The sequence below is a fragment of the Monodon monoceros genome, unplaced genomic scaffold, assembly GCF_005190385.1.
Source record: "Monodon monoceros isolate NGI ecotype Baffin Bay Population unplaced genomic scaffold, NGI_Narwhal_1 Super_Scaffold_6, whole genome shotgun sequence".
NCBI classification, from domain to species: Eukaryota; Metazoa; Chordata; class Mammalia; order Artiodactyla; family Monodontidae; genus Monodon; species Monodon monoceros.
In genome coordinates, this window is record NW_021703783.1 from 75,177,242 (window position 1) to 75,249,330 (window position 72,089).

General features: G+C 37.4%; 2 protein-coding genes across 6 annotated transcripts in view; both read right to left on the reverse strand.

The window, feature by feature from the left end:
* Positions 1-7,546: 7,546 nt before the first annotated feature.
* Positions 7,547-30,800, reverse strand: NDUFA12 (NADH:ubiquinone oxidoreductase subunit A12). The gene is made up of 4 exons (XM_029204104.1): positions 30,617-30,800; positions 29,755-29,837; positions 26,428-26,515; positions 7,547-7,827 (listed from the first exon to the last, which is right to left on the reverse strand). Exons 1-4 carry the CDS (start codon positions 30,700-30,702, stop codon positions 7,647-7,649), a joined length of 438 nt encoding a protein of 145 aa, XP_029059937.1. The 5' UTR covers positions 30,703-30,800; the 3' UTR covers positions 7,547-7,646.
* Positions 30,801-42,013: 11,213 nt separating this feature from the next.
* NR2C1 (nuclear receptor subfamily 2 group C member 1) overlaps positions 42,014-72,089 on the reverse strand; it is a 41,301-nt gene continuing 11,225 nt past the window's right edge. Inside the window, exons 4-14 of one of the 5 annotated variants that reach the window (XM_029206291.1) lie at positions 71,632-71,713; positions 70,258-70,437; positions 69,042-69,189; positions 68,851-68,941; positions 64,490-64,674; positions 63,132-63,285; positions 57,325-57,446; positions 50,291-50,430; positions 48,565-48,702; positions 46,020-46,125; positions 42,014-43,868 (exon numbers count right to left, since the gene is read on the reverse strand). In XM_029206291.1, the coding sequence (XP_029062124.1) occupies positions 43,694-43,868; positions 46,020-46,125; positions 48,565-48,702; positions 50,291-50,430; positions 57,325-57,446; positions 63,132-63,285; positions 64,490-64,674; positions 68,851-68,941; positions 69,042-69,189; positions 70,258-70,437; positions 71,632-71,713 (1,521 nt within the window). In that variant the 3' untranslated portion in view covers positions 42,014-43,693. Of the gene's footprint in view, positions 43,869-46,019; positions 46,126-48,564; positions 48,703-50,290; positions 50,431-57,324; positions 57,447-63,119; positions 63,286-64,489; positions 64,675-68,850; positions 68,942-69,041; positions 69,190-70,257; positions 70,438-71,631; positions 71,714-72,089 lie in introns of all 5 variants that reach the window. The other 4 variants (XM_029206292.1, XM_029206294.1, XM_029206289.1 and 1 more) reach the window with 4 other exon arrangements.

Consider the following 72,089-nt stretch of genomic DNA (forward strand, 5'->3'; position numbering starts at 1 on the left):
TATTAAGCACAATTGCAAAAAGGTGGAATAATCATATGGTGCTTGCCCAGGGACAAGGTAGTTTTTACGAGGATCTATAGTGGGGTGAATGTCACTTTCTTTTATGCTGAGGACACAGGATTACTGTCAATAACCTATTAGAATTGAGTTTTTAAAAAATTGAGATAACAGTCAAATAGCATAAAATTCAGCTTATAAACCATTTTAAAGTGTATAATTCAGTAGTTTTCAGTATATTTACAATGTTGTGCAAACACCATCACTATCTCATCCTAGAACACTATCTCATTCCATCATTCTCCCTCCCTTCCCGAAAAAAATCCCAGGCCTGTTAGTAGTCGATCCCAATTCTCAATCCTTCTTTAACTCACATGTCCTAACAGATTTTTACTGAGTTTTGTTTCTTGTAGTTTATATTATGAAAATAATAGGGTGAATTGTTTTATTCATTTTTCCAGCGCAAAATTATGTTTTATTATTGTTTGTGCTTTTTCAAACTATAGGTGCCTCCCAGATTCTGTTGAGCAAACCTGTCTCCGGTGGGCATCCTCTCTTAGCAATCGGATTTGGCTCTATTAGATTCAGTGATATTTGTGAGAGGTATATATTTTGTGTGGATGGCTTTTGTATGGTCAACTGCTTCTTCCATGAGTAAGTTTTTGTTTTTCCGCCTAGCTCAAGTTAGAGTTAATGTTTCTAGTGATTTAGACGAAACTCTTTTTTTTTTTTTTTTGCGGTATGCGGGCCTCTCACCGTTGGGGCCTCTCCCACTGCGCCGGACGCGCAGGCTCAGCGGCCATGGCTCACGGGCCCAGCCGTTCCCCAGCATGTGGGATCCTCCCGGACCGGGGCACGAACTCGTGTCCCCTGCATCAGCAGGCGGACTCCCAACCACTGCGCCACCAGGGAAGCCCCTAGACGAAACTCTTAACATTAAAAATTTATGGATCCTACTTGCAAAAAATTGCTTTTCATAAATGAAATATTTTTTCATGATAACTTAATATGTAAATTTCAAATTAGGACACAGATTTTTCTGTCACATATTTTTTTCATCCTCTTTCTATTGCTTTGAAAGGAGTATCGTAAATCCCTTAAAATCTTGGGGTTGATGCTTAGCCTTATTTATTGAGGTAAAAATGCCTGTCCACTTTTTAGCAATTTCATTGTGGCTTAACGTTCCAAGTCCAGGCTACAAGAAGTCAGATCTGCAGACCTTTCTAACCGGAATCATCCAGTAGAACCATAACATAAACGAATTTTAAAGGCCTGGATATATCCTCAAATGCACATGCAGACACTTCATGGAAAGTGGGCATCCACTTCAACACAAACTTTAAGTTTTTAAAATAAAGTTTTTTATTAGTTTATAGTACTAAATCCTAACAAACACTACTGGCCTATAAAATACCCATATTTATGAATCAAAAATTCCTAATCAGGGTCACATCTAATAAGGAAGACGATGCACACCAATAACAAATTTCATTACTACAGAGGAGAAGTAATAAAGTCATAAGGATGTTATAACCGTGAGGACATTCAGTTGCAAGTGAAAGAAGCCTAAATCAATCTAGATTCAGGGAAAAACCAAAACCAGAAACGAAACTCCCCCCAAAACACCAGGGAAATTTAGTGGTTCACGTAACTGAAAAGTCTACGTGAATTCCAGCTTCAGGGACGTCTGGAGCCAGGCGTTAAACACTGTAATAAATCTGTCTTGTGCCTTATCTTGGCTCCACTTTCCTTTTCATTGACTTCACTTTCAGGCTCCCTTCCTTGGTGCAGGGCTCCCCAGCCACATCTGGCATCTATCCTCCAAGCTTCAAGTGTTACAGAATGAGGAATTCTATTTTCCAGTGTTTCCAACTAAAGTCCTGTAGTTGAGCTTCACTGGTCTGTCTTCAGGCACTTATTCATTCCTGAACCAGTCACTAAAGCCAGTGGGATACAATACTCTGAGAATTATTAGAGAGTGGGTACATATCCACTGACCCATATGGACTGAAAGCAGGGGAAGGATGGTCCTCAAGATAAGTCAGGATTCTATGCCAGAAGAAAGGAAAAGGGACACGGGGCAAGCACAAACAGATGCCCAGACATATGCTTTCCAGGAACTGGATTAACTCCCCCATACATCCTGGTGGGTAAACCAGAACTGACGTGTGGCACAACTCCAGGGGACACCATTCATACTGTACTCACGTAGGTGAAATGCGCAACACAGTAGCGGTTGTGTGTCCCCTTTGCCCTGGGACAGGAGGGCTAGATCAACACCAGACATCAACCTGGGAAACTTTTCTAAGGCCAGGGCTGTCCCAAAGAATTTGTTAGACAACCTACCACTACATGTCCACTTCTGTAATTCCATTATTTCCCTAAGCCTTAGACGGACATTACCTTCCTGGAGCCAGTGCTAACAAATGTGGCTTGATTACGGTGCACTAATGATGCAACCGCATTTCATATTCGTGGACCTTGGTGCCAGTGGCTAAATCAACTCATATTTGAGCAGAATGTTATAAACAGGTTTTTTCTGTGGAAGCATGATTTAAAACAGGGATGCAGGCCTAGAGGTCTTTGCAAACCGATCACACAAGTGATTACAAACCCTTGATATAATCACCAGCCTTTGTGGAAACACAGCACGACATCATGGCAATTACTGTACTTTTTTCTTTCTCCTATAAAAATCGCTCAATGGGGCTTCCCTGGTGGCGCAGTGGTTGAGAGTCCGCCTGCTGATGCAGGGGACACGGGTTCGTGCCCCGGTCGGGGAAGATCCCGCTGGGCCCATAAGCCATGGCCGCTGGGCCTGCGCGTCCGGAGCCTGTGCTCCGCAATGGGAGGGGCCGCAACAGTGAGAGGCCCGCGTACCGCAAAAAAAAAAAAAATCGCTGAATGAAACATTTTCAGTTCTCTATTTATAATTACTTGCATGCTTTAATGTTATTCCCAAGTGCTTTTACTTCCTAAAATTTTAGAATTTGCTATTCAGGGCTGCTGCTGTTTCACTTCAGTCATCTCACCTCTAGCAACAATATTAAATCTGATCAATACTGTTTTACTTCAGGTGATAGTAGGTGTTCAGTAAATGCCGAATACACAGATTATTTCCTGGAATAAGTTTGTTCATGTCATTTCTCAAAAAGGAACGATAAATACTATGAAGAAAATAAAATAAGCAAATTTATATAAATAGAATTTTTAAATAATAGGAAGTTTCAAGGGAGCTACTTTAGATTAGAGGGACACAGAACATCTTGCTGTGGAGGTGATATTGGTAAAGTGAGACATCAGTGATACAAAAGAGGAAGTAACACAAAGGTGTTACTATTCCAGGCAGAAGGAAGAGTAAGTGCAAAGGCCCCAACACAAGAATGAATCTGGTTCTTTAAAGAAAAGAAAGGCGGCTGGTGTGACTGACATGTGGTGTGTGATAGAGGGAGAAAACAAGAAAGATGATGTCTGAGAAATAGGGGCACGTCAGGAACACAAGCAGGGGCTCCCACAGACATTGGTTCATTGCTTCTTTTCTGTGACGTTTTCTGCGTTTCTTGACCAGGGGGACTCTTCTGTGTATGACAAAGCAGAAGGCATTCTAAGCCCATGAATGTTAAGTGTTGGCCAAGGTATGATAGGATCCACACTGAGAATAACTGCCTATTTCCATGGAAACAGATCATAGCTCTCTCCAAAATGGAAGAAGTCCAATGAAATGAACTTGTCACCAAGAGGCTGCTGGACTTACACGTGTTTTACGTTGGGCTCCCCCAGAGGCTGACACTAAGACAAGGATTTGTGCTCAGGAGGTGATCCCTGGAAGTACTTGGATGCTTTGTTCTAAATATTCTTAAATTCTAGGTTCCATCCTCAAGGTTCATTGGCAAAGCCCTTCCCAAAACTTTCACACCAATTTTCAAGGTTGTTTTTTTTAAGCCTCTGACCATATAGCCAGTGATTGTTTTAGAGCCTGACTCAGGTCATGCTTTCTTCAAGCCGAAGTACATGATAAAAGGCATTGCTTGAAATCCTGCCTGATGAGATTTGCTCTGTGCTGTCCTTCAAGATAACCGCGAACAGGGGCTGTGGTATACAACAGTACACTTCCAGCTGGTAGTTCATACTGTTCAACAACATCTATAAGCCAGGCTTGACTTTCTCCATTCTCAATTAATTGGCCAACAACTCTCCACAAGGGCAAAGGGACAGACTGGTAGGGGCAAAGAGTGGGAATAGGGTAGTTAACGGCACAGAGTGGGGAGAAATCTGCTTCCACAAAGTTAAAGCGCCTTCATGACCTGCTCTGGTCCCATCTAATGGAGTGCTACTGGAAATGGCAACTTTATGAGTAGGTGGACTAGACAGCACCTTATGTCTCAGGGTCTCCAACATACCAGTAGCAAATGGGAGCTGTTTTGCAAAAGGAAAATGGTAATCTTCCTGATGGGGGTATGGCCTTGTTCCAAAATCCTGCGGGCTTCCATTGTGATTCTCCTGGAGAGACTTGTTTCTGACTTCAGTATAGTATTCCAATCTTCCAGACACTTTGACAGGGCTGAGGAGCAGAGTTTCTTGGACTACAGCCTGGGCCACCTAAAGAGACTGGTTTTGCACTGCCAACTTTTTAGGTCACCTGGTAAAAAAATAAGTGCAGAACACCTGTATGCTATATGCTGTCCCTAAAATCCAGGGCACCTCGGGTACCGTGCCTTTCTTAATTGTAGAACAGGCAAGGTATAGCAATTTGTCCTTAACACTGAAGGGGCTATCTCAACATGTGCTAGACCACTGAATCCCTGAGAAATTCACTAGGGAGTCAAGTCCCTCTATTTCTATGAGATTCAGACTCTACACTTGGCATATTTGTGTCTTACCAAGGCATTTGGGTATCTGGTATTTCCTGCTCTGCATCAACATAGTGGACTAATGTGACATCCTATGGTTTCGTGAGGCATTAAATGTCCTCGTGTAGCAAATGGCTAGAATTGACATCCATTGGACAGATATGTCAAGCTATTTCTGTCCCTGCCAGGTAAAAGCAAACAACTGCTGATGGACTCTACAAACCAAGATGGGTAGAAATGCAGCGGTTAGACCAATAGTTAACATATCAAATGCCAGATACTGTATCAAGTTGCTCTAAGAAAGAGAACATTGAATAGCATCTACAATTCAGATCACCTCAAGATTAAGTTTTATCTTATAGGCTGCTGTCATCCTCCAAGACCTATCAATCTTTCTCACTGGTCAAATGGAAGAACACTGTATATTTGGGGATGACAGGAATGACCACATTTGTATCTTTCTACCCTTTGATGGTTGTATTTAACTCTGTAATTACCCCCAAAGATACACTGCTTTTTCACTTATTATTTTGGTAAGGAAGGAATGCTCCAGTGGCTTCCCCTTGGCCCCCTACCAGAAGAACACTTACTCTCCTCAGGGCAAGGAGCCAATGTTGAGATTCTGCAAAGAGTGTCCAACCATCTACACTTAGGAACCGAAGAAATAAAACAAGGGGTGGGGGAAAGGGAAGTTCAGTTGTTCCCATGGGCTTATGGTGAAATGGGGTCCAATCTGCTGTCCATAGCCTGTATTTTGATCAGTGGGCCATGGTGTTCTCAATCCCCCCAAAGTTGGTGCTAATTTGGAACAAGTATCCACTGAAACTTTGGATATTTCTTTTTTCTAAGTACACATATCTATTCATATCACACAGCCCTTAAGTCAAGAGTTCTAGCCCTGAGAATTAACTCAGATGTGAGAATTAAGAGAGAAGCTGTGATCTAGCTCGATTCAAGTGACTATAACCTAGACCTGCAAAGTTGGCTTTAAAAAAAAAAATTGGATTAAGAACTAAGGTAGCTGCCTGTTGCTTTCATTCCTAGAGGCCCTACAATAACTTTACCATAGCCAGAGATTGTTGCAGATCAGACCATTTCCTAATTACCACCTCTGTCCACCTTCTCCCTCCCCATGAGAACCACACCCATTTTTTTTTTCTAATAGGTGAACCTCCAGCATACCCGACCCAGAAAGAACTGCAGCCAGGACAGAACTTCTAAGTGCTCACAAGTTTCCCTTGCCAATCTATTCCTAACAGCATTAGAAAGCAATGTTTTAGGCCCTGACAGAAAAGTCAGTGAAGTGGTAGACAGAGCATACGAAACCTCAGTCTAGCACAGGCCAGCTTTTAGTGTGTGGTGCTGCACTATATGGCCAATCAGCAAATTGCAGACAGCTCCCCAAAATGAAACACTGAACACAGTTATCTCCTGAGGGCACCAAATTCAACCTGAATTCAACCCTAAGTAAGGGATGCTCAGCAGTGAGGCTGTGGGAAAACTTTAATTTCTGATGATTAAGTTTCAGAACTCTTTTTCTTCAGAACTGGTTTGGTGTGTTATTTTCTTTAGCTCAGTGGTTTCAGAACCTTGGCTGCAATGGAATTATTGAGGGGTGGGGAGGGTAGAAGGGGAGGCTTTAACAAATATCGATGCCTGGATCCCACCCTCAGAGATGCTGGTTTAATATCTTGGGCCACTAGAGCTTAAAAAACGCCCCCAAGTGACTAATGTGCAGCCAAAAGACATTCTAATTCCTTCCAGATATCCCTATACCAACAGTTAGCTCCCCATTCTATCCCTTAATTTTCACATAAGAAACCTGAGTAGTTAGCCAGGTCGTATACACTGCCCTGGGTTTCACAATGCTTTGAGTTGAGATTTGGGGATTAAGGTTCACTCTCTCCCTTAAATTATCCAGCGCCCTTGAAAGCAACCATCTGACTCCAAAATCCTTGCATTCTTTTTCCATCTCCGCTAAATTGTTCTATGGTGGCTGCTAACCAGTATCCAAGGACCTTATCCTCAGGGGCCTCGTGGATCCTGGCGACTAAGGACAAGAGCTTGATAAGCTGAGTACTGCAGCTGCTAGCTTTCCATCCAGAATACAGAGGGGGGTGGCACTGCCTTTTCATCCTACCCAACATAACCAGTTCAAAGATTCCTTATTTCCCTGAAGGTCTTTTGCCTACAACCCATTCTTTGGAACCGATCTGGACATTAGTTAAAGCTCTTTTGTTTGCAAGCAAAAAAAAAAAAAAAAAAAATAAGTCAGTGATCTTACTTAGCTTAAAGAAATAAAAATATATTAGAATAGATGGATCCTGGGATAGTTCGCAGATGCAAATAAACTATGAAAGAACCAAAACTCAGGAAATGGGACACCTCTGATAAACTTCTCCTTGCGGTGCTACCATAAAAGTCATCCAACTCTGATGTCTCAGCCCCTCTGTCTCTCCATTCAAGTTTCAAATTCCCACGGGAAAATCGGTTTGGCTCAGCTCAGCGTTAGGTCTTCCCCCATCAATCAGCTGTGGCAGCGCAGCAGGGCTGACGCACAGACGCAACCACGCAGGCAAGAGGGAAATGTAAATGACGCGGCCGCCCCAACAGAAGTCTACTTCAATTTCCCACGTTTGTGAGCTTCTATTTTGCAGCTGACAAATGACAAAGTTAAGGGCAAAAAAGCACAACAGACATTGCTTAATCCAATAACTTTAATCAAGTTAACAGTAAGCAGCAGAAGTACAATTACAGGAAAAGCCCCATATTTTACATGTAAATTGTTTTTCCTTGTCTTTACTTGTAAGGTGTTGAAGGTGGGACCCACTCCTGAATCTTCTTTCTAGTGGTGGAATAAGGTACGTATTGTTGTGGAGTGCCACTCACGTTGAATTTATGGTTTGTCCAAATGAATTTACGAGCAGTAGGTGGTTTCGTTGTTGGAGGATCATCAGTCATAGAGTGAAGCCAACGATGCCTTAAAGAGGGAAGAAAAGACAGTTATGAAGAGGCAGCACAGTGTAGTGGGAGGAGGGTTAAGAGAGCAGTTCTCGAGCTACTGTGTTGCTTGAGCTCAAATCTCAGCTCCATCACTGAACTTTTCTACACCTGGGTTTTTTCATCTGAACATTCTTACTAAGAATGGTGTAAGGATTAAATGAGACAATACACATAAAGCACCTAGAAAAATTCTTGTGCATAGTAGGCACTCAACAAATGTTAGCTATTGCTGTTATAATTATTGTATTTCATCAAATCTAGGACATCATCCATTTTAAGATACACCATTATTTTATGTATCTCTCAGAAAGAAAAAATCCTGCTAACTAAACTATGACACTATTGATTGTAACACGTATCCTAATTTTACGCATAAAAATGTATTTTAGGGCTTCCCTGGTGGCGCAGTGGTTGAGAGTCCGCCTGCCGACGCAGGGGACACGGGTTCATGCCCCGATCCGGGAAGATCCCACATGCTGCGGAGCGGCTGGGCCCGTGAGCCATGGCCGCTGAACCTGCGCGTCCAGAGCCTGTGCTCCGCAACGGGAGAGGCCACAACAATGAGAGGCCCGCGTACAGCAAAAAACAGAAACAAAAACAAAAAAAACAAATGTATTTTAGAACTGATGACGTACAGTATTACTGTTAGATGCTAGAGGCTGATTCCGGAGTTTCAGTATGCTCAGGATGCTCTGGTTCATGAAGCTCTAGTTTGAAACCTATGAGGCTCCTGCTGAAGAAGAGGGTCTCTGCACGCATCTTAAATTCAAGCTTAAGTCCGAGCACTGGAGGACATACAGTTTGTTATAATAAAATTATTAAATCACAGCCCAAAGTTCATGAGTGTTTCAGCTTCAAGTGTTCATCAAAAGATGTTTGCTTGGAGGTGCCAGAAATCTGGCCTAAAGAAGAAAGCAAGGCGTTTCCTTGGAGTATAGAGAACTTTCTGTCTAATAACAGAGAAAAGAAAGAATCAAAGTCCAAGGGACAAAGAGTAGAACTGAGCAGAAAGCCAAGCTGAATTTACATAGGAAAGGAAGGGGAGAGAGAATTCATAACAAGACTCAGAGCTCACAAGACAAAGATGACCCTATGGGAAAAGGGAATGAGGTGACAGGCACAGAATTGCAGTTCCAAGAAAAAAAAAAGGAGGGGTGGAGGATCACCCAGCTACAGAGGAAGGGGCAAGTGGAGGAAGTTTCAGTAAAATAACTATGACTAAAGCTAATGAGCAAAATTTATGATACTATGTAAGTTTAAGAATATTTGCTAACAGGGCTTCCCTGGTGGCGTAGCGGTTGAGAGTCCGCCTGCCAATGCAGGCGACACGGGTTCGTGCCCCGGTCTGGGAAGATCCCACATGCCGCGCAGCGGCTGGGCCCATGAGCCATGGCCGCTGAGCCTGTGCGTCCGGAGCCTGTGCTCCGCAGCGGGAGAGGCCACAACAGTGAGAAGCCCACGTACTGAAAAAAAAAAAAAAAAAAAAAGAATATTTGCTAACAGTAATTGATAGATATAGCTAGGTAACTGGCTAAGACCTATGAGAGTAGAGATAAAATATTATTACTGTTGCTATATTTGTGTCTAAAGATAATTATATCATGATCAGCTAACACAATAAAGAATGAAGAAGTCTGTACACACTGGGCTGGTTTCTCTCTTACATCCTCCAAAGGAAAATGGATTAGTGAAAAGTAACCTGGACCAATAAATAACTACTAACATGAGCTCTGAAACCTAGTGAGACAGTGGTGGTGAGACAGGCTCCACGAGCTACTCGAAGGCGGGATTAGCTGTCAAAACCAAGGCTCTTATTTATCAAGGGGCTTTGTGTAAGTTCAGGCATAGAAGAAATATTTAACTTTTGCCATTTGAGTCAGCTTAAGTAACTAAAGAAGATTTGTATTCAAATAATTGCCATCAAGATTCCTGAAAGTTAAAATATTTAAGGAACCACAGTCCAAAGCTTTTATAAGCCTATTTAGTTACTTAACTGAGAGCTCATGGAGAAATAGAAAATGTTCAAGAAAACTAAAAGAGGGGAAATTCTCTGGTGGTCCAGTAGTTAGGACTCAGTGCTTTCATTGCCTGGGTTCAATACCTGGTTGGGGAACTAAGATCCTGCAAGCTGCATGGCATGGCAAGAAAGAATGGAAAGAAAGGAAAGAAAGGAAAGAAAGGAAAGAAAGAAAGAAAGAAAGGAAACTAAAAGAAATTTTTTACCACCAACACATAAAATCTGAAAATATTCATCCAGTAAGGCTAGTGGCTAGAGTTAGGGAATGACTAAACAGCAATTTATTCTCATTATGTTAGAATAAGAAACTATAAAATAAGAAAATGTTTATAGTATGCTAGGCTAATATAACCCTTCTGTTATATTATTAAATAAAGCCTAAAGAAATAATACCTTTTAGATTTCCACACCAGAGTTTTTGTAAAACAGGTTTTCATCTGGGTCATTTTTCTTCCAATTAATTAAAGATGCTATTGGACTAAGAGTATTGTCTAGAAAACTGTGTTAAGCTGGCATCAGACCCACTTCAATTTTATATCACTGTTATTATCTTACAGGACAAAATATAAAATTACTTAAACTTGATGATAAAGTCAGCGTGACTACAAATAAGGAGACTGGCGGAAAGGCAAAAAGTTATAAATACTAAAGAGATAAATATAATGAAAATAGATTACACTTTGGAAAAAACTCAGTACTCAAATATATTCAAGTGTGTCAAAATATCTTTTTTTTTAAATTAATTTATTTATTTTTGGCTGTGTTGGGTATTTGTTGCAGTATGAGGGCTTCTCATTGCAGTGGCTTCTCTTGTTGAGGAGCACGGGCTCTAGGCACATGGGCTTCAGTAGCTGCGGCATGCAGGCTTCAGTAGTTGTGGCTCGTGGGCTCTAGAACGCAGGCTCAGTAGTTGTGGCACATGGGCTTACTTGTTCTGCGGCATGTGGGATCTTCCCGGACCGGGGCTTGAACCCGTGTCCCCTGCATTGGCAGGAGGATTCTTAACCACTGCACCACCAGGGAAGTCCTCAAAATAATATCTTTTTTTTTAGAGAGAAGGCTTGAATTTTTTTTTTTTAAAGAAGATGTTGGGGGTAGGAGTTTATTAATTAATTAATTTATTTTTGCTGTGTTGGGTCTTCGTTTCTGTGCGAGGGCTTTCTCTAGTTGTGGCAAGCGGGGGCCACTCTTCATTGCGGTGCGCGGGCCTCTCGCTGTCGAGGCCTCTCTTGTTGCAGAGCACAAGCTCCAGACGCGCAGGCTCAGTAGTTGTGGCTCACAGGCCTAGTTGCTCCGCGGCATGTGGGATCCTCCCAGACCAGGGCTCCAACCCGTGTCCCCTGCATCAGCAGGCAGATTCTCAACCACTGCGCCACCAGGGAAGCCCTCAAAATATCTTTAATAACAAAAATATTAAATCACAATTACAACACAACTCAAATGGAAATAAATCCCATAAGTGGCTGATCTAATTCTCAGTTATATATGAGGAAAAACTATGGAAAGGAAGAGGAAAAGAACACTTTCCCCTTCTTTGAAAATATACTACTTCACTTAAGTTTGAGGTTGTTAGCCATTCAAAGTACAAAATGGAGCGATTTATTTGTGAAGAAAGAATTAAACAGCCTAATAGGAAATTTAAGAAATAAAAATATATACCATATAAAATATATTCTAAAAAATCACTGTAGGGACTTCCCTGGTGGCTCAGTGGTTAAGAATCCGCCTGCCAATGCAGGGGACATGGGTTGGATCCCTGGTCCAGGAAGATCCCACATGCCGTGGAGCAACTAAGCCCATACGCCACAACTACTGTGCCTGCGCTCTAGAGCCCACGAGCCACAACTACTGAGCCTGCGTGCCACAACTACTGAAGCCCACGCACCTAGAGCCCATGCTCTGCAACAAGAGAAGCCATGACAATGAGCAGCTCACACACTACGATGAAGAGTAGCCCCCCACTCACCAAAACTAGAGAAAGCCTGCGCGCAGCAACAAAGACCTAACACAGCCAAAAATAAATAAATAAAATTTTAAGAATAAAAAATAAAAAATCACTGCAAATGAAAACAGTCTTTAAGATGGATATTAATAACAAAGATAAAAGTTTAATTTTCCCTTTCAGAAAATTTCCAGAAATAAAATATTAACAAATAACAACCAACAACAACAAAAATATAGGCAGTTTTGAATCTTTTCCTTGGATAGTATACAGTATTAATTTTGGGAATCAAGGCTGGCTCCTATGTTCATGTTTCAGGTGGTTTCACTTAACATTACTGAGCCAAGAAATACTAAAGATTTTTCAAAAAATATAATAAGACTAAAAAAAAAAAACCCGCTCCAGATTGTTTTTTGAGGTAAAAATATTCATTATACTAAAACTATTATTACTCCATCCCACTTTAGTTTACGAAACATTCTCATGCATATCACTCAGTCACTTATTTAATACTAAGTATTTCATATTTTAAAATTGTGGAAACAGAATTGAAATGACTTTCCCAAGGTCCCACAGCATGTATGTTACACACTGAGGCTTGAACACAGTTTCCCAAGGGCTGAAGAGAACATTTTGATCAGGACCTTAATTACAATTAATAGATGAAAACTGGTTGGGATTACGATAGCACTTAAATATCTGTCAAAATCCTGAGATCCATCTAACCACAGGATAAGACTGATACACTTAATGCAATAAAAACCAAAGACAGTTCATTACAAGATAGCCAACTCAAACTTTGTTAGCTCAGTAATTATTCTTTTAATTAAATGCAATCTGAATCAAAATCTCAATAGGGTTTGACAATTATAATTCTAAGGATCAGTTGCACGTCTATCTTAAGAACATTCTGAAAACTCACAACAATCAGGAAGGCCAGTATTACCAGACATTAAAGTCACAAACATTAGAATGGTATAAAAATTGGCACAAAAATTTTGTACCAAGATTTTGGTACAAAAGTACAATAATAAAACAGAAAAAAAATCCCCCAGACTAAAGGATATATAAGGTAAGTTTGGCATTTCAAATCATTGGGGAACGTAAACATTTCTCAACAAATTATGCTAGTATAATTAATTTTGTTGAAAAAAATTATTAGGTTTCCCCAGCCATATATGAGGATAGCTTGCAGATAGAGTAATAGTGCACTGATACAAATGTGTGAATATTTATATTCATAAGATATATTGATATTTATAGAATATGAAGGACCATTTCTAAGCTTAATATCAAAGGCCAAAGCCATAAAGAAAAAAATGGTAATTTTACTACATAAAAATTGAAGTGTTTATGTACTAAAACTCTGAAAACACGATTAAAAAATAAAAGAAACAGGGAAATATTTGTAACATACAGAAAAGTAGTTCATCTATCATTACAAATCAGAAAGAAAAAATCAAACATCCAATAGAAAAATAGATAAAAGATGTTAAAAGATAAGTCATAAAAAGAAAAAGTAAAAATGGCAAACAACAAAAAAGTTTAATCAAGAAAATACAACTGAAAACAAGATATAACTTTTTACTTGCCAAACTGGCAAAGATTTTAACAAATAATAATAATACCCAGTATTTGTGAAGTTACAGAGAAATCAAACTCATATACAGCTGAATGTATTTACCCTGAGAATGTAAATTGAAGGTAATTTGGCAGTAGGTACCAAACACTTATACAACACGTACACTTCTGGATGCAGCAATTTTACTTGTAGGAATCTGCCATAAGGAAATAAGGATGTGTGGGAACAGGCTTACATACAAGGATGCTGACCAAAGCTTTATATATAACAGTGAAAACATGGAAAGAACAAAACCAAGAATAATATAGGGAATACTTAAATAACTCAGGGCACATCCACATGACAGAATATTAAAGCCTCATTAAATATTATGTTACAGAGAATATTTTATGACTTGAGAAAATGCTCAACATATGTTAAGCTTAAAAAGCAGGTTATTTAGTTAATTTACTTAATGATACTAAATAGCATTTATAAGTCATGGGCACTGTTCTAAACACTTTACAAATACTAACTCATTTAATTCTTACCTCTATGAGACAGATGTTATTATCCCAATTTTATAAATGAGGAAACTAGAGCGCCGAGAGTCTAAATAACTTGCCCATGATAGTGATGCTAGGATTCAAAACTGGGCTACCTCTTCAAAAAGTAACCCACTTACATGAAAAACAAAAACAAGGGATACATATGCATAGGAAAAAAGGAGATGGAAAGAATATGTATCAAAATATTAACAGTATTTTATCTTGGTGTGGTAGGATAATAGGTTACTTTTATTTGCTTTGTTATTTTCTGAATTTTCTGTAATAAACATGTACTACTTTGTAAGATAAAACAAAGCTATTAGAAAGAAAAGTCCTTCTAATTCAAAACAACTAGAGATGGTTTTAAAATCCTGCTCAATTCATCTGTCATTTATTTGAGACTCTAAGTAGGTTCTTCTACTTCTAACCTCATTTCATCCCACTTTAAGCCATCACTTAAAAAAAAAAAAATCACTCTCTTTAAAGTACTAAATGTTTTAGTAGCAGGTAGACTGTTTCTCTCAGTCTACCTTAATGGAAATTTTTCCTACGTCAATTCCACCGCACAAACGTCATTCACTACAGTTACATAGAAAAGGTTCAAACTGTTTTTTTTAAATCTAGAAACCTCAAATTTTTCTATATGACTATCTCTAGCATATATTATATATATAACATCTTATGGAAAAACCCAAACGAACTTTTTGGCCAACCCACTGGATGGCCAAAAATAAATTGCTAACCTGTGAACACAATACAGATTTATTCTGGAAATTGGAATCAAGAGTAGTTCCTTGTTCACCAAAAGTAATACATAGTTTATTTCCACACTCCAGGTATAAAATTTTCCAACAACTCATCTTTGTAAAATGTTAGAATCAGAAGCACTGAATAGTAAGTGAAATGTGTTAAACAAAAGCTGAATTTTAAAAATCAAAACAATCTTGTCTTCTGCTTATAATTAGCACATTTTAAAAGAGAAAGGTTATAAAGTAACATTCTGTAACACAGGAATATCTACTTAAACATGCAGTTTATAGTTTCTTAGAACATAGCCTCTTATATTCTGATTTTCCGGAGCAGAAAATAAATATTAGGAAGGATCTATTTTGAAAAGAAGCTTGCAACACATTGTACTGAATAACACTCATTTTAATTCAGCTCAGAGTATTTTACACAACACCTACTACCTGAAAAAGGATAGATTAAGCAGATACATCAAGGAGAAGAAGACAATATTCTCTGGCATTGAGAGATGGCCATTTATTTAGGAAAATAATATTTTAAAAGACTATAAGATACAATTCAGTGGGACAAGGTATTAAAAAGGACGGGTTGAAGTTAGAGTGGAATTTAAAGGTAAATATGAGCTTCAAATTCACACAAAAGCTACAAAAGAAGTGACAAGACATACCATTTTTGGATCAGCTACCAGAAGCAAATAAAATTACTGTATCCCAAAAGCAAAATAACAGTTGTTTCAAGTAGAACAGTATGTCCCCTTTTATTCAACAAATATTTACTGAGCAACTACCATGTGCTAGACACTGGTTTAGGCATTAGCAACACAACAGTGAACAAAGTTCTTACCATCAAGAAGTATGGTAGTTGGAGAAACAATAAGTTAAATACTATGCAATAAAATGCCAGGCAGAGATAAGTGCTACCAAGGAAAAAATGAGAGCAGGGGAAGGGGACACAGTGTGAGAGAAGGACAGGGCTCTTTTAGCTAGGCAGTCTGAGCGTGAGCCATGCCACACCTGGGGAAATAGCTAGTGCAAAGTGACTGAGGTGGGAGTGTGCTCACCGCTCGAGGAAAAGCCAGCAGACCAATGTGGCTAATAAGTCAAAAGTTAGCAGGGCAGTGAACAGGGCAGTGTACGCAGACCTGGAAGGGGCAGGATCACATTCCAACTCCTTGCAGACCATGTAAGGAGTTGGAATTTTAACTCTCACCATGATGGAAAGCCAGTGGAGAGTTCTGAGCAGAGGTTTGATGTGATGTGAGTTACATTTTAAAATAATCACCCTAATCACTTAGTACGTTGGGAATACTGGTGTATTGTAAGAATGTAAGCAAACCAGTTGGGCAGTTGTAGAAGTCCAGGCAAGAGATTACTGTGGTTTGGACTGGGGTAATGGCCACAGGTATATCAGACATGGGATATATTCAGAAAGTAAAGCAGAAAGAACATGCTGATAGGCTGGTTATTAGAGAAAGAGTTGAGGAGGACCCTTAAATTTTTGGCTTGCATAAACAAGAGTCACTTAAGGGCTTAGGGACATTTTGCTTGATAGGTTCATTAATCTACCTACACTGGGCATTTGAAGATATTTAAAAAATCAAATATATTACATTTATAAATGTGCCCTAAAATGTTTAAAGGGATGTAATTAACTAAACTTGCAAATGGAGATAACTCTTTAGGAGAATTTAATCCTTTCCATTAAAGTTTATCAAACATTCACCAAAGAACAAGAGACTATGATTGCTCTTTATCTTTCTGCAAAAATATTCAACTTACTAATCTTGTTATCCTATTTATAAATAGAACCTCAAAGCTTAAGAACAACTGTGTTTTAAAATTTGCAGCTATAGTAAATAGAATATTCATTTTAAACCCAAACTGCCATTAATCCTGTCTATATACAAAGCCCCTACGATACTAAAACACTCAAACTGACAAGTAGAATATTAAGTGAAATGGGGAAAACATCTGTGATATATTAAGTGAGGGGAGGGGGAAGAGAAACAAAATATTGTGTATAATAAAGAAATACGTATGTATACACATATATATCCATATATAGTTATTTCTAATCACAAACCTTCTTCTAAAGAAGGTGTGACCAATAAACTATAACCTGTTCTCCACACTGTGAACCTTTAAAAACATTCCTTCTCTACTCAAAAGCAGACACTCAGGTATTTGTTGAATCAGTGAACAAATGTTAACAGTGCTTATTTCTTGGCCAAGGAATTAGAGTTTATTTTTGTTTGTACCTTGTATTTCTCTGGATTTTCCAAGTTTTCTATAACAACTGTACATTTTTATAATCAGAAAACATATTTTAATGATGATTATAAGGACTGTTTTAATAGCACGGAAGATCGCTTATATTATCTACAGAAAAAGCAGAAAATAAAACTGGCTGATTATGAACACAACAACTACACAAAAATTTATTTAAAAGGACTAAAGGAAATATGCCGAATGTTGACAGTGGTTGCCTCTTAGGGGTGTATATGGATTATCCCTGCCCCCTGACAGATTCTTTGAAACTTTTCTGATCTCTCCACATTTTTTTCAAGAACAGATTCCATTTAGATTTGATGAAGTTCATATTGCCAAATCCATGTGGACACTTCTCTGTCCTTATCTTACTTAACCTTCTCAGCAAACATCAATAGTTAGACTTCCCATGTTTGTTGAAATGCTAACCTCTCCTGCCTTCCTTCTTACTTTGCTAGTAGCTACTATTCTTCTTTGCTGGCTTGGCCTCTGTCCTGAGCTCCAGATTAATCTATCCTGCTGTTTACTTAACACAACCATTCATTTGGATTTCCGACAGGTATCTCAAACTTAGTACACCCAAAAAAGAAGCTTCTGATTCCTACCCTCCACCCTCACAACCTACCCTTCTCCCAGTCTTCCCATCTGAATGAATGGTACCACCATCTACCCAACCTCTCAAGCCCCAAACCTAAGAATCATCCTTGATTCTTCTCTGTCACCTCCAAGTAATCCTCCTCATCTGCCACCTTACTCCTCTACAAGGCTTCTAGGACATATTGTCAACTAAAAAACAGCTGACCACAACGATGTTAAGTATCCTAAATAAATTAACCCTACAAGAGAAAAACCATTATCAATGTCACCATGGCACTGGAAAAATCTTCAAGGGCAAAATTAAGTTCTGTAAAAAAAAAGCAAAAACTTTTTAACATATGCTGTAATTTTTTTAAAAAAGTACTTATGTATTACTTGAGTAATTTAAACATTAATTTTAATAAGAAAAATTAATATATGAGGAGAGACTAGTGCACTACACGGAGGAAGGAAAGACATATTACTTAAAATGAACAGAAGGTGCCACCAAGTGGGAAAAAAGTACATACACAGTAAAGGAAAATCCAGGCGAGCTATGGTTTTTTTTAACTTGGTTCAAAGGATTTCAGAGTTCCAATACTCCAAACCACACACACAAAAAACTTTGTTTCGGGCTTCCCTGGTGGCGCAGTGGTTGAGAGTCCGCCTGCCGATGCAGGGGACATGGGTTCGTGCCCCGGTCCGGGAGGATCCCGCATGCTGTGGAGCGGCTGGGCCCGTGAGCCATGGCCGCTGAGCCTGCGCGTCCGGAGCCTGTGCTCCGCAACGGGAGAGGCCACAACAGTGAGAGGTCCGTACCGCAAAAAAAAAAAAAAAAAGTGGTATAAAATAGTACTTGTAATCTACTGAAATACTTTGAGTATTCTATTCAATCAAGTTAAATAAGAAGGAATTAAAATCTCATTGCTGACCCCATAAATGAAGAAATTGAAGGGACTATAACAAAGAAAAATAACAGACACTAAGTTATAGTATAGTATTAGTCTACCAGTTAGTATTCATTAAAGTGACTATGAACTCCAAGAGAGGATCATATATTTTGTTCACTACTATGAATATATAAACCCATCAATGCCTGACACATAGTGGGGTGCTCAATAAATATTCATTTAATGGAATGAACTATATGTAAGCTGGGTGCTGTGCTAGGTTCTAGGCAATAATTTAAAAAAATTTTTTATTTTCAAGGTTTGTGTAGCTCCCCTGCCCATCCCAGACATTTGCACCACCATGAATACCTTTTGTTTATCTATTGGTAGACCTAACAGCCTTACCGACTGCTGACACATTCAAAGAAAATGAAAGCCTTGAGACAAAACAGACAAACCCACAAGATTTCTAATGTTCCCACAAGATCAGGGAACGTTATGTGAGCCACAGAAGTTCATTAAAGATATTCCCTTGTTCTACCAAAAACACTGATGGCTCTGAAGAGAAAGCCTTCCCCAGGTGAGACTATGTAGCTACTGAACAGACTCAAAGACCATCATAGGCCACACTGGGCACCAGAAAACTCAGAAGGACAGAGGACAGGAACCACAGCTTGCCAGCTGGGAAGCATCAGGTGTTCCTCTCACTGGGAGACTTTGCAGTAGTTCATGCAGGTGACAGCCCACCTAGCCATCCAGGGGCTATTTTCTTTGACTCCCTAGATGACACAGCACAGGCTCAAGGGAGATGAGAGCCACATCAGGCAGGTGCAGGAGCTGCCCTGACTTAAAAGCTTCATGTCCACAAAAGCTAACATCTCTACTAACAACAACTCTATGGGCATGTGTTCAGGATTGCCATTGCCACAAGGGCCAAGCTAGTTCTAAGAGCAGCAAGACAGGGAAGCCCAAACATAGCTAACTCATCAGGCATTTATAAATCCTCTCAATCTAGATGCAGTTTACCAGTCAGGAATCAGTTTTATCCAGCAATGATTGATACAATCTCATCTGGTTTCCAGGGTAACATTTAACGGAAGATCAGATTCTCTCAAACCTTTTACAGATGATTTACGAACACTGCACACTACACTAGGTGAAATCTCATTTCAAGTCCCATCTCTAGCACCAACCTCTATTCTGACCTCTGGACTAGTGTTTTCAACTGTCTACCCACCACGTTCACTTGGTTGTCTACCAGGCATCTCGGAGAGAACTCTTGATTACCCCTTCCATTCTGCCTCCCCCATCCTGCCTGCTCTTCCTCTTCTCAGTAAATGTGCCACAAATAGTTCAGGCCAAAAACATTGAAGTTACCCTCTTCTCTCAAAATCCAAACCATCAGCAAATCCTGTTGAGTCCATCTTACTTCAAAATATGTCTCTGCGGTAGGCAGCCTCTAAGATAGCCTCCAATGACGACATCCTCCTGGTGTTCACACCCTTGTGTAATCCCCTCTCGAGTATGGGCTAGACTTACTGACTCATTTCTAACAAACAGAATACAGCAGCAGCGTGGGATGTCGCTTCTGAGATTAGGTTTAAAAAGACTGTGGCTTCCATCCAGGGTGCTCTCTGTCATTTACTTTCAGATTGTGGAAAGCCAGCTGTCATGTCATGAGGTGGCCTTGTGGAGAGGCCCACATGGGTGTTCTCGGAAGCAAGTTTCCTGAGGTCTGTCTGCAGACATGTGAATGAGTTTGGCAGTGGATCCTTCCAAATTCAAACCTCGAGATGACTGCAGCCCCAGATGATACCTTCTTTGTAGCCGTGTGAGATTCTAAGCCAGAGGCACCCAGCTAAGCTGTACTCAAATTCCTTACCCACAGAAATGGTGAGATAATGTTTATTGTTTTAAACTAAATTTAAAAAATCTATTACACAGTAGTGGACAACTGATACAATTCCAAATCTCACAACCTACATTACTGACACCTTATCCAACTTCCATCATCTCTGGATGGAGCTGGCCCAGACAACTACATAAATAGTTCCCTAAGTAATCAGCCTACTTCCACAAGGCTCCCTTCCTCTATTCACAGCAATCACAGAGATGCTTTAAACATTTAAATCAGAGTCCAAGAGCCATTAGGTGGGGCCAGTCAAGGTAGGCACCTGTCTTTGCTTGGCATGGGGGGTGCCATGAGGTGTGTGGCAACAGCCCAGTAAGGTGACAGAGCCTGAATGGGGAGAGGAGGGCAGCCACATGGGGGGAGGGCTGTGGCAAGCTGACTTGGGGTGCTGGAGGCAAAGTGAGGTGAGAAGGGAGGCCAGTGGTGGGGAGGTGGGAAGGCAGCAATGGGAACTTTGTTACCTACAGTGGAATTCATCAAATAAGTAACTCCATTAAATAAAAGAGAAACAGATAAATATACAGAAAAGGAGAAAACGAGAACATAACCTGCAGTGTTGGACTGGATTCAGTGGCATTGCTGTCAACTTATGGTTTTCAATATATAAGGTGAAAAAGAGAGATATAGAAATAGAAATGTACACACACAATCATTACAGCCATCTGAGCTTGTCCACTGAGATGTCCCAACAGAAATGAACATACCTTGCACTCAGATATTAGTTTCTAAATACTATTCTCTACTGAAAAATAGCAAGTAAGAAAATAAAACAAACACAGGGCTCCTCAGAGAAATGGCTGTTTTCATGGGTGGGGCAGGGAAAATATAAGATGAACCTGGAATACCGTTTGTCAGAAAGCAAGAAAGTGCTCCAAGAATGAGGGGAATATTTCAAAAGGACCCCAAATGCAGACTGAAAGAGTTCCCACTGGTCAAACTGAGTTCAATTTGAGCAATAAAATAACGAATTATAGTAATGGATTACAACACATTGATTAAAATGACAGTTGATATTGATATAAATAAAGTTTGACGAGTAACTGGATAGTTGCATAACCTCAAAGTATCTCCCCACAAAATGCCAATTAACTGTAAAGGGAAAATGAATAACTTTAGAATGGAGAAATCTGGCACACACACCCTAATCAAGTGATAGAAATTTTCAGTAATGAGACAAATCAAAACTAGATGCCATTTAATAGAACGCAACAAGAAGAATCTGACATTGCTTCTGTGACATTCCTGCCAAAGATGCATAGCCTCCATCTAGTCATGAGGAAACACTGCAAATCTATACCGAGGGACATGCTACAACACAACTGGCCTGTAATTTTCCAAAGTGTTACGATCATAAAAATCAAGGAAAAGCTGAGGAACCAAACCACGGTGAAAGAAGCTAGAGAGAAATGAGGTCCACATAAAATGCATGACCAGATTCCCTTGCTATAAAGACACTGCTGGGACAACTGATGAAACTTGAAGAGGGTCTGATGACTAGACAGCAGTGGTGTATCACTGTTAATTTCCTAACTTCGATGGTTATATTGTGGTTATGTAGAAGAATGTCCTTGGCTGTAGGAATTACTCTAAAGTATTCAGCCATGATATGACATCATTTTCACAACTCTGAAATGATTCAAATACTTGTAACTTTTCAAAAAGTTTGAGATTTTCCCCAATTTTAAAAAAATTGTAAAACAGATCACATCCTACCTAACCTTCCAGTGACTTCCAGAGAACTTTAGGAAAAAAGCCAATGGATCAAGCCATGGTTTACAAGATCTACATGTAGATGTAGCTATTGAAAGCCCCAGCTATGTCTCCTACCTTATTTCCTGACATCTTCCCCTCACTCATTCCATTCCAGCCAAACTGGCCATACTGCTGTTCTATGAATACAAGCAATGTGTCTCAAACACACAGGGCTTTTGCACTGGTGGCTTCTGCTGCCTGGAGCTCTTCATCCCCCACCCCCATTCCTCCCCTCTTCAAATGTCAGTCCCTCAAAGAAACCTTCCCTAACGCCTATATAAAACAGCCACCTCCCCTACAAGAGAGGGCCACAGCTCTTTATCCCTTTATGAATTCCCTGCGTTTACTGTTGCCTAAAATATATAACACATTTGTTTTTCTGCTTCCCTTCATGAGAGCAAGGACTTTGTTTTACTCACTGTTGTATCCCCAGTGCCCAAAATAGTTCTTGGCACCTGGTAGGTACACGATAATTATGTAAATAAATAAAGATGACAAATTGTATTTGTAATTCATTACTCTATATGTAAGATAATACCTGGCTCTCTATAAAAGATAAATCAACCCAACTTCAAATGTATTCATGGATCAAATCAAAGTAAGGTTAGAATTCTACAATGTATTACACTCACTCAGCAAAGGGGGCTCTGAGACACAAACAGCTGAGCTTATCCGAACCACTTCTCCCTACAGAGACTCATCACAAGCCTTTAAGCTTCCCTTACAAGCAAGGATCATCAAAGGTACTCAGACCTTAGGAGGCTCCACTCCACAAAGAAACTCAGCTTTGTATCCTCAACTGCCCTCAGGCATCACCCCAGCAGGTGATGTTACCTTCTACAGCTTTCAGCTTCTTATTTTATGTGATCTCAGATCTTATATATAAAAGGACTTGCTTGGCTACATAGTACTTTTACCATTTCAGATTTTTAACTATTTAATAATTTAAAATGTGTTTCAGCCCACATAATTTTCCCTCCCCCAGCCCCCAATCTAGATGGGTGCTTTGAAGGAGATGGCCATCAGTCTGAACATGACAGCCCACAGGCCTTCCACACACTCTTAGGACCAACTCCTCCCCCAAAACAACCAAACAAATGAAAACTAGCAGGATACCTCGCCTCCTAAAGCCAACACTCCACTTTGAGATCTTGGTCTCAAACAGTGCCAACGTATATACAGAATGCCCCTTCGAGAAAGCAGACAGCTCCAAACCTAAAATCACAGCTCCTCAGATTTTAACAGACCATAGGTTATTATTTCCCATTAAAAAGAGCACAAAAATCCAGCCTCAAATGTAACATCAGTGCTGCTTTCTCATGTTAAGAGCCAATGAGTTTTATTAAAGACAGAATCCAATACTGTGGTCTTCAAACTACATCACTGGGCTTCCCTGGTGGTGCAGTGGTTGAGAATCTGCCTGCTAATGCAGGGGACACGGGTTCGAGCCCTGGTCTGGGAGGATCCTACATGCCGCGGAGCAACTAGGTCCGTGAGCCACAACTACTGAGCCTGCGCATCTGGAGCCTGTGCTCTGCAACAAGAGAGGCCGCAATAGTGAGACGCCTGTGCACCGTGATGAAGAGTGGCCCCTGCTTGCCACAACTAGAGAAAGCCCTTGCACAGAAATGAAGACGCAACACAGCAAAAATACATAAATTAATAAACTCCTACTCCCAACATCTTTAAAAAAAAAACATACGCCCTTTAAAAAAAAACTACATCACCGATATGAGTATGAGTAAATGCTTCTAATTAGTCCAAGTAGTTGACCAGAGGTAGGCGAAATCTTACAAACATATTTTGCTTAGCTCACATACTATTTTAAAAAATTATTCTGTCCAATCAAGTAGCCTATTCAATTTATCCTTTTAATTTAATTTTTTATAGATTTAATTAACTAATCATTATTTATTTTTGGCTGTGTTGGGTCTTCGTTGCTGCGCGCAGTCTTCCTCTAGTTGCAGCGAGCAGGGGCTACTCTGTGTTGCAGTGTGCGTGCTTCTCATTGCGGTGGCTTCTCTTACTGCAGAGCACAGGCTCTAGGCGCGCGGGCTTCAGTAGTTGTGGCACGCAGGCTAAGTAGTTGTGGCTCGGGGGCTCTAGATCGCAGGCTCAGTAGCTGTGGCGCACGGGCTTAGCTGCTCCGCAGCATGTGGTATCTGCCTGGACCAGGGCTTGAACCCATGTCCCCTGCATTGGCAGGTGGATTCTTAACCACTGCGCCACCAGGGAAGCCCAGCCTATTCAATTTAAATAAAATAAATTAACTTCCTTAGTTGCATTACCCACATTTCAAAGTGCTCTGGGCCACGTGGGGTTGGTGGCTACCCTATTGGACAGCACAGATATAGAACATTTCCATCATCATGGTAAGTGCTATTGGACAGTGCTGTATTTAAACTGACAAATTCTTTAAAATAAACATTTAAAAACAACAAGTCTCACAAAGAAATACAGATTTCCACTTTCTCTTGAAAAATCATATCTAGGAACCCTTGGCTGAATTCTTACTTGATGGAACTGGAGAGAGTGAACAGGGCTGCTGCCCTCTTTGATGGCGTATGTGCTTTTCAGTTCAATACAGTCCCCAATAGCCCCAACTGTCTCACATCTGTACTTCCCTCACTTATGTTACATGCCTGGATTTCTACTTGAGCCTTCAGAATGAAAGTGAATACTCTGAGACTATCCTAGTTTCTACCCAATAGAACACAAAACTATTTCTGATGATCAAGTTCAACTGAAATAAAATATCACAGCTAACCTGATACTTATTTTTAGCTTTTTTGTGTGAGATTTTCTAGACCAACTAGAAAGGCTCTCTAGAGTTTAAATGTGTATCAATCAACAACCTGTGAAATAGATATAATTACTTGCTTTGAAATAGTTTATTAAAAATTTGGTAATTCAAGTAAGAGCATTTAAAATTTCATTTCAAAATAGGCATATTAAAAATCACAGTTTTTACAGACCTAAGGAATCTGGGGGCTCTCAATTTACAGATGAGAAATCCAAGCTCCAGAGAGGTTAAGGAATTAATGCTTTAAGTCAAACTGCCAAATAAGATCAGAGCCAGAGTTCTTTGAGCCTTTCTCTTCACTATGGCCAGGTGATACTACAGCACACTGTTTTCCCTCAAAGACAGACACACTATTATATATCCCAACATATAATATGATTGGTGACACCCCTCCATCAAGAGACAGTCTGTAACCTCTCTGGCTGAACATGGGCAGAGTTTTCTAATTGCCCTGACCAAGGGAATGCGGACTCAATACTGGATGATTTCCAAGACTAAGTCCGATAAGGCCACATGGCTTCTGCCTGGTCTCAGAGCATTTGCCTGAGCAGGCTCAGGCTACCGGAGGGTGTTCCAGTCCAACACCCCAGCCATGCCCCCAGCTAAACAGCCAGCACCAACTGCCAGACACCGAGTAAACACACCTTCAGACCGTTGCCAGAGCTGCTCCAGGTCTTTGCTCAAACCCTCCAACCCCCACCTCTGGCAGGAGTGTCCTTGCTCAAAACCTGCCACCCCCCTCCACCTCACCCCTGCCTCTAGCAGGAGAGAATATGAATCCTTCAGTTAAAGGGTCCAGAGATAAGAAAGGAAGCTACAAACAAAAACCCAGATGGAACCAGATGGCACCAGCCAATGAATCTGACCTCCAACAGACCCAGAGTCTGATTATACATTGATTTTTTCTACATTAGCATATTATATGACACACCTACTGGCAGCCATGACCAGACATTAAAGACCAAAAAAGGATCAAAAGGGAGTGGCACCCCACACCCTGAGGTTGCGGGGAGCCCTGCCCTTCCCAGTAGACTAATGCATATGCCTCCCTATCACTAGCCTCACTCCTCCTCCCTTTGTCTTTACTCTATAAAATTAAATCCCTCTTGCCACCTGGGCGAGAAGTTGATCTGTGAACATAGTTTCCATTTCTCCATTCTTTGGCCACTGAGTAAAGCTTGCGCTGTGTCCATCTAAATCAGGGTCCATAGGACATAATTCAGTAACAGGATGATTCTACTATCCAGCCTTTGAGTCTTCCACTTGAAGCCTCAGACATCCTGGAGCAGAGATAAGCCATCCCTGATGTGGCTTGTCTGAATTCCTGACCCACAAAAACTATGAAATAAATACTTATTGTTGTTTTAAGGTACTAAGTTTTAGGGTAACTAGTCATGCAGCCAGCGCAATTGGGACAGATGTTTTCAGAACAACATTAACTTAAGAATAAGTTAACTTAAGAATTAACTTAAGAATAACTTAAGAATAGATATACAACAAATATTTGTGTAATGAAACAAATATTGCCAAGTGAAATAAAATAAAATGTTGATAAAGCTCACCATTCAGGGGGCACCATGCTTCCATCCACATCCCAGAATGTGTTTTTGCCATTCATTTCAGTAGTATATATAACCCATCGGTGACGGCCTGGATGGAAAGATCAAAATGTAGTTTAGAGAGATGTGAGGAACTAAAAACAACCTTTTAAAAAAATTATAATTGGGTGACATCAAAGAAGACAACCTTTTTTATTAAGAAAAGACTTTTATATGCTCTTACATAAGAGAAATGTTAGAGAACTAGAGCCCTGGCTGTATTACTGAAGGGAAACTCCAGGAAGTGTATGGCAAGCTTTTATCAACAACCTAGTGGCCGCCTCAGCAAAATCCCTGCATGGGGACTGAGACTCACTCTGTGGGTAGCGCTCAGCCCTTTCACGGTGGAGAACCCTTACTCCTCCCCCAACTCCCCCTCCAAGGGGGTATCAGAGAGGGAAGGGGAGGGAATATGTTTCCAGCTGTTCTGGGTATTCAGGAGAAAAAGTGCTCCTCCTAAGACTGGGGCAGGAGAAATGTAGTCACAGCAATCACACTTGAATTATATGTTTCCATATAAATATTTTTAAACAAACCACGAGATCCTTTCGGAAATTGGTGATTATTACATAATAAGCAAACACTATATATGATGGTTAGATAAGCAGAACATCTCATGTTATCAAAACAGTATGCTGCACTCTTTAAAAAATTTCTGTGAAATAGTTGAGAGCATAACCACAATTTACAAAACTGTTAGGCAAAGACCTGGATTTTAATGAAGACTGTCACTTTTTCTTTTTTTTAATTTTTATTGTGGTATAGTTGATTTAATGTTGTGTTAGTTTCAGGTGTACAACAAAGTGAATCACTTATACATATATCCACTCTTTTTTAGGTTCTTTTCCCATATAGGCCATTACAGAGTACTGAGTAGAGTTCCCTGCACTATACAAGACTGTCACTTATTATCAGTGTATGTTAAGCAAGTTTTATGAGGCTCAGTCTCTTTACCTATTAAAAGTGTATGATTAGGGCTTCCCTGGTGGCGCAGTGGTTGAGAATCTGCCTGCCAATGTGTGGGACCTGGGTTCAAGCCCCGGTCAGGGAAGATCCCACATGTTGCGGAGCACTGAGGCTCATGCGTCACAACTACTGAGCCTGCGCTCTACAGCCTGCATGCCACAACTACTGAGCCCACGTGCTACAACTACTGAAGCCCACGCGCCTAGAGCCTGTGCTCCGCAACAAAAGAAGCCACCACAATGAGAAGCCTGTGCATTGCAACGAAGAGTAGCCCCCATTCGTCGCAACTAGAGAAAGCCTGTACACAGCAACGAAGACCCAATGCAGCCAAAAATAAATAAATAAAATAAATAATTTTTTTTTAAAAAGTGGATGATTATACCTACATCTTAAGGTTGCTATGAAAATTAAATATCACACACACGCAACTAGTTCAGTACTGGGCACGTAAGTACATAATACACATTAATTCCTTCCATCTCTTCTTCACTGCCTTCATCCCCACAGAGGGAATACAGAATTCATCCCTGTAATGAATTTTAAGCCAATAAGCAAAACGTAATCTGCATTTACAGAGTTTTCCTAGGTAAACATATAATCAAAAAATATCGACTAATACTATTTAAACATGAACTTATCTATTAAAGAGATTGAAAAGATTTCAGCCAGGATTTGTTTCTTTTATGAGAGAAACCCATCTTGAGAATAAGAAACTAAAAGTAAACTATAATCTTATGAGGCAGGGGAATATGAAGGCAGATGGAGGAAACCTTGGGAAAGGTTTCATAGAGTTAGGCCATAATGACAGAGCTGGGCTTCAACAATCTCATTATATATATATATAAATATATAAATTTTAAACGTGCATACTCAGACTCAGCAATACCACTTATAGGAATTTATTTTTAGAATATTTAAACAAGTGAATGCAGACATAGTTACAAGCAAGTTCACTGCAGCACTGTCTCTAATAATAAAAAGTTGAAGGCAATGTAAATGTCTACCAATAGTAAACTGTTTGATAAAATAATGGTTCTTCCATACAGTGGAATAGAGTGTTGCTATTAAAAAGAATGGTGTGGGGGACTTCCCTGGTGGCACAGCAGTTAAGAATCCACCTGCCAATGCAGGGGACACAGCTTCCAGCCCTGGTCCGGGAAGATCCCACGTGCCGCGGAGCCACTAAGCCTGTGCACCACAACTACTGAGCCTGCACTCTAGAGCCCGCGAGTCACAACTACTGAGTCCACGTGCCACAATTACTGAAGCCCGCGTGCCTAGAGTCCATGCTCCACAAGAGAAGCCACCGCAATGAAAAGCCTGTGCACCGCAATGAAGAGTAACCCCCACTCGCCACAACTAGAGAAAGCCCATGTGCAGCAACGAAGACCCAAAGCAGCCAAAAATAAATAAATAAATTTATTTTTTTAAAAAAGCATATATTTTCTCCCTGTGAGGATATCAAACATTGTTCTGCAACTAGAGTTTTTCATGTTACACATATCTTTGATATATTTCTATACAACAAAGTATTCTAAAAAATGTACAATTCATCAGTATCCAATTGATGCACAACTAATGTGGCTTTTAGAATTTACTACTAAAACAATGCTGGAATGGGTGTCTTTGTTTTGCAGGAATATTTGAGGTGAATTCCTAGAAGTGTTGGGACAAAAGATATGTGCAATGTAAATTTTAACAAAATTTACCAACTGTCCTCCAAAAGGACTATGTTAATCTATATATTCTTATGGCATTTCCCCAGTTGGAATTTAGCAGATTGGCAAATACTTCAAAATTTGATAGGTGAAAAAAGATAACGCTGTTTTTTGAGCTGCATTTCTGTAATTACAAGTGAGGATGATAGGCATAAATCAGTAGTCTATAATTACAATATACACATTACTATATATAAAACAGATAACCAAAAAGGACCTACTGTATAGCATAGATATGTATACTCAATATGTTGTAATAACCTATAATGGAAGAGAATATAAAAAAAGGAATTGAAAAAGTGAATCACTTTGCTGTACACCTGAAACTAACACAACATTGTAAATCAACTATATTTCAATAAAAATAAAAAAAAATTTTTTAAATAATGTATTCTTTTTTAAAAAAAAAGTGAAGATGAGCATGCCTTTCATGCCTTTGTTGGTCATTTAGTTTTCTTTTCCTGTGAATTATCTTTTTCTTTTTTCTATTGAGTGCTTCATCCTTTTACAAGTACTTTGTAAAAGTTCCTTGTACATTAAAGAAAACAAAGTCAAATCAAATCCCAATCTCATTCCCATTATTTATACCAAAAAATACTGAACTCACCAAAAAACTGCTTGTTGTCTTCGTAGTATTTGTTTCCATATTTGTCTTCCCCCACTAATGTGCCAACCCTCACATCATTTGCCCTGGGAATGTCCAAAAGAAAACAGACATTTTAGGAAGACTGTTCATAACAAACACATAAAGTGAGAATACCAACTTTCACAAACATAGGCAGCTGTGCCAGCTAGAAAAATGAGGAGGTGCTGGGTATGGTCACTGGTTGTATACTTCTAGCGTTCATCCCCAGATTCACGGCCACTCATTGTCAGAGAATCAGCTTTCAGGTAAGAGCTCTAGAATCCCTGCTCTTGTTGTCCTAGTACCATTACAGCACAAGAAAAGAGAAACTGACCTAACTGATGTGCCTAAAGTACACTAAATAGATAGATGCAATGTCGTCAAATTACAAGACTACTTTTATCTACTATCCCTAGGCCATGAGGCAATGGAGTTAGCAAAAAACTTCAGGAAATCTGGAAGTTCAAGTATTTCACTGTGCTCACCTCGCTCAACTCCTTACAGTACAGGGAAGGCAAGTGAAGGCCAGCGAAGGAGGAAAAAAAAAACTTTCCCAAGGTCACGCAGTGAGTGTTTGGCAATGCTCACTGCTCTCCAGGAAGCAGAGCTGGGGTGCAGCCCATATGCTCTCGCCTCCACGTCATGGCTCTGTCTCTAGAGCCGGCTTTGGTCCTGTCTCCGGGAGACGCCTAGACAGAGACTTCGGCCCGGGGGAAGCGGGCAAAGGCTGTCCTTGAGAAAAGCTGCGGATTCTCCAAGGTGACCCAAGCCCAGGCCACTTTCCAAGAAACCAGCCAGCGCAAGTCCAGCCCCAGAGGCCAAGAGCATGGCTCTGGCCGCTTACCTGAAGAAAACCCGTAGATAGCCGCGGAGGCCGCCGTGTCCGCTGACCTGCTGCAGCCCGCGCTTCAGGACCTGCAGCAACTCCATCTCGTCCCGCAGGCCCCGCCTCTCTGGCGCGCTGCGGAAAACCCACCGGGGGGAAGCGGCCACTCAGCAGCAGGGAGCCGACCACAGAAGGTTCCCTCGCACGCGCAGCACGCGGAAGTGGTTTTGCGCATGCGCGGGTCAGGAGCGCGCGGGTCTGGAGCTCCCCCGTCAGGCCTCTTCCCGCTTCCCAGAAAAGGTGCGGTTTGTTGATTTCCCTCCGAAGCAAAATTTTCAGAGATTGCATTTAGAAGGCCGGACATGCAGTGGAAATCTCACCTAAACTAGGCTTTCCCAGGTGAAGGTTCCTCCTTTGGGGACCTCAGTTTCCTTATCTAAAGTGATTGCCTGACTACTCCAAAAATCCTTTCTAGAGCCAAGATTCTTTGGAAACAAGATACCATTAAGGAATTCAATATTAAGCACGAAATGATACTGCACATTCAGAAGTAAGCACATTCGACACCGGCATTGTGGTAGGCGACTGAGGAGGAGGAATAGAAAAGTACGAGATTAAATATCTACTCTCAAGTATTTAGTGATTTAGTTGCAAGTTTAAAATTAAAAATTTAGATATTTAAAGTGTATTCGAAAAATAATCCATGCATAAATTTTTTAAATAAAGGGAATGAAATGAACGCTATTATTTATAATTTTCTAGCAGCTAACTTTACAACTTTAAATATGCTTTAAAACCTATATTTCTTGATCCATCAGTTTGGAAGTCTCTGATTGCCAACTATTTGAGATGAGAAACTTAGCACATGGTCACTTCCTTCACCTCATCCCATCCTTTGCTCTTCCAGACTCGTCTACCATATCATTTCTTTAAAAATGTCAAGATTTATATTCTAATCCATCTGAAAGTTTTCATAATTGTCTAAAGAGTTTTATAAATTGAAACACAACATTATTTCTTGAGAGGACAAAGAAATAAGACTGGACCCAGAGAAGAGATGTAATTTTATGCTACTAAATCTTCAACCCCAAAAGAAAAACCTCCAAATATTAGGATCAAATTTTCTTTTCTTAGATTCTATCAGTTGCTCAAAATCCAATGTCACATTGGAATTTATTTTATGTTGAACTGTGGCTTGTTTTCCTGTTTAAAAAAACCTCTATCTGAATTATTCCAATATATATCTAAGAACTGTTTTAAAAACATAACCATATTACCATTATCTCACCTCAAAAAGTTAATAATTTCTTAATATAAAATATCCTCTGAGGAGGGTCAAATTTCCCCAATCGTTTCATAATTTTTTTAGTTTGTCCAAGTAAGGTCCGTATGTTGATTTTCTTTTAAATTTCTCTTAATGTATGGGATTCCCTTATTGTCCACCCCCTTTTTTTGTCTTTCCAATTTATTTGACAAAGAAACTGGTAATTTCTCCTGTAGAGTTTCCACTGTCTGGATTTTGTTGATTGTGTCCCTGTGTTCCTCTATCCCCTGTATTCCATATGTTAGTAATTAAACCTAGATGCTTGACAAAATTTGGGTTCTTTTTTTTAATATATACATTTATTTTTTTTGGCTGCATTGCGTCTTCGTTGCTGCGTGCAGGCTTTCTCTAGTTGCGGCGAGCAGGGGCTACTCTTCTTTGCACGGGCTTTTCGTTGCAGTGGCTTCTCTTGTTGCGGAACACGGGCTCTAGGCACGCGGGCTTCAGTAGTTGTGGCTCACAGGCTTCCGTAGTTGTGGCTCACAGGCTTCAGTACTTGTGGCTCACGGGCTGTAGAGCGCAGGTTCAGTAGTTGTGGCTCACGGCCTTAGTTGCTCCGTGGCATGTGGGATCTTCCCGGACCAGGGCTCGAACCCATGTGCCCTGCATTGGCAGGTGGATTCTTAACCACTGCGCCACCAGGGAAGCCCTGGGTTCTTTTTTTAGTTGTTAAGTACATTTTCATAGGTGATGATATCCTTCTATTAAGAAGTACACAGGGTGTCTGCTTGTTTCATTTCCTGTGATTGTAGCAGCCACTGCTGAGCATTGCCTAAATAATTTCATTCCTTCTTTATTTATTAGCTACAAATCTATAAAGAGAAAACCCCTCAACTGTTTGGTTCCTGAAATACAGTTCATACAGGAAAGGCAGGAAAGATGCATGATTCTCTCCCTTATTTAACAGTTTTCAAAATTACAATTTGGTTTCCTAGCATCTTTGAGGGGTGTGTGTGTGTGTGGCAAAAAACACAGAACATAAAATTTACCACCTTGATTGTCTTTAAGTATACAATACAGTAGTGTTAACTATGTACACATTGTTGTGCAACAGATCTCTATTTTTCATCTTGCAAAACTGAAACTCTGTGCCCATAGAATACTCCCCTTCCCCTCTACCCCCAACCCCCAGCAACCACCATTCTACTTTCTAAGTGTTTGATACCTGCTATAAATGGAATCATGTAGGACTTGTCTTTTTGCAACTGGCTTAAGTTTCATCCACGTTGTATCATGTGACAGGATTTCCTTTTTAAGGCTGAATAATATTCCACTGTGTGTACATACCACATTTTCTTTATCCATTCATCTTTTGATGGGTGTTTTTAGTTGCTTCTACCTCTTGGCTATTGCAAATAATGCTGCAATGAACATGGGAGTGCAAATATCTCTTCTATATCCTGTTTTCAATTCCCTGGGATATATACCCAGAAGTGTGTGTGTGTGTGTGTGTGTGTGTACACATACATACACACATATCACATATGCTGGATCATGTAGTAATTCTTTTTTTTTTTAAGAAGCTCCACAGTTTTCCATAATGGCTGCACCATGTTACATTTCTATCAACAATGCAGAAGAGTTCCAATTTTTCCACGTCTTCACCAACACTTGTTATTTCCTGTTTTTTTATTGATAGTGGCCATCCTAATGGGTATAAAGTGATATCTTACTGTGGCTTTGATTTGCATTTCCCTGATGATGAACGATGTTGAGTACCTTCTTATATGCTTGAGGCCATTTGTACTTCTTTGGAGCAATGTTTATTCAAATTCTTTGCTCCTTAAAAAAATTTTTGTTGTTGTTCTTGGTGGTGGTGGTGACTTGTAGGATTTCTTATATATTATGGATATTAACCCCTTATCAGATACATGGTTTGCAAATATTTTCTCTCATTCTGTAAGTTGCCTTCTCACTGTTGTACTTTGCTGTGCAGAAGTTTCTAAGTTTGATATAGTCCCATATTTGTCTATTTTTGCTTTTGTTGCCTCTGCTTTTGGTGTCATACCCATGAAATTATTGCCAAATCCAATGTCATGAAGCTTTTCCCATAAGTTTTCTTCTAGGAGTTTTATAGTTTTCTGTTTTATGTATAGTGTTTCATTGACTTTGATTTTTTTTTTTTTTTTTGTGGTACGCAGGCCTCTCACTGTTGTGGCCTCTCCTGTTGCAGAGCACAGGCTCCAGACGCGCAGGCTCAGCGGCCACGGCTCACGGGCCCAGCCGCTCCGCGGCATGTGGGATCTTCCCAGACTGGGCACAAACCCGTGTCCCCTGCATCGTCAGGAGGACTCTCAACCACTGCGCCACCAGGGAAGCCCCCAGAGTGATTTTTATATTTGGTGTAAGGTAAGGGTTCAACTTCATTCCTTTGCTTGTGGATATCCAGTTTTCCCAACACCATTTGCTGAAGAACTATCCTTTACCTATAGGGTATCCTTGGCATCCTTGTTTAAGATCGTTTGACCATATACTTGAGAGTTTATTTTGGAGTTCTCTATTCTGTTGCAATGATCACCATACTGTTTTGATTACTGTAGCCCTGTAATAAAATTTGAAATCAGGAAATGTGAGGCCTCTATCTTTGTTTGAAGCCATCTGGGCTTTTCTTTATTGGGAGATTTTTATTACTTATCAAATGTCCTTGATAGTTACAGGTCCATTCATATTTTTTATTTCTTCAAGATTCAGTTTTGGTAGGTTGTGTTTCTAGGAATTTATCCATCTAGTTTGTTGGCATGTAATTGTTGGCATTATAATGACTCTTAAAATCCTTTATATTTCTGTGGCATCAGTTGTAATGTCTCCCTTTCATTGCTGATTTTTGTTGTCTTTTTTTTCTTAGTCTAGCTAAGGGTTTGCTAAACTTGTTGATCTTTTAAAAAAAACAAGTCTTGGGACTTCCCTGGTGGTCCAGTGGGTAAGACTCCACGCTCCCAATGCAGGGGCCCTGGTCAGGGAACTAGATCCTATGTGCATGCTGCAATTAAGAAGTCCACATGCCACAACTAAGAAGACCGCATACCACAACAAAGATCCCATGTGCTGCAACTAAGATCCAGTACAGCCAAAATAAATAAATACTTTAAAAATGTTTAAAAAAACCCTCTTAGTTTCACTGATTTTTTTCCTATTCTTTATTTCATTTATTTCTGCTCTAATCTACTACTTCCTTCCCTCTGCTAACTTTGGGTTTGGTTTGTTCTTTTTCTATTTTCTTGAGGTGTAAATACTGATAGGGAAGGACTTACTATTGCCATTTTGTTAATTGTTTTCTGCGTGTCTTGTTATTTTGTTCTTTTCCTCTCTTGCTGCCTTACTTTGTGTTTTATTTTTTGTAGTGACTTAGATTACTTTCTCATTTTTTTCTGTGTATCTTCTATAGGTATTTTCTTTGTGTTTACCATGTCCTTAGAACTTTCAAAGTATCATTATGAACTCATGGATTTAAATATGTTATGTTGCAATCTATTACAGCTACTATTCTAATTAATTACCAAGTTATCTTATCTCTGGCAATTAGAAAGCTCTTCAGATTGATGCTTGAGTCCTTGAGACACAACCCAGTGATTTTTGTTAGCTTTCTTCCTTCTGGTGTGAGATGTCTCTATACTTACCTTGAAAGTATGTCTCCTGCCCTAGATCTACAATCAGCCATTTCTCTAGGGAGACCTTCCCTAGGGTTTTTTACTTGTTCAAACCTTAGCTCTATCACTTCCTAGCTAGCTATATTGGGCACGTTGCTTAGCATCTATAAACCTCAGTTTACTCATTTGTAACACAGGGCTAATAATACTACCTACCTCAAGGAACTTTGTGAGGATTAAAAAAGAGAAGGCACAAAAAACACTTAACCCAGTTCTAGTTCTCAATAAATGTTAGTTTGATAAATTACTTCTTAATAACAGAAGAGGCATATGCCTTCTTGAATAAAGTTTTCACAGATTATTTTGATTTCCTATCCTGTGCTTCTAGGTGAATGAATCTTACTACATCTTTGATCCTACATACTTTTCTTTCTTAGAATGCCATCATTTGTTTGCTTGTTTTTGTTTTTATTTGTTTTGGTGGAGTACATTATTGAGGCATTCTTTTTCCCAAAAATGCATTTTGGAAATAAAATTTATCTCTTTATTACCTAGACATAGAGTTCTAAGTTCAAAATGATTTTTCCATATAACTTAGGAAGCATTGGTACATTGACCTCTAATATCTAATATAGTTGATAAGAATCTTGCTGCCAATCTGATACTTATTCCATTTCAAGAAATGTGTTTTTCAGATATTTCTTTCTCTTTAAAGTTCTGAAATTTCATGAGGATTTATCTTGGGCTTTTTTTGGTTGATCCTTGTTGGAATTCAACACTGTCTTTATGGAGATGGGTCATTCTTAGTTATAGAAATTGTTCTTTCAATAATTTTCCCACTCCATCTTCTGTTTCTTCTTTTCAGAATCTGGATATAAGGTAAACACTGGCCCTTCTGGATTGATCTGTCATATCTCTTAATTTTACTTGCATATTTTCCATTTCCGCCTTTGTGGTTTACATTCTGAGCCACTTTTTCACCTTTATGTACCAGTTCACTAATTTGTTTCTTATTTAGGTACAGTATATTCAGTCTTGATACAGAATTTTTTCCCCAGTTCAATGCTGATAGTTTTGATTTCAAGGACTCTTTCTTGATGTCTGATTGCTCCTTTTACATAACATCTTGTTCTGATTTTTGTCATTGACTTAATATTACTACAAAGCCAAAAAAAAAAAAAAAAAGCCAAAGAGATATGCAGAATCCATTCAGATAATATTGCCTTGCTCATGTGAACAAAAATAATGCCAGAAATCTTTATTCTATCTTCCGCAATCTAATCTGCTGTTTAGCTCATCCATTTATTTTTCTTCTTTTAAATTCAGTCCATTGAACATATGTACTTGGTTGAAAGAATCATAAAGGTCTGCCTCTGGACCCAATTTCCAACTCCCTAAAACAGTTGGGAATTGTTTCAACTCTTTAGTTGCTTATCTTTTTTTGTTTTGTTTTGTTTATCTTATATTCACTACCATATCTAAAAATTACATGCTTATATTATTTCTAGATTTTTCTGATTTTAGGCATTATCTGACTTCCCAACATAGAAGACAAGGATTTAGCTGTTTTGCAACACACACACACACACACACACACACACACACACACTCTGTCCCATTCTCCAATATAGTTCACTGAATTTTTTGGTACGTATCCATGTAAGGGCCAGTTTATGCTTACAACTTCTCAAGAACTTACTTCTCTCCCCTGGATACAGGGAATTTTGGAGATGTGAAGGTCTAAAATTACCTAATTTTTTTAAACAAGGCTTATTTATTTTTTATCAAATATCGTGAATAATACATACTGAAGTCTAAGTCTAGGGCTTCCCTGGTGGCTCAGTGGTTAAGAATCCGCCAGCCAATGCAGTGGACACAGGGTCGAGCCCTGGTCCAGGAAAATCCCACATGCCATGGAGCAACCAAGCCCGTGCACCACAACTACTGGGCCTGCACTCTAGATCCCGCAAACCATAACTAAGGAGCCTGCAAGCCACAACTACTGAACCCACGTGCCTAGAGCCCGTGCTCCACAACAAGAGAAGCCACCACAATGAGAAGCCCGCATACCACAATGAGGAGTAACCCCTGCTCACTGCAACCAGAGAAAGCCCGTGCACAGCAATGAAGACCCAACGCAGCCAAAAATAAATAAATAAAATACATTTATTTAAAAAAAGTAATAAAGTCTAAGTCTATTTAATCTTAAGAATGTACAACCAAGCTTAAGAAATATAATACTATCTGTAACAGATTTTCTTAAAAAATGGCTGCAAAAAAATTCTGGTTCCCTATACACTTCCAGAATTTTGCCATTCCCCATCAAGAGGAACAGTTTATTTCCCCCTGAATTTGGGAGGCCTTTGTGTCTGCCTCAATGAATAAAATTATATGGAAGCAATGCTGCTTGGTTTCTGAGTGCTGTGGTCTGGATGTGTCTCCCCAAAGTTCATGTTGAAATTCTAACCCCCAAAGGTGATGGTATTAGTAGGTGGGGCCTTTGAGAGATACTTAAGTCATAAGGGCGGACCCTCATGAATGGTAGTAGTGCCTTTTAAAAGAGGCTCCTTAGCCCTTTCCACCATGGGAGGACACTGCAGGAAGTCAGCATTCTGCAACATGCAAGCTGGCCTTTACAAGAACCTCACTGACCATGTTGGCTCCCTGATCTTGAACTTCCAGCCTCCAGAACTGTGAGGAAACAAATGTCTGTTGTTTATGAGCCACCCAGTTTATGGTATTTTATTATGAATATGATGAAATCATATGGCTACAAAATGACACAGCTAGAATTTAAACTCAGCTCTACCTCTCTGGTTTCCACTGGCTCTCTATATCAACACTTGCCCCAAAAGCCACGTGGAAATTACCCTTCATTTCTCACAAAATGGAGCCCATGTCTGTAGCTGAGTAGTTTTTTCAGCTTTCTTCCTGCCCACAGAAGTTTGAAGGTCCAAAAGCCTTTTATACTTTGCACTGTTCTGTATCTTTTAGCCCAAGATGACACAATTAACTTCTTGCAGTTTCTTATGTATCAATTTATAAAGCAACCCCATTAGACAAAAGGCATACAAACCAGCAAATCTTGTCAAGATAAGCCTTTGTCTATACTGGGCTTCTAGTGAGGCTGCCGAGATACATCCTTTTCTAAAAATGGCTACAACACTTCTGGTTCCACATACTCTTCTAGGAGTTTGCCACTTCTGCACAGAGCTTTGTGACATCTTTGATGCAGAAATCAGAGCCAATATTAAAGCCTTCTGGTTTTAGCCTCACCTGAAGTCCCAGCAGATAGCCACTACGTGTCTTCCAGACACATGTGTGAGTGATTCCAAAGATTCCAACCCCTGCCCACTGAGCTGACGCAGCTGTGGCTGCATGGATCAGATAAGCTGTCCCTGCCAAGCTCTGACCTCGCAGATTAGAGCACAATACATTTTGTTGTTTTAAACCACCACTTTTTGGGGTGGTTTGTTACAAAGCAATAGAGAACTGGAGCACCACGTACACTCTGGTAGCCCCTTGTATGTCCTACCCTGTTTGCATCCTGCTCCTACTCCTCCAGAAGTAGTACAGACTGTTTTCTTGCTCTTACAATGCGAACATGAACATTTTTGTATGCCTCATGATACACACATAAGAGTTTCTCTAGGGCAAATAACAGATACATGCATGTTAAACTTTACTATATAATGTAAAATGACTGGAGATGATTGTTATCAACCGACACTGCCACCATCAATGTACAAGGGTTGCTCCATACACTCTACACTTGGTATTGCCAAACTGGGTGCAAATCAGGTTGCTTCTCAGATTTACCCACTGAAGCTAAGTCTGCTGAGTTGATCACAGCTAATATTTTTTCCAGCTTTCAAAATATTGTGGCTCTCATTTCTCTCACAGTATTTTTGTGTATATGAGATAATGCCTTAAAAAAATCCTTGGCTGTGCTTCAATGTAGTTTTAGGAAGGGGTTTGAATCATGTATGTGTTGAAGGCATAGTCTCTCACCATGGATTGATTTTTAAGATTTCACCAAGTTTTTTAAAATTTCTAAATGTTGCTTCTGCTTGCTTTAACGTCTGTTTGGTCATCTTTGTTGTTCCTGTTTCTTGCTTATATTTTGATTCCATTTTTTTCTTCTTAAGACATATCATGTGCAGTTATAATCATGTACAATTTCAATATATAACATTATCATTCAGGGTCCATATATATTGCTTATTGCTGGCTCACTCAAGTGGCTTGTTTCCTTGTGATTTTGATAATTTTGTGAGCTCATATTTGGTTGAGCTTAATCTGTGACAGTTGGGGTTCTAAATTAGAGTTCAGCAAACTACACCCCAAGGGCTAGGTCCAGTTCACTACCTGATTTTGTAAATGTTTTATTGGACCACTGCCATGCTCACTCATTTATGTATAGTCTATATAGCTGCTTTTGCACAACAGCAGGGTAGTTGCTTCAGACATGGTAAGGTCCTCAAAGTCAAAATAATGACATTCTGGCCCTTTACAGAAAAGTGTGCAAAACTCTGATCTAAATTATGAATGTTTTCTCCTGAGATTTTTATTTGCTTCTGCCAGGACCAGGGAGGGTTCGTGACCTGCAACAACCTTAGCTTCTTTGAGAACTCATGCCACTTCTTGTGAGCCCAGCAATAGATCAGAGGCCTTCAGGGTATCTATTCCACAATACTGCTAGAAGCAGCAATACATTATCTTCTTTGATTATACTGTTCTGATTTCAAGAATGGTATGGATCTTCTTTCATTTAACGGGTCAATCTTTCAACCTAAGAGGCACAAGTCCTGTGGAACTTTTCTTGTGTTATTTAGTAATTTCCTTACTTCAAGTCTTTTCTCTTAGATTCTTATTATTAAAATGTTAGCCATCCTGCTCTGATTCTCTAATTTTGTCTTTTCTCATTTTCTATTTCTTTGTCTTTTGGTTATACAGTCGACACTTGAACAACACGGGTTTCAACTGTGTGGGTCCACTTACACGCAGATTTTTTTCAATAAATACATACTATAGTACTACAGGATTTGCAGTTGGTTGTATGCCTAACACCTGTGTTGTTCAAAGGTCAACTGTACTTCCAGGGTGCGTTCCTCAACAATTTTATCTTCCAACCCTTCTAATGAACTGCTTTGGCTATCATTTTAAATTTCCAGAAAATTTGCTCCACATTTTCCTTTTCCTTTTCAAAGCATACTGTTTTCATTTAATGAATACATCTACTTTCTTTCAAAATATTAATTATATTTGGGGGTACTTTACTGATCACTGCATTGTATCTGCCCCCACCCATCAGATTATATCTGATCTCTTATGTATTAGAAATTTTCCTCAAATATCTGATGATCCTGGTTCTATGTTCATATTTAATAGTAGGCACTAGAAAGCTGAATGGAAACCTCATGACATATATGACTTGGAAATACTGGGATTCACTGAAGAGTGATAAAATGGCAAGTAGTCTTCTTATCAAGGCACAACCAAAAGCGAGTGTCTGGAGATCTTTTCTCTGGGGTCGATTAGTTTCTCCAAAGAGAAGAATCCTGGCAGAGAAGCCTATACCCAGTAGGCAGCATTCTGGGAACATGCTTAGGGCACCCATATTCAATGCAGACTTTCACTTAATCCGTATTTTCAACACTATCTAATCCAAGCCTTCTGTTATCCCTGGTATCCTATAAATCCTATGATCTTCTGGTTTAGTTACTCAAGGTTATTAACCTCTGGCCTCCTGCTTGAAAAGGTTGAAGGATTAAAAGTGGTCACCTGGGGACTTCTCTGGCGGTCCAGTGGTTAGGATTCCGCATTTCCACTGTAGGGGACATGGATGTGATCCCTGGTAGGGAGAACTAAGACCCCACATGCCGTGGCCAAAAAAAGAAGAAAAAAAAAGAAAGAAAGAAAGAAACTGGTCACCTGACTTAAGTAAGCATAGAGAAAGATAGTTCAATGATTCTGTCAACAGATTTGCAACCAATCCTTTTTCTATGCCCCAAGTACCATCTCTGAAAATGAGCACTTGGATCCTCCGGGTACTGAACGTTTCTGGACATTGGTATACTGGCTTCTTCTCAATGTACCACCTTTTGCAGGCATTCAGTTTCCTTGGTTCTGGCTCTGTTAAGTCAGTCTTTCTTTACCTGCATTTTGTTTTCCAAAAATTTATTCAACTCTCTTATCCTTTGATTTCTTCTCTCCTGTTTCATTTGTCATTGTGTGGTTACACTTTACTGAGATTTCAGGAGAGAAAGATTTTTAAGGAATAGTCAAACTGCAATATTTGCAAGTCTTCAAACTGAATTGTAAATCATCCTAAAATACTGGGATATGAAAAATGTTTTCCATACTCCTCCCTTCCTGAAAGTACTGTAATAAATCTTACCAGAGATTTCTTAACAATGGAACAAACAAAAGGATGACCAAACACTGAAGAAACAGGACTCTGAAATCAAATATATTGGCAGAAAACAGAAATTTGTAATGCAGATCACATTTTAATATAGTTTTTAAAAACACTTCCAAATATAACTATAATCAGGAAAAATACCTGAAACATGTATCTTAATTAACCATTAGTACATTATTTAAAAGAATTTTTTCTTGAATCCCTGGCTTACTTCACTGGGTTTATAAAGATATAAACCTACTGATTTTTCCATCTAAGTATTTTGTACTAAATGTAGTTTTCCCAGCTGATAATTATAAATAAACCTGTTGACAAAATTCATGTTTTAAATAGGGAAAAATGTTTCCCTTAATAAGTTGATAAAGACTGTAAATTGATACTTTAAAACTTCTTATTTACTATAAAGTAACTATTAGTAAAATCCATACCCTTCCCCCAAATTCTGCTTCTCTTCTATTGCAAAAATCTTTATAAAAAATGTACTCCGAGTGCAATAAAATCTCCATATTTAAAAAAAAGCCAACAAATAGACATACCAAAATAATTCATCATGAAATTATAGCAAAGAAATATTTAACAGTATTAGGTTTTGCTAAGTAAAACATTACTGTGGAAGACATCCAAGGAGCCTAAAATGCTTCTGCTGTGGTAGTAACAAGGCAGCGCTTCAGGCTGATGCTCATACTATTGTTAAAACAGCCCTTCCCCACTTTACAGTGAAAAATCAGTGCATATTCCTTTATATGCTAAAAACCTGAAGTCTTAAAAAATTATCAATTGCTTTAAAATAATTGTCTAACTCATCTTGAAAACACAGATTGGCTGCAATAAATCCATTATTTCACAAAGTAGGTATTTCTAATGACCTAAAAGAAATTGTTTAAAACCCATAGAAGGGTCAGGAAACTACAAATGCAGGTCAGAAAAGAGGGAGAGATGATAGATGCTTTCTGTGGAATGGAAGAGCAACAATTTTAATATCTATTTTGAAATATTGAAACATTTGGGGCTCAATCAGTCTCTGCTACTTTTATAACACAGTAAACCAAAAATATTAAAACATGAACCCTCTTATTCTCAAAAACAATTTTCTGCTACATACATAAATAAAAAGTGCTTATAACTAATAATATACAACACTAAAAGGATCACAAATGGCCTATGTCTCATTGCCAGCAATGAGAATGATATATGCTAATGGTGCCATGATATTTACAAAAGACAAAAAAATACCTATATTCACTTATTATTTCCTATAGTTCTAATGTTATCATTATACCACTGAGCATAAAATAATCTTCTTTTGACAGGTAATTAAAACAAACAGATTATAATATAGAAGAGTAAAATGCAAGAAAATCCTCTTTAGGGGTTTCTGACCATTAAGTGTTTGTAGTAGTTCATAATGAAGTTAAACATGAATAGAACACAATTCTGGGAAAAAAAGAGAGACTTATTTATTTGTTTTATAAAATAAAAGGAGATATTAGTCAAGAGGTGATGGCTCTAGGTGTCATCTCAGCCAAGAATAAATTCATAGTATTTTTTACTCACTCAAATAAGACAGGAAGGGAAATTCTAATTCCTGCTACCTGCCTAGTCACTTCAAAAATTCTTCTTAAGGAAGATAAAAATATCTTGGTTTTTGGTTACTCTTTAAAGTAAAAACTTCCAGATGCCCTGGAAGCAATGAGTTCAATTTGGTGTCTTCTTGTGTTCCAGTAAGAAAGAACAATCAGTTTAAACTGAGATCTCAGCTTTCAAATGCTGTGACCAATTATTTGTGAGTTATAATCTGCAGGTTCCATTTTTAAAATATGTGGGATGACACTGTCAATTCGTACATTGCCAATGAGACCTTTGAAAAACAATTCTTCGGTGATAGTAGCGTTCATCAACCTCAAAGCTGGCAATCTGAGTAGTAGTCTGGACAACCTCAAAAGACAAAAGGAAGGGGGAACAAGGCTGTAAATCAAAGACTGATTTAGTAGAAAGATATAAGTAATTTCTGCATGAATACTGTCTGTGGCCTAATTTAATAAAGATCTAGTTTTCAGAACTTAAAATAAAACCTTTAGGGCTTCCCTGGTGGCACAGTGGTTGAGAGTCCGCCTGCCGATGCAGGGGACACGGGTTCGTGCCCCGGTCCGGGAAGATTCCACATGTCGTGGAGCGGCTAGGCACATGAGCCATGGCCGCTGAGCCTGTGCGTCTGGAGCCTGTGCTCCGCAGCGGGAGAGGCCACAACAGTGAGAGGCCCGCGTACCGCAAAAAAATTAAAAAAATAAAAAAATAAAATAAAACCTTTAGTATTCTCAAGCCTTAGAGTGTATGACAATCACCTGGATATATATTCAGTCTGTCAGACTTCATTGGAAAGCCTTGCTCTTAACTGCTATGCTGTGCTACCTCCAGTTGGTTTTACGGACCATGGAACTAAGTTATTAAACTGTGGATTAAGTTATAAATTTAACAACTTAGGAGCTCATTCGAGGTTATAAGAACAGCAATGTTTTATGTTATCAGGATACATGAGGCTCAATGATTACAGTTTTCTTGGTTTTGCTTTTCAAAAAAGTACTGGGAATAGTAAAATAGGCAATAGTTGTTATTACTGGGAAGAGCATAAATTATGGAATCAAAACCATTAGATCCAAATCCTGATTCAATTACCCCTTAGCTATGTGAATGCATGTAAGCCATCACTCCCTGTCTCTTTCACAGTGTTGTGACAATCAACAAAATGATCCTTGCCAGTTTCTGTGCTAGTGAGGTTCTTAAAGGCAGGACAATGTCTTGTGTGAAAGTACATTATAAGCTGAAAACTGCTATCTAAAGGTAATGTATTATTTTAAAATAACTAGGAATGTAAGAACTAAGAAAGAGTTCCAGAGGTCCAAGAACCTGGAACCTAATCAAACAGAGATCAGCAAGCAGCTGTTATGTCAAAAAGGAGGAACATTTTAAATACTGTATTTATTTGTATAACGAGGTATAAGACAACTTTTGAAACTTTAAAAAATTGAAAAAAAAAATCATAACAAAACCAACACCAAAAGAACCACCTTTCTGAAAAGTTGGTGGCACATTTATCCTTCCTCTTTTCTAAGGCCTTCGACTCTAACACTTGAGAACAAGTGAAACCAGCAGCCCCAGAATTAAGTAACCTTTCTGTAGCCATGCACTCCACTGCTCAAACTACTCATTTCCTGTCTGTTCCCACCAGCTGAGCTATATACACAGAATTGGTAGGAGGCGGCATAGGAAAACTGGTTAGATAAACTACAGCTGATTTTCATGATGGACCTGACTTATAAACATGTTATTTAACATATGTAAAAAATTATTATATGTAAAATATAATACGTTATGAAGTTTGAAGTATGTTAAATTAATAATACTATTAACACATTTATATAGCCCTCTTTGTAAAAGGCACTACTCTAAGTTCTTTGACTATATATTAACTGATTTAATCCTTATACTGATTTTAAAAGGTGGGTACCATTATCTGCATTTTACAGGTAAAGAAACTGAAACAGAAGTTAAATAACTTGCCCAAAGCCATACTGCTAGTAAGTGACAGGGTCGGGCGTCAAACCCACGTACTCTGGCTCTGATGCCAAATGCTTAGTTACTCAAAAATTGAGTTTATTTAAAAAGTGATTTTTTTCTGAAAGGACAATGGTAAATACCTTGTTAGAAATATCATAAGCCAAATTTCAAAATTAATTATCTAATAGTCTAATGGTGTTTTATTATTCATCCATTTTTCATCCCTTTTACTAATAAAATCCATTATTTCAACTGAAGAAAGAGTTTGGGTGTGAGAGTCAGACTACCTGGCTCTGCTATTTATTGTGTGACTTTAAGCAAGTTACTTAACCTCTCTGTGCTAAAGTCTCCTTACATAAAATATTACATGTAAAGTACTTGCAACAATACACTACCACTTTTAATAGCATTAACTATTTCAAAGGTCAAAGTTGACTAAATTTAATTACACTTGGAATGGAAAATAATGAAATAAGATTCACAAAAAAATTTAAGACGAATTTAATTAAACAGTATTTAACTTCTAGATACCTGTAGGTGTCATCTGGATATGTTTTGGTTATATAATCTTGGAATTCCACATAAGCCTTTTCCTGAAATTTCTCAATCTGTTGCATGTTTTCTAGGCCTGGATGATCTGAAACATTAAGGAATATATTGTTACTTTAGTTCTGAATACTCATTTAATAAGGCACCAAGTGGAGATGGAAGGGGGTGGGAAAAATAATTCAGTCAAAAAAAAAGCCCCATCATATGTGTGGCTCTTTCATTCCACAAATAATATATTTAATAACCCAACCACTAAACACCAGGCATTGTACTTTAAACCCTTAAAACTATTTTATCTCATACATGTATTCTAACATCTAATAAAAACTGAAACCACTGGGTTCAAATAAAATAAATAGCTTTTTCTATTCCAAAAGTGGTGGAAGGGATTTTGATCAGTTTGCTTTCAACAGAAACAAAAAAATGACTTAGCTTAGTTAAAAGTATTTTTTTTAAACATCTTTACTGGAGTATAATTGCTTTACAATGGTGTGTCAGTTTCTGCTTTATATAACAAAGTAAATCAGCTATACATATACATATATCCCCATATCCCCTCCCTCCTGCGTCTCCCTCTCACCCTCCCTATCCCACCCCTCTAGGTGGTCACAAAGCACCGAGCTGATCTCCCTGTGCTACGCGGCTGCTTCCCACTAGCCATCTGTTTTACATTTGGTAGTGTATATAAGTCCATGCCACTCTCTCACTTCGTCCCAGCTTACCCTTTGCCCTCCCCATGTCCTCAAGACCATTCTCTATGTCAGCGTCTTTATTCCTGTCCTGCCCGTAGGTTCTTCAGAACCATTTTTTTTTTTAGATTCCATATATATGTGTTAGCATACAGTATTGAAAGTATTTTTAACCAATGAAATATCTGCAGATTATATTCTTTAAATTTTTTTAAATTAAAATAATATATATTTTAACTGAAGTATAATTGACATACATTATATCTGTTGAAGGTATACAAGATAATGATTTGACATTTGTATACACTGCAAAATGATCACCACAATAAGTCTAGTTACCATCTGTTACATTCAAAGTTGCAAAACATTTTTTTCTTATGATGAGAACTTTTAAGATTTACTTTCTAGCAACTTTCAAGTTTATAATATAGTGACTATTGTCACCAAGCTGTAAATTACATCACTGTGACTTATTTATTTTATAAACTGAAGTTTGTACCTCCTGATCCTCCTTCACCCATTTCACCCACCCCTCAAAGATTATATTCTATATTTTTTTTAGTAAGAAAACCTTCTTTTCACCATGGTTAGGTTAAAAAAATACTTATAAAATTATGAAACTCTGAACATCATCTCTGTCAAAAGAATATACCAACATGAAATGACCTATATAAATATTTTACTAAAATGTAAATGTTAAAAGAATTTCATGAAACTTATGCCTAAAATATGGAAAGTGCTGCCCTGACTGAAGAGAATAAAAAAAGTAGCAAATAGAAATAGAATACTTAGTAAAACAAAATTACATTATAATTCTATTGTTGAATCTGTTCTTTCAATTTTAAGGAAAATGAAGGTGGCAAATTGGTTGTGACAAAAATGGTGATACATGTTATTAACTTATCTGAACATTAGGAGAAATAGTACAAAAAAGCTTTAATTATCTTACTGATATCATTGAAGGTAAGAAGCAGGTTTCCTCAGATAATTTTATCATACACAGTAACAGAAATACACACCAAAATGAAAAAATACAGAGCCTAAGAGAACAGTCAATTTTTCGTATTCCAAAATTGATTGTTAGCTTTACTGTCATTTTACTATACATGAAAACTAGAAACTGGCAGAAAGATAAGAGATCCATTTTTCTATTTGCTGGAAACTCTAATAAGATGTTTGGAAATTTAACCCATTAACAAAGCAATCCTCACCTCTCTTTTTGCCTTTTAATGATGCCTAGCAAAATATATCTAAACATTCAAGTGTTGAACAGGACTGAAAGTCTATGATGTCATTTCACTGATTTCTTCAATTTTCCTTTTCATACCCAGATGTCTAGCATCCATAAATTTCACCAATTTAAAGTACACAATTCAATAGTTCTTTTAGTATATTCAGAGCTGTGCAACCATCACCACAATCTAATTTTAGAACATTTTTGTTCACCCCAGAAGAAACTGTACCCATTAGCAGTCACTCTCCACTCTCCCCTCTCCTTAGTCCCTGGTAGCCACTAATCTCTCTACAGATTTGCCTATTCTAGACACTTCAGATAAACGGAATCATATAATATGTGGTCTTTTGTGCCTGGTTTCTTTCACTTGCATACTGTTTTCAAGGTTCATCCATGGTGGCATGTATCAGAATTTCATTACTTTTTATGGCTGAATGATATTCCATTGTATCTATATATTATATTTTGTTTATTCATTCGTTTGATGGACACTTGGGTTGTTTCCACTTTGCATCAATGTACAGTCCCAAGCAATGCATGAGGGTTCTAATTTCTCCACATCCTCAAACACTGTATTTTAAAGAAAAAGTAAATGTTTATATACCTGGACTGAAGAGTACTATTGCCTTCAGGTAGGCATATTCATATCCATCAATGCAGAGTTTTACCATGCTGTTACAAAACTCCTGTAGTTTGAAGATGTGTTCCATCAATAATTTTCTTCTTTCTGTTGACATTTTATCTTTAATTAAAAACAAAGAAACAAACAAAAGCTTCTAATTTTCAGCAAAAATGCATGACTATTTTTATCCAATATATTTCTTTCTAATTTCCAGCTCTGTACATAACCAATTTTTAAAATGTTTAAAGTTCAGTATCTCTGCAAGTTTAAATGAAACTAATTAATGATCTTCAGACGTTGTTCAAGAAAAAACAAAACAGGCTGTTAATATAAAATACCCTAAATGTAATGTTTCCTTTCAAGACATACCTTTGAAAAGATAAGCTATAAAGACTAAAAAACTGGCCAACCAACCAAAGTACAAAAGACTCAAATTTTGGTAACAGGATTTTATCTAAGCTTATATTGGTTGAAAAAAATAAGCAAAACCATCTAGATTTTTAAGTTACCCATACTACTACAACAAAAACAAATAGCAAAAAATACTGCCAAGATCAAAGAAAATCTGAGTAAAATAAAATTTTATAACTTTTAAAATTTATTGTGTTTATATAGTACTGCCTTCTGGTAGATCTACTGTTGATGAGATTTTAAGGTTATTTCTCTGCCCTTAAATAAGAGGAGGAAGCAGATATTTTAAAAATAATGTAAAACAATGGGAAATGGAATATGCAAAGGAAGTAAATGTAATTCTCAACTTATAATTTATTCCTGAACTCAAAAAAGTAGTTCTTCCCACTTGAGGTTGGGGCACCTTCTTGGTTAGTCACAAGCCATTCTGAAGCTAAACATTTATAAATCAGTGCCTGCCTGCCTGTCTCCTCAAATGAATGGGAGTTGTAATCACCTTGGCATCAAGAAAAGGAAAAAGACTTAGGATTATTCTGTGACTCTTTAGTACCGTTTAAGTGAGAGAATACATCCTGATGAATTGACTAAAAAAAAAAGTTTAGCCTATCTTGGGATTCAAAGGGCTACAATGAAGAAAGGCAGTTTAAAAACTGGTGGGGGGACTTCCCTGGTGGTGCAGTGGTTAAGAATCTGCCAGCCAATGCAGGGGACACCGGTTTGATCCCTGGTCCGCGAAGATCCCACATGCCGCGGAGCAACTAAGCCCGTGCACCACAACTACTGAGCCTGTGCTCTAGAGCCCACAAGCCACAACTACTGAGCCTGCCTGCCTAGAGCCCGTGCTCCGCAACAAGAGAAGCCACCGCAATGAGAAGAGTGTGCACCGCAACAAAGAGTAGCCCCTGCTCGCCGCAACTAGAGAAAGCCCATGCACAGCAACGAAGACCCAACACAGCACCCCCACCAAAAAAAAAAAAAAACTGGTGGGAAGTATACATTTATAAATATTTGATCATCTCTATATAACTTACCCTGGATTCTTTGGAATGTATATCCAAGTACAAAAAATTCACAAGGCCTGATCAGAAATAGCACTTAAATACGCTTGTTTCAGTTTTGTTGTGCTCTCATTTAAGACTATTTTGGGGTGATTAACGAATGAATTTATCAAAATGTAAAAATTATCTAAAGTAAAAAGGATGTTGGTATCTTTTAATACCTAACTTTAAACATAATACTATAAAACTGATGCCCCCCCTTATATCCTAGCAAAGGAAATAAGTAAGGTGCTTTTTACCTTGTTGAAGGCTACTGTGAAGACAATTGACAAATGTCGCTAATATAGTTGCTACATTCATCACTTGCCAGCACTGGGCAAGACCAAGAGTAAAAAGTTCATTCCAGTAGGCTTTCACCAATAATATACTGTTTTCTTGCCTATAAAAACAAAATAAACAAATATCAAATATTAAAATACATTTTATAAAACTTTACAACTGACTCATATATTTAAAAATACAATGTTACTGAACTAAAATTATTCTAAATGGCCAACCGGGAATGGACTTGATCAATTATTTTGTGTACCTGACTTTAGTTGATAAGGTTTAGAAATTTAATTTGCTAGTTCATTAATCAGCCAGTTTATAAGAACAGTTGCAAGTAGTATTTCAAACTAAGTGTTGGGGCTTTAAGCCCACATTTCATGGAAACAGATGGAGTAAAGGTGTTTAAAAAAAAATTAAAAGCAAAAGCATACATTTAAAAACCTTCTTAAAAAGGGCAGTTAGAATTATCTGATGACAGATAACCAACCAATTTCCTGGGAGAATTGGTTTATTCTATGTTTCAGATGAGATATAAGTATCCCATAAATGAGACACCAAAGATTTTGCTAGGAGTAGCAAAGATAAGAAAGGTCAGAAGGCTTTTCCTGAGCTTCTGAATAAAAAAATCTCAGCAGCTTGAGAAAGTAAAACAAGTACTGGAATAGGAGTCAAGCCACCAGGGTTATAAAGCCTAGATCCACTGACTGAAATTAGGCAAATAAGAGTCCTGGGTCTCAGCTGCTTAACTATATAAAATACAGAGACACTATATGCCCTATATCTTGCTCAAAGAGTTGTTATGAGACACAAATATAAGAATTATGTGAATAGGCCATAACAATAAAGTATATGCCAGGTACTGTTCTAGGCATTGGAGAAAAAGCAATAAACAAGATGAATAAAGTCTGCCTTCATGAAACAGAAAGGAAACATAATTAAAAAAATCACTTCAAATATTTTATATAAATATTATACACACACATATATATACGGTTATACAAACATTAGTTTCTGGTAATGAAAATTCTACATTACTATAAAGTAGGATGATGCATTGGAAAATGGGGTGGGAGTAGAGAGAAGGCCTTTCTGAGGGGCTAATATCTAAGTAGAGAAAGATGGGAAAGAACTTAAACACAAACAAAAAAACCCTAGAGAACTAGTATTCCAGGAAGAGGGAAGAACAATAGTAAACTTGTTGAGGTGATAACCAGCATGTAGTAGGTGTTCAATAAAAACTGATGACTGAATTACTAAATGCTGCCCTCCCTTCTTGGAATGTGCTTTCCCCAATTTGTTTTACTGGCTAATTCCTATTTATTCCTCAAAATATAACTCAGAGCTCACTTTTATTTTGCTGTGCTGCACAGCATGTGGGATGTGAATTCTCCGATCAGGGATCGAAACTGTGCCCCCTGCAATGGAAGCGCAGAGCCTTAACCACTGGTCCGCCAGGGAAGTCCCAGAGCTCACTTTTTAACTGAAACATTCTCTTACCACATTCTTCTCCCCAAGATAGTTAATTACACCCCTTCAGTGCCATAAATATACTTGTATTTTATACTTATTTCATGGTATTCTAATTTATTGGTTTAGGAATCTGTCTCCTATACTAGATTAAAACCTCATTGAATGCAGACTCCTTTATTCATTTCTGTATCTCAGTGAACAGCACAGAAGACAGCATATAAAATGAATCTGCAAATGATTTCTGATTGTGGGGGATACAGAATAGGCAGAAGTGAGAACTCACAACCATTTTCCATTTAAGTAAGCTTTAAACCAAGAACTATATACTTTATTATAAACAAGGTAACAGAAGAATGAGATTTCTTTTCCCTTTCTCTAAAGAGATTTAAGGTGCTAAGAACATCCTATAGGAAATATGTACATCCTGATAAAAGGCACTTAAACTTTTTTCTTAATAAATCTTTAAAATTAGGATAATCGATAGGATAATCAGCATGTTTAACATAAATCATTCATCAAGTTAAGAACCATAGCCACCTTTACAACATTACATTTTATTTAAGAATTGAATATATTCAAACAAATGCTAATATTGTCAACTTCAGAGTACAGAAAGTAATTTTTTTGACTGGGAATTATTCAGATGAAATTTTATCTCCAAGCTGATCTCTCATTTCCATTCAGTATCTGAGAAGAATTACTTGCCATAAGAAATTGGCTATCAAAATCTATTTGAAAGTAAAGTTTAAATGAAGAGAAAATCAGTATTTTTAAATCTCCATATAGGGCTTCCCTGGTGGCACAGTGGTTAAGAATCCACCTGCCAATGCAGGGGACATGGGTTCGAGCCCTGGTCAGGGAAGATCCCATATGCCACGGAGCAACTAAGCCCGTGTGCCACAACTACTGAGCCTGTGCTCTAGAGCCCGCAAGCCACAACTACTGAAGCCTGCATGTCACAACTACTGAAGCCCACACTCTGCAACAAAGAGTAGCCCCTGCCCCCCACAACTAGAGAAAGCCTGTGTGCAGCAATAAAGATCCAACACAGCCAAAAATAAATTTTAAAAAAATCTCCATATAAAAATGATTAAAATTTCAATCTTGGAAATTCCCTGGTGGTCCAGTGGTTAGGACTCCGTGCTCTCACTGCCAAGGACCCGGGTTCAATCCCTGGTCGGGGAACTAAGATCCTGCAAGCTGCATGACCAAAAAAAAAAAGAAAAAAAGAAAAAGATTCAATTTCAAACTAAATCAAATGAAATAAAAGATAACAAGATACTACTTTCATTTATCAGAAAAGATGGATAAAATCCAGTATTGAGGAGGGTGTGAGGAAATAAGCATTCATTCTCATTCATTGCTTGTATGAGCATAAACTGACTGAATAGTTTTCTGGAGGACAATTTGGTAGTACCTGCCAAAAAACTATAATGTATATACCCTCTTAGACTCAACAATTCCACTTGTAAGAAGCTATTTTGTAGAAATACTAACACAAGTAGGAAGATATATATATACAATGCTACAACGCTTACTGTAGCTTTGGATATAACATGACCACCAGAAAACACTAGCCAACAACCCAAATGTTTACTAATAAGGGATAAGTAAACTATAATAAATCCATAAAATGGAATACTTAGGTAGCCATTAAGAAGAATAGGAGAATACACATGCTGATATAAGACGTCCATTATATAAGTGTAAAAAGAAAGGCAAAGAATAGAATGTGTAAGTGTTTGTGTATTTGATTGAATGTGGCATGGAAAAGATCTGGTAGGAAACCAAACTTTAACAGTGGGGTTAGTTACCTCTGGAGAGTAAAGGTTTACTTTATATTGCTATATGTAAGTATTACTTTAACATTTTACAAACATGAGGAAAAGGTTAAAAGCAAACATGATGGAAAAGTCTGAAGTAATTCGGTTTTCACCTTAACCGCTGATTCTGAAGTTTAAAAGAGGAAACAGCTAACCAAGGTAATCAACCAGTGAACAAAGAGCAGGGAAAAGAACAGAGCCAACTGATTAAAAAAGTCAAAGTTTTTAATGGCCTGTGCTACAGCTCTTAGTAAGAAAATATGTTGGCATTGTTGAGGAAGACTCAGAGAAAACGTTAAGGAGTATCAGTGCAAAGGATGAGTACCCCTAAGGAAAAAAGATGAAAAGTGGCAATTGAGGAATTAACCACCAGATTATTTTGTTTCCAAAGGAAAAGTGAAAGAGCTAAATGCAGAGATCAATTATAGAAAGATATCTATTTACATTTTTTTAAGATTTTTTTTTGATGTGGACCATTTTTAAAGTCTTTATTGAATTTGTTACAGTATTGCTTCTGTTTTATGTTGTAATTTTTTGGCCACGAGGCATGTGCGATCTTAGCTCCCAGCCCAGGGATCAAACCCGCACCCCCTGCATTGGAAGACAAAGTCTTAACCACTGGACCTCCAGTAAAGTCCCTCTATTTACACTTTTTATCCAAAACATAAAATCCTTGTAGTACAGTTAGCTATATTGTTCAAGTATGTTTCTTCAAAGTTCATTCAGAAAGAAAAACAGCAAGTCTCCTTTAGAAAGAAGGTTCCTAAGAGTATGAAGGAAAGTGAGCATTTACTATCTACTTTGTCAGCAGCACTGCGTTGAAGAAGTTTACACCGATCAGCTCCCTTAAGTAGCATGACCTGCAAGGAAGCATTTCTGCTAATTTACAGATGTAGAAGTGGAGCCTCAGTTAAATAACAGAGCTAGCAAACGAATAAATCCAGAATTTGAACCAAGGTGGTCAAAGTCTACGCTTTTTTAAAATAAATCATTACAAATTTTAGGAAGTAAAATGCTAAAGTCACATTTCTCAGCAGAGACCTCCTCCATTCAAGGCTAATATCTGTGGTGTAAGGGCATGTGCGCTGCCAGTTTTTTCTTGTTAGGGAAAACAAACAAATGACTATTGTAGTCACATTATACCACCTATTTGCAAAACATCTTTCCTTTGAGAAGCAAAAAGAGCTGGGTAGAGGAGGCAGTCAGGTGCAACGCAAGTGTTAATAAATACAATAAGTTGCATAACAGTAAACATAACTTCTTTCACAAATAGATATAGGTTCACAAATAGATATAGGTATTTTCCTCTAACAATTGTACTACATTGTTAATGTTCATTAAAATATGTATGTAGTACTCATAATCAGAGATCAGATCATAGTTTATGCTATTTATTTTGATAAAAGAATATGACTTTTGAACTCACCTATACCTGGGGATAACCTAACCATTTGGCTTTATATAAGCAAGGCATTATACTTTACCTGGTAGCATCTGTTTTTTCCTTAGGGAAAAGTAGTGATATGGCAAGAGAACTGGTTTCAAACAGTTATAGTAAACATTACTCTGTTTCAGTGGGATTTTAAGAGTCAACTTTCAGGGTTAGCATTTAATGGAAGGTTTTTAAATTATTCAGTAAAGTCTCCTGTAGCAAATGGTGATAGCTTGGAACTTTCGGTTATAAGAATCTAGTTAAAGAGGACTGCTGCCTTTACTCCAGACAAATCATGTCCAGTGCCCCTCCCGCCAAATGAATCTATTACTGTAGTCACTTACCTAAATTATGCAGATAGAACTGAAAAACAACTGAATTCCTGTAAGTATTGAAACTACAAATCTTAAACAGAAAAGTAACATCCTTGTAAAACAGAGGAAGATTGTAAAATACAAATAGTATTAACTACCCACTGTATAAGAGTCTTTAAACTACTGTTCCCTTCCATTAAGTTGACCAAAACAAACTTGACTCTTAGAAAATGAGTAACGTTGCTTTGTTTCTCTCTGTAAAATTAGGGCTTTGTTTCCAAGTTTTGTATCTAGAGATAAAAATGCAAGCAATGCCAGTTTCTAGGAGACTCAGAATAGCTTTTATTACAGCATAAAAGAATTTCCCATCATTAGTACTTAGTTGTCATCCATCTGATTAATTCAAACTATAAATTATCTAGATAGTGATAATAAATAAGAGTTTACGTAGCAATTAATGATAAGAGTTTACGTAGCAATTAATGACTTCAAATGCTACACAATAGTTAATTCTAATTGCAAAGAGTTCCGTGGCAGTTATATTGAAACTGATTTTTCAATACAGATCACAGGGAATTGTGGCTGCCACTATAAAGTTATATTATAACTGGAAACTCCAGGCTTCATTTCTGGTTTCTCCAACATTCGGACTATTTCTATAGGATAATCACACTCAATTTAACAGACATACTTATGATCAATGGTGTTATAACCAACTCAAGGAATTCAAATCACTCCCTGCTACATCTTTCCTTTTGATTTTTACTATAATAATTGATAGTCTATTATGAAAAATATCACCAGGTTACTTTTCAAGGCATATGTATGCCAGTTACAAGCTTAAGGAATCACACTTAATGCTTTAAAATAAATAAACTGTTAACATGTAAATTTACATTGTATTTTAATTTTTTCTTAAGCAGACTGGAGAAATCCTAAAAGTTAAATGCTATTTTGAGAGAGAGGGCTATCAATCATTTTAAATTGAAGGTTAACCATTCTAAATCAGGCTTTTAGTCTATGCAACTATATTATTTAAGTACATGATTTAATGCATGGTACATCCAACACTGATTAATAAGTCAAATTATAGTGGGGTTCTATATATGCCTTTTACAGTCATGATTCAGATATGTTTTTTAGTTATATTCAAAATATTCTCTAAGGATAAAGAATGAGCAGTTATTATTCCTATTTGGCGAATGGGAAAACAGATGTACAGGATATGAAACTGAACTGTTTATGAAATCATATTGTAGAGTAAGGTCCTACAACTCACACAATACTTTTCTAACTATGGGCTTAACTTTTTCCATGGTCTCTTTGCTTCTTCATCCCAGTTACTTTAAAGCAATATAAGTAAATCTGGCAAACTTTAGATAAAGCTCGGGTTTCTTACAGTAGACCATTTTCCATTAACATCTAATTCAAACAGAGTACAGATGTGCCCTTTAGTGGCAAACCAAATTTCCAAATCATCACAGTGGTGGTATGGGGTAATTTACATTTTCTTACCCTTTTTGTTGGGCAACCACATGATTCTATTTTCAAACATATTCAGTGTATACAAGTTTCAGCACCTTATTAACAAGCCTGAGGTGACACTGAAACAGTGGTGGTGGAGGGAAACAACAACCCCAAGACATCCCTAGAGCCTCCCTAATTTAAGCCAATCAAAGATGGCCTATTACAAATGCTGGCCATGATTTATCAGCTCCACTGCATTTACTTCATTCAAATTATTAACTTAGTCAAATTATGAAGTTCAGATAATCTTCCATATAAAAATAATATACAGTAAATACCACCTGCCATGATTCATCATATAAATGACAAAATTTCAAGTTATAATGTTATATAATTTCCCCCCCCTTTAATCAAATCCTTCCAAAATAAAAGTTCTTGCCTAATGTACGTCTGTGCTAGAAAATCACACTTATATTCAAGGACTTCAAGACACTTACCCTAGAGCCTGGAAGGAAGGAATCGAAAGTGCCCAGTGCATTGATAAGAACAGCAGTCTGGAGGCAGACTCCCCAATGTAGTGCACATTCAGGTACTCAGGCATAGGAGATGGCATGGTGAGCTAGTGCGAACAGGGACTGAGGTAAGTTATCTTACGTCGGACAATTCTAAATCATCATTTCTTTGAAAAAGTTAAATGTAAACATATCAAATAACTAATATATTAACCCAAAGGCAAATCTTGAAATAATCCAAGTCACTAGATTTTACAGCTAAAAATAGGATTTAGAATAAATGAGAAGACCACAGTTTCTAACAAAGCAAATTCAGATAAAGCAGAATTCCACTTAACAAATACCAACCATGACATCTGGTTGTTTTTTAAAAATTATTTTTTGTCTTGGTCTAACAACATGTCTTTTCCTTCCCTCCCTTCATTAACAGTGATATACAACAAATTCAGTTTAAGGAGCAATCCTTTATGTTAAATGTCCCTTTCATTTAGGCTACGGGGATAGCAAATTCAAATGCTTACAGGGTCAGGAGAATAATGAGTGAAGTGAGCCTGCTGATGCCATTTGGAAAGTGCATATTCCCAGATAAAGGGCATGACTGTGACTTGAATTCAACACACTGAAAACTTATGGGAATCTGGGCTCAGTACTACCAGCTCTTTCAATTTTTCAAAGAGCAGCTTCTTTGTAAAATCTCCCCATTTAATCTACAGGTAAAACAAAATGTGTCTGTGGCCATAATGCTCACAGGCTATCTATCAGTCTGTACTGCAGACCGTAGGTAATTATTTTAAATGTGTTGGAAATAAATATCCTACATCAAAATACTTCTAAAAGCATTTTTGAAAATCTTGTTAAAGAGAACTTTTATTGCTATAAATGAAATGTAATTTCATCCATAAGAAACTTTTTTTCTATTTTAAAATTATTAAAATGATCAATAATATCAAGCATAGGTGATGATACAGGGAAACACATACTTCTGAGTATTGGTAAAGTGACGGGCAATTTGGCTGTATCTATCAAAATTTTAAAATTGAGTTTATCCTATGACCTAACCGTGCCACTTCTAAATCTCTATTCCAAAAAGATACTTGCATACATGCACAAAAAAGCACATATAAGGATGTCCATTTCAGCACCACTCTTAACAGAGAAATTAAATGCTGGCAATAACCCAATCTTCTATCTCTAAGAAAAAGAATAATCCATGCTATAAGGTACCCTGTAGGCATTAAAATTAGTAAGATAAACTGAGATAGCATAAGAAAAACATTTCACAGACATCTACGTAGAAAAAAACAGCAAAATAATACGTAGATGACCCAATTTATGTTAAGAAGAGAGTATGTATATATACATATACATTTTATATGTATTATATTATATATGTGACAGGAGGAGATACACCACACAGTTAACAGTGGCTACCTCTATGGTGGGATGGGTGGATACGTCCATATGTATTTTTCTGGGGAAGGCATATATAGCTTTTATCAGATTCTCAAAGGTGTCTACAATGCCAAACAGATCAAAGGTTTTCATCAAAATGATATCAAAGTTCTCTGGAAATGTTATATAAAAATGCAAAAAATATTAACTTCCTTTGTTCAATATTAGCCATAAATGGTTTATCTACTTATAAATGGTGTCAAGTAATAAAACAACAGGGCAACTGACAGTTGAAATTCCATATGTGAAAAGATAATTTTTTAAATGTTTAAGAAATGTTTACTGGAGCAGTAAATTAAAATAACATTACTTAAGACAATTCTTAAAAGAACTGTAGGTAAGCAGATATTAAGCATGATAAATATAATTATTAGGATGCAACGGTTTCTGCACGTAAGTATATGAAAAAAAATTGGGAACTATCATACATTTTCAGGACTGTCTAAGGTCAGTAGGGGAAAAAAAGCCTGAAAAGTCGGGGATTACCAAAGATTACTAGTTTTAAGGGGGGAGGAATAAGATGCAAAAACAAGATTACCCTTTGCTAAGTAGTTTAAAATCACTTTTAAACAAATGAAATACTTATAATATGTAAATGAAATACTTATAATATGTAAAAACTGGATATAAGGGCTAAAAGTACAGATGCACCCTGATTTACACAACAGTGGTGACAACGCTGCAAAGTCTCTGTTGCTCTAATCATAAAACTGAAAGCACTTGCAATATATACTAGAAGAATTCATTATTCAAAAGACTGCCATGTTGTATTATTTTATAGAGAGAGGAAATGGCTTGTAATTTATCTATTTTACATACTTAATTTTCTTAAAGCAAGATATACCTCTAGCAATATCAATCAGAAAGCCAATGCTAGCTGAAGAAACAATTCATTCAACAGGCCTTTTAGACTGAAAAGACAAAGATTTCTTCCTCTATACAGAGAAGGTAAATTTCTACTACAAAGGCGTTAAAGTTTCCCAAAAATGCCTGTGGATTTTCTGGTTTATAAATTGAATTAAACACATTTTTCAAATTATGCACATTTATTATATTAAGATGATTTTTAAAAAGAGTGTTGACATGAACTAAACTTGGCTACCTATTTTAGAAGTCATTACTTGTCTGCAATTACCTTTCTAGCAGTTCTGAAAACAGGCTGAATGATACAGCTTCTAAAAAGCTATCTGGGGACTTCCCTGGTGGCACAGTGGTTAAGAATCTGCCTGCCAATGCATGGGACATGGGTTTGAGCCCTGGTCTGGAAGATCCCACATGCTGCGGAGCAACTAAGCCCGTGTGCCACAACTACTGAGGCTGTGCTCTAGAGCCTGCAAGCCACAACTACTGAGCTCGCATGCCACAACTACTGAAGCCCACGCGCCTAGAGCCTGTGCTCCGCAACAAGAGAAACCACTGCAATGAGAAGCCCGTGCACTGCATCGAAGAGTAGCCCCCACTCGCCACAACTAGAGAAAGCCCCCGCGCAGCAACAAAGACCCAAAGCAGCCAAAAATAAATAAATATAAATAAATAAATAAATAAATAAAATAAAAAATCATTTGACTTGAATTAGCAGACCTGGATTCTATAATACTTCCAACTTGTCATTAATTAGCTGTGTGACCCTGGATTACATAGTAATTCAGCAACCATATTACTGCGTCTTTCACTGTGAGCCACTAAGCTAGGTGTTGTAGTCTCAACAGAGGAATAAAATGGAAACTGAATGAGCTATAGAGAGGGCCAAGAAAGGGGCAGGCATGTCTGAGAAACGATGGGCAATGGAAAACTACTGAAGAATTTTAGGCAGCACAGAAGCATAACTGGATTGTTTTTTTTTAACAAATATCACTCTGCTACCAGTGCACAGGACAAGATGAGGAGACTGGAAGCAAAGGTTAATTACTATTAACAGTTTAAGTAAAAAATTTGTAAAGGAATGAAATATGGCAGTAAAAATGAAGAGGAAGCGAGAAATTCAAACAATAGAATGGTTAGGATTCTGTCATGCAATGGAAGGTAGTGAGGTTTGGGGAGAATGACAATGTCTCCCAAACATCAAACATGGTGACTAGAAGGATTGTGATTCTAATATTGAGATAATGAGCATCAGAGAAGAACAGTTTTAGAAATACCTACCTCTGTCTCATATGCTTATTTTTAAATGGTAATTCTATCCACCGTGATTATTTGTATAGGAAATTTTAAAAAATCAAGTGGAATAAAGTATATGAAATCACACCAGAAACTAAAGTTTAATAAAAATGTTAAATATTACTATTGTTCTAGATTCTTCAGAATCAAAATGCAAGTTACATATTAGACTATTTCTTCTTAATTCTGGAATGCTTTCAATAAGACAACAAAAGCCTCCAAACCTCTTCTCATTTACAAAACGACAATAAAAATCCAAAGCTTCTCAACAGACCGTGGTGAGGCTCAAATGAAAGAATGTGCATGAAAGCAGGTGCAAACTGCACTGTACACAAAAATGCCAGCGAGAAACAAAATGCTAGTTAGTTCAGCAATTGAGGACTGAATTTTTGATTATAGATATCAGGGCTTGAAACTCATGACAATAAAATCTCAATGAGAGAACTAATCATGACAGTACCAGGCTGGGAACTCACTGAAAAGTAAAACTCAAGAGGCTGTAAATAAGAATCAGAGAAGGAAGGAGCTGTCCTTTCCAGGAGAGCAAGAAACTTCATAGTGCTGATTCTGAGGATACCCAGAGTATGGCGGGTCAAAGACGGAATGAAAAAAACCAATTCTAGAAGGGAAAAAAAAGTTCTAATTTCCCCAATTCACCTGTCCAAAACAAATTTTTAAAGAATGACACTGATTATTCCCACTGCCTGTTCTTACAGCCCCCATAAATTTTTTTCTTGTAAAGTGTAAGTAAAACATTTCTAATTTTTTCCATGTAAATTATCTTTGGTGAAATGTTCCATAAAGATTGGTTTCACTGATATGTTTTATTGCCTATATCAAATTACAGAATTATTTAAGTCACTGTGAGTTTTCTCTGGGCCATTTCTACAAGTCAAATTTTACAAGAATAAATTTTATCATATGCAGTTCTGGCCAGTGTTAGATTTATTTTGTGTTCATTATTTCTGCCAGTAGCACACATATCTATTTGATAACTGTGCATATTTTTGTAAGAAATCCATGGAAATTTATAATCTATAGTAAAGTTAAGAGCAACTACCCTCAGGTATTCCAGGACTGCTATGCATTGCTAATTGAAATCTCCTAAGTACTTGGAATCACTTGCATATGATTTGCTGACAGTACTCAGAGCTGGCAGAGCAAAGATAAAGAGCGGTTAAAATGGAGGGGTCAGAACAGCAGGGTCTTAATGTAGGGCCTCAATGGTCAGCCTCTCTATAGCTGTGGTCCAAATATTATTTGAATGACAAATCAAATGCCAGAAAGTTATTTTCTAATATTCTACATGCATTGTTTCTAGTATTCCACATGTATTGTTTCCATCATAAATTAACATATTTAAGGAAGCAAAAAAGAAATTACAAATGTACCTTCTCCAAGTGGTTAAAGTATAAAAAGTTAAAAAACAGAAGTTAGAATTAAATAATTTTAACCTTCTTAAAATAAAGCTGAGAGCTTCCCTGGTGGCGCAGTGGTTGAGAGTCTGCCTGCCGATGCAGGGGATATGGGTTCGTGTCCCGGTTCGGGAAGATCCCACATGCTGCAGAGCAGCTGGGCCCGTGGGCCATGGCCGCTGAGCCTGCGCGTCCGGAGCCTGTGCTCCGCAGCGGGAGAGGCCACAACAGTGAGAGGCCCGCGTACCGCAAAAAAAATAAAATAAAATAAAAAAATACAGCTGAGAGCTAGCTAATTGGGGCAATATATAATTAATTGTGTTCTTTGTAGTTACTTGGTAAAAGCAGAATATCTGGGTCTTAGATAACTGGTTTACACTAAAGTAGTAGTAGCTAGGCGCTGGATAAACCAGTGGATTCAACACATCACAAATGCCAATACTTAAGTTAAAAATACCACCATCAATAAAACTATATTTAATAGAGTCTAAATGAAAAAAATGTCTAAATTTTCTAAAAGCTAACTTTTATACTCTTAAACACATTATTTGATACAATGACTATGATTTATAAACAGGATGTTTTATTGAGCCATTATTTTATATGTTTTAGCTGCTGTCTCAAATTCTATCAGGGGTATTTCTGACTTTAAAAGCACAACAAATATACTTTGATTTTTGAAAGGACAATTAAAATCAAAATGGTAACCAACATAAAAATTATGAAATATATATATATACATATATATAGAAATACCCTGAAAGCTACATGTGAATCGCTGAGAAGTGGCCCCTCTTTTTCGATGTAATTTATGCTTGAGTCTCCAGCAATTAGATGTACGTTTCCTTCCATGCCCTCTACTGAGCTCTGACAGGCTGTGCTCTCTCCAGGATTCAATGCTTTTGCAAGAGTGTCAAATGCCCTATAAGGAGACATCAGAAGCTGTGAGCTTGGCCAATCTCCACAATAAAATGAAAATTCTATATAAAATTCTGAAGTTAAGATTTAGGCCTTAAAAATTGTTTAGAAAATAGAACTTTGGTGTATCACTGAGCATTCTATTTCAGTGATGTCTTTGACTCACTCTCTCCAAAAGCAACAAATTAAACTTCAAATATATCGTATGAAAAACTATATTATTATATTAATGTATTTTACCAGAGGATTAAAGTCTTTTAAAAAAACTTATGTAATTTAAGGGGAGAAAAATTCTTACGCTTTGGTATGAAAATATGCTTTTACAAGTTATACGTTTGATACTACAAGGTATCAGCCCATTTATTTTACATACATAAGTTATTTAGAAAACCAAGGGCAAGAACTTATGTTGACTTTATTGTATTCTACACAACACAAAGTTAGGTTTTAATTTTGTTTAAAAATTCAGAGAATACTTTAAAACTTATGGTAACATAGCTATATCTGAACTATAAGAATTTGAGATCAGGATGGCAAATAATATTAGCAAATTAACTAGTCAAAATAGCTCCCCATATTTTACAATGAAATGCCTTCTACAGTTCTTTAAAATCTCATATTTAACAAAGTACTTATTTGAGACTCTTAAACGCAGTTTCTTCAATATTTCAGAAGATGAATAGTGTGAAAAAAGCCTGAAAAAATCTGGTTTCTGCATCCTAAGTATTAATACCAAAAGAAGGAAAAGTAGAATTCTGATACGAGTTTCCTGAAGTGTAAACTTAAAATCGTAATTGATTCAACTAAGTTTTTAAAATCTATTTTCATCACTAGAAATCGGTGGGGAAAATGAACATGACTGCCTAGAAAGACAAATATTTAACTTTAAATACACAAAAGATAAAATCTGGCAACTAAGATATCTGAAAATTCAGACCCAAATTATCATCTTTACTGAAAAAAAAATTCCTGAATTTTATGACTAATCTTATCATATTCACTTATGGCTCACTGTTTACAATGTAACCTGCTGGACATTTTATATTGAATAGAATTTTTCAATTAAAATTTACTTATGCCTTAAGTTTTCTAAGTCTAATAGAAATATGTTTTTTGAAACTTCTATAAATAATATTTAACATAAACATATTTTAAGAAATACTAAAGGACACTTGAGCAAAAGGACACATAATCAAAACAGACCTTACCTTGAAACATCACCATTAGTCTGCATTTCTTGATGAAATTCACACAAAGAGGTATCACCATTGCTTAAGCTTTCAATCATAGACATTTCATTACTATTTTGAGAAAGATCTTTAGTTTTTCCAAGGTTTGCTAATGATGTAACCACACTTGCCAATGTACTTAAATCTCCCTGACATGATTCAGCCTTAAAAAAAAAAAAAAAAAATTAAAATTCTGCAAATTGGTATCAGTAAACTTTTAAATCTGAAATACCTAATTCTAGAGTATGAAATGCCAAAAGAAAAGTACTCTAAGATAAATGAAATCCAAAAAATAAAATCAAAGAGCTCTGAGCTTTGAGGTAACTTGAGGAAACTACAAGTTTAAAAATATCAGGTACATTTCCTAGGAAATGTTTATACAAAAGTTACCTTAAACTAAAAACTGCACTTACTGGCTAATCTATCCATGTAACAATTGCTTCCTCTGTAAAAGGGCATTAAATTAGATGATCTTTCAAGTTCTTTTTAGCATTAAAATTCTGATAATATTATTACAGTAATTTCCAAAACTTATTATATAAACTTTAAAGTTATATCGGATAAAATTAATGTTTTATTAATGAAAAGAGAAAAAAAAGGAAAGTGGATTATTGAACAGACTTCTAGGATGCCAACTTTTACCAGCCACTGTGTTAAATGCATTGAACATCAGGCACTGTGTAGCTGGAAAGTCTCTTTACATATTTAAGATATTGGGCTTTTGTTATACATTGCACGTTTTCCTATTTGTCTTCAGCTTTTATTTTTGTTAATGTGTATCTTTTTATGCATATAAATTATAATTCTTTTATGAAAAAACTTTCTATCCTTAACTCTCTGACTACCCAGAAATATAATCTGTACAGGAAAGGCAGGTAAGTGCTTGATTTTTCTTCCTTTTACTTACCTATTTTTAGAGCAATGAATCAATGCCATAGCAACCTCTCACGATGAAAGATGAATTCTGAGTATCATTTTAAATTCAGATTTTTATATATTTTATGTGCTTCAATTCATTAGTTATTCTTTTATAAATGCTCTAATTATTCTACCCTAACCTAATGAAAGGCCCTTCGTTGCCTTCTATGGCCTATTGATAGGACCACAGATATTTAAAATTTTTCATTATAGCTTTTTTTTTTTTTCTTCCTTTTTTGGCTCGATTGGGTCTTAGTTGCAGCATATGGGGGATCTTCATTGAGGCACGCGGGCTCTTCATTGTGGTGCACAGGCTTCTCTCTAGTTGCAGTGTGCGGGTCTTCTCTCTCTGGTAGTGGCGCACAGGCTCCAGGGCACGTGGGCTCTATAGCTTGTGGCACGTGGGCTCTAGTTGAGGCGTGCGAGCTCAGCAGTTGTGGCATGCGGCTTAGTTGCCCCGTGGCATGTGGGATCTTAGTTCCCTGACCAGGGATCGAACCCGTGTCCCCTGCATTGTAAGGCAGATTCTTTACCACTGGACCACCGAGAAAGTCCCCTAATTATACCCTTACGGTTTTTGTTTTTAGTGTTATTAATCCTAAAAGGATACATATGTTTCCTTGAATTTCATTTCTTTTTTTTAAAATTAAAATTAAAATTTTATTTATTTATTTTTTTGGGCTGTGTTGGGTCTTCATTGCTGTGCGGGGCTATCTCTAGTTGCAGTGAGTGGGGGTTACTCTTCATTGCAGTGCACGGGCTCTAGGAGCACGGACTTCAGTGGTTGCAGCACATGGGCTCAGTAGTTGCAGCATGTGGGCTCTAGGGTGCGTGGGCTTCAGTAGTTGTGGCGCATGGGCTCAGTAGTTGTGGCTGGCAGGCTCTAGTGCGCAGGCTCAGCAGTCGTGGCTCCTGGGCTTTGTTGCTCTGCGGCATGTGGGATCTTCCTGCCCCAGGGATTGAACCCGTGTCCCCTGCATTGGCAGGCAGATTCTTAACTACTGCACCACCAGGGAAGTCCTGAACTTCATTTCTTCTATCAATTCTTTAGTTTATGTGAAACTGATTTCACTGAATAGGTAGGCAAGTAAGTTTTGTGCTCTCCCCAAATTAATGAATGAATGGTCCTAGAATCATTTACTCAGTAATCCACTAGTTACTGAGTTTCTTACAGGATTGCTACTTACATGTTTTTTACTTAATCCTCACAACAACCCTGTGAAATAGGAATCATCATCCCTTTATTATTGATAAGAAGAATTACCCATCGTCACTCCAGCAGTAAGCAGTGGAGGCAGGATGGGAAGTCAGACTGTCTGATTGGAAAGCCCATGCTCGTAACCACTGCTCCAGCCTTCTTTTATATATATGAGTAAAAGGAATTAACATTTTTAGGTATTCTTATTTTCAACTAAAACTTAAACACTTATATAATCTCTTCCATTTCATAAAATGTGTATCTAACTAGATGTTTAATGTGGAAAGATCTCACATTGTAACTTGACAGTTTTGGGACCATTCATCAGAAACTAACCGCACAAGACTGTTAATACAATTTAATATAAAAACATATAGAAAACTACAGTGTCTGGGCAAATAGTAATTTTTCAACAAAACTTAGTTCTCTTCCTTTCCTAATGGAGGTAATGTCAATGAAATTGTAACCACCATTCTAAGCACAAACCATGTAGATAAGGATAAGTGAAATCTTGTATGTAATTCCTCACGATGTATATTTATGGTAAGATACCAAATCTCCTCAATTAATAACAACATGCTAAAGCTCAGCCTGTAGACACTCTTATTATCCCTTATTTTACAGATGAGGAAAGAAACTGAGGCACTAAGAGGTCAAATAACTTGCCCAAGGTTATGCAGCTAGTAAATGGCAGATGAAATTTGACTCCAGAGCACAAGTATTAAGAGTGCCTTAAAGTATCAAGCAACAAATAACAGCATAAATCTGGCCATATATAGACTGAATAATCTTATAGGGCATATGAAACCAGATCACATTATAGCCTGAGAGAAACACTATTCATATTCTCTCTGAAATCTGTCTTCAGGAAAAATGTTTAACACTAGAGAAACTCTACATGCTGGATCTAAATAAGCAAACCTTTTTTCTTTCATACGCCTTGCTCAATAAAGAGCTGCTCCAACTCTCTAAGAGAACCCAGATGACCTGGATACATAATATGAGAGCTCATGCAACCCTACTCCTATTTTTGACTCAAGTCAATGTTTTGAGAGGTGTGCTAGGAATTTCTCTTCACCTGAAATATTTTAAGTATTTTAACACTAAAATCTGTAGGAGAACACAAAAGGAATATAAAGAATTTTATACTTATACATTTCTATTTCTGAGGACTTTTATTTCAAGATGAAAGAAACCTGGAAGAGGGCTTCCCTGGTGGCACAGTGGTTAAGAATCTGCCTGCCAATGCACAGGACACGGGTTCGATCCCTGGCTCACGAAGATCCCACATGCCACGGAGCAACTAAGCTCGTGTGCCACAAATACTAAGCCTGCGCTCTAGAGCCCATGAGCCACAACTACTGAGCCCATGTGCCACAACTACTGAAGCCCGTGCGCCTAGAGCCCATGCTCTGCAACAAGAGAGGCCACCACAATGAGGAACCCGCGCGCAGCAACAAAGAGTAGCCCCTGCTCACCACAACCAGAGAAAAGCCCGCGTGCAGTGAAGACCCAACGCAACCAAAAATAAAATAAATAAAATAAAATAAATAAATTTATATATAAAAAAAAAGAAACCTGGAAGACATTTAAATGTTTGTCATTTTCACATTGAAGCTATAATTGTTCTAGTGGAATAATGAACATTTCTACTGATAAAGTTAATTTGTATTATCAGGACTCGCAAAACGGAGGCTGCTCTAGTGACCTGGTCCACTTCACAAACCTAAACCTAAGTCAGTTTGCACTTAAAGGAAACACCTTTCAAGGAAATGTATCATACACCAGTCACAATCCTCCTGCTCCAGCTTTAGTGAGCTCACCTCACCCTAGACAACAGGACTCGATAGGTTCACAAGAGAATCCCCAACCTCTGTGCCAATCAAGCCGTTTCCTCACTGCTGCTTCAAATGCTCTATAAAACTCACTCTTGACTAAATTTCCTCTGGAAGAGTGTTCCACTGCTTGTGAGCACTGTAATCTGCTAATCCATGGATTGTTTTCCCTTAAATAAGGGACATCAAACTCATCACTAAAATCTTTTAGTTTTGTCATTTGACACTACCAAATCGTTGATGATAATTTGTTAAAAAAAAAAAAAAAAGCAATTTGTAACAGGGAATATTTAAGACCAAATCTATTGGCCAAATTGATGGAGGAGAAAAGGAAAAAATTTTAAAAGCTTAAAAAATTTTAAGCTTTAAATTAATTGTACTAAACACACCTTATCTGGTGTCATCAGCATAGTTGACTCAGTTTTTATGCCAGACTGATGAATATTCACAAACATTCCTGAATCTAACAGTCCTGCTGACCTGTAACAAATAAGTACAAATTTTAGCCTTAGTTTCACTGGGAAGAAAAACAAATTACCAGCTCCTTAATATATGTGGTTTTTGGTTGTTTTTACTATACCTTGCAGTTTCACTATCTGTTACAAAAGTTGGAGTTGCAGCTAATGGGCTTCGAAGGTCTTTTCGAATGTAGATTTTTTCTGTTGAAGCGGCACAGTTGGAAGATTTTTCTCTTGATACTTCAATGGGTTTTCTTTCACACTGAACAGCTACAAAAATGTGTCAAACTTATATCACAATGCAGAATTTACAGGCAATTACAAATGTAAGCTTTAGGTCAGCAATGCTGCTAATGGGAGACGTGGTTACTGGTAACTGAACTCCAAAGATAACCATCAATCTTTAGAAATTATTTGCAAGTTCAAAAAAGTTGCTTCAAAAGAGTAAAACTGGCCAATGTGCATCTCTTGTTCTCTTTTCTCTCCCTGCCCCAGCCGTGGCAGAAATGTAGAAGAACTCCTATTTTTTAAAAGCTCACTGTCAAAAAGGAAACCTGAAGTTAGGAGTCCTTTAATTACCTATATAAGAGTATTAAAAAATGAAGTAATATTTAACCAACTGAAAACAATACTAATAGAGAACCACAAATAGACCGAAGTTAAATCTTTTTTCAGTTAAGGGCAGGGAGACTTTTGAGAAGCAATTCAATTGCTTAGTCTTCATTTATAAAACAGAGGTAATATATTTAATTTATTTTATAGCAATTTTATTTCATGATACTTAGGAGATGGTATACTGTAGCTGTTAAATATACATTTCCTGAGAAGAAATAAACTGCCAAGATTAAAGTCCAAGTTCTGCCACTTATTAGTTGTGTGACCTTGGGCAAGTTACTAAATTTCCTCTGTTCACTCAAATGTAACATGGATAACAGCAGCATCTACTGAGAATTTTGCTGTGAGAACAAATAAGTTAATTAATATGCTATACACAGAGTAAAGCATAATGAGAACTCAATACTAGCTATTTTCATTACCTTATTAATCACTTTAGTATTGATAGTTTAATCAAAAACTAAACTTGTATCTAGTTAGTTGGTTTATTATTATTACCATGTTCAAGCTAAAAATACATGCCTGGCATATAGTCACTCAATAAAGATTTGCTGAATGTATAAAAAATACATACATATTCACATATTTCTATATTTCTAGTTGGAAAACTTTAAATTAAAAACCATGTATATTTGACATATTTTAACGTGTTAATTTTAACACACTTCTAAGAGTGTGCCTGAATTCTTAAAAAGTATTCTCTCCTTTAAAGCTAATACATACAGTCTTGTTTCATTCCAAACGCAATACATCTTTGTAACCTGCAGTATTGACAACGATTTCGATGGTGTTTATTAATAATACAGTCCTTTGATCCTCGACATGAATAAACTAAATTTTTTCGGATACTTCTTTTAAAAAATCCTTTGCAGCCTTCACAAGTTACTGCTCCATAATGACGCCCTAAAGACAAAATGTTTAAGAAAACACAAAAGTCACATATTTCAGCACTGAAATGAAATAAGCCCATTTCTTCCCTTTAAACATGAGATGAAACTGAGATTTCTGAGTTTATGACATAAAAATTTTTTTTAGGAATTACCAAACAGAGAATGGCACAAACTTATTCTCTGATAAAATATATTACAGTATGAGTTTTAAAATTTTGTAAAGTAATCTTAACAATGGCATGGAAAATTTGGGAAAGAGAAGAAACAAAATCACCCATAACCCCATGATATAAATCTATTTTCACTTCTGAGATCACTTACAAATTATAGTTCTGTTACATACTGTAAAAAGTTATTTTATTCTAAAAACTTTGCTCCAAAAAAAGAATATAATGTCAGTTAGTATCTGAAATCTAATAATCTTTCCTCATTGTGAGTTCCACTTTTAAATTTATGGAGAAATCTGTTATACTTTGATAAGCCTATCGTTTCACAAACCATCTCCTTGGCACAACTATTAACAAACTGAATATACTCCTGGAAAAGCTCTAGTGGAGGTTTTTTTAAATGAAGCTATGGAAAAGATAAAAAAGATTAAAGAAAACAAGCCGGGCCCTTAAACTTATCCCACTGGCACTTGTGAATCTATATGAATAAATATGGGTGTGTTATTTCTGGCATGAAGGAACAAAAATGGCATAACCCTGAGTACTAGAAATAGGCTTGGAGAAGTGCCTGCTCAGCTATGCAGAGCATTACACAGAGGTTAACCATAGCTTTTCCACCTCAATAATCTGTTACTCTGTATTCCTGGAATGAGAACAGGACTCAACAGGTAGATTAACAACCTAATTATACATGTTATTAAGGATCACAACTAATTTTTAAGCAATTCCTTTGACAAAACTGGTTTCACATTCAGAAAAATTTCCACATGTTCGGTTTACTTTCAAAAAGTGAAACTGTCTTTCATAACTCTTTGAAATATGCATTTTATGTCATTGCAAGATCACATTAAACTGCACTGAAATAAAAAACCTTTAGGAGAATAAAAAGCTCTGGGGAAAAATCAGTTAAATTTCATAGGCTACAAATATGAATCATAAAAACAACCTGCTTCTTTTTCTTTTTACTTTCAGTAGAAGAAACATAATGAGATAGTTATTTTAACAAGAGAACACATATAGGAGGTTATTTTTAATGTTACCTGATGCTTTGTCTCCACATACTACGCAAAGATCAAAAACCTTATTTGGTCCTTGTTCGGAGGAAGAATTATCTGTTAAGAGCTAAAGAAAACCCCCCCAAACAAACAAAAACACAATAATTTGTTGTTACTTAGTCATATTCTCATGTAAAAAATTAAAAGAACATTCAGTCAATCTTACTTTTTGCTTTCTTTTTCAAAAGTTATTCTAAAACTTTGAACTCTATTATTAGGCATGCATCGATTAAAGTATTCTTAATTTTCTTTACATATAGATTAAGACTCCCATGTTATAAAAAGCACAGACAGAAATAATACCTTTTTAATTTGTTCAATAATAATTTGTTCCATAACAATTTCATTAAAGTAAACAGAGTCTTAAACACACAAATACATGAGTATTTTTTACTGTATCTCACCCATTACGTATTTATTATTCATATGGAACACATTAAAGT

Bases quoted from the DNA above. Each gene is read 5' to 3' on its own strand.
- NDUFA12 (XM_029204104.1), bottom strand. From the start codon at position 30,702: ATGGAGTTGCTGCAGGTCCTGAAGCGCGGGCTGCAGCAGGTCAGCGGA. The intron at 29,838-30,616 runs GTAAGCGGCCAG...GGACATTCCCAG, and splicing joins TATCTACGGGTTTTCTTCAG to GGCAAATGATGTGAGGGTTG. The intron at 7,828-26,427 runs GTGAGCTTTATC...TCCCTCTTTAAG, and splicing joins AGCATGGTGCCCCCTGAATG to GCATCGTTGGCTTCACTCTA.